Source organism: Ambystoma mexicanum, chromosome 3q (assembly GCF_040938575.1).
Source record: "Ambystoma mexicanum isolate Mex_15411 chromosome 3q, UKY_AmexF1_1, whole genome shotgun sequence".
Lineage (NCBI taxonomy): Eukaryota > Metazoa > Chordata > Amphibia > Caudata > Ambystomatidae > Ambystoma > Ambystoma mexicanum.
Genome location: NC_090926.1, coordinates 609,364,432 through 609,436,520, shown reverse-complemented (window position 1 = coordinate 609,436,520; position 72,089 = coordinate 609,364,432). Strand labels below are relative to the sequence as shown.

Genomic DNA, 72,089 nt, shown 5'->3' with positions numbered 1-72,089 from the left:
ACTTTTTGGCAATCAGATGAAATAAAGCATGCAGGGGTATTTTTCACTGGAGCGTAAAATGTGATGTTTTAAATGAAATAAAGAATAATTGCAAAGCCGTCTTGAATGCTGTGTGCAGCTTTAGTCTTTCAGAGGACAGAACAGCAAATGTGGTGCCATTCTGAATGCAGGTAATTTTCTTATGATTTAACTTGAAGTACAGTAAATGCAGAGCCATTCTTTGGGTGACAGTGTTCAACGCTCGCCACACATGTGCCAGGAAAAGAAAAGCACAGCTGTTTTTGTGGCATTATATCAATGCAGTTTTTGGTTTGAAGGGGATTTCTGCTGAGGGCCTTAAATGTACCCCAGACAACTGATATCACTCTCTCTCATAAATATCTAAACTGCACTCTGCTCCAATTCTGCGTCCAACTCTCCAGCACTCTGCTGCACCGCCCATCCTCTGCCTGGATTCTTGGTCCACCTTGAAGCCTCCAGACCTCACCCCTTTAACGCAAACTCTGGCACACCTTCTATCTCCTTTTATACTGTGGTCCTGCTGGTTCTATCTTCCCCTTCCATTTGCTGCTGCACTCACCTGACTTCAGGATCCAATCTGTACCTGCTGTTTCCACATGGGCTGGTTTTCACAGGTGGGAGGCGGTAAAACCCCCTTTCAGCCTCTCCTCCTTTTCCCACACAGTTTTGTTTGCAATTTATGATGGTGTGGTAGCAGCCAGGCTGCTCATTTTCCCTGTGGCTTTTTACAGGCGTTGGTTAGTTGTGTTGCCAAATCAGTTTGGGGAGGGTTTCTGTGTGTCTGCTGTCTACCGGCAGTCTCCCCTCAGTCCCAGTTCATTTTTCTTTGCTCCACCATTCGCCTTGTATCCGTCTGGGGTTGGCACATCGGTTGTTGAGTGTCCCATTTCTGATTGGCAGGATATTTCCCAGTCCATTGCCTGTCTCTTCTTGATTCTGTTTTCCTGAGCCGGGTCTGTGTTTTCTTGGTCTCAGCCTGGTGCCTTCTGGGAGTTGTCCTGAAACAAGTGAAAGGAATACTGCCCAAGAAAAGTGCTGGAATGCATGTTGCGATAGAGGATGGCACCATTATCCACATGCAAGACATATGAGGCAGTCTCAGAGATAGGGATCCCCCATTTCCCCTCTTCACCACTGAATGGGTCAATCCTCTGACCCTGCCACCTGACACAAAATTGATTTTCAAGCTGGGGTTGAATGAGCCCAAAGAGACTGCCCCTTTTGCGGGTTGATTCCTAGATATCTACAGCTGTACACAGGTCAATAGACTAAAAATTAACCCAGCTATGACTGAAATCGTGATGTTTGGAAAACTTGATAGCTTTTGGTTACATACCCTCGGCCATTGTCCCTCCTCAAGAACCTGAGGCCATAACATGACATAACATCATAACATAACATACTAAAAACATAAGATAACATAACATGACCTAACATAACATGACATGACATAATGTGTGGGAGTGTACATGTAGAGTCGTGCAGTTGTATGCAAACGTCTATTGTTGTGCACTGAGAGTTTTCTCTTCATGTTGCAATCTTTCTTAATAAATACAGAATGTCCTGACACATACAGAGTGCACTGGCATGAGGAAGAAGTGTTGGAGATCAGGTTAGACACTCTTTTGCATGCTAAAAAGAACTGCAATCAATCTACAGATGAACTCGTCTGTTAACTCTACGTGGTAGAGTGCTGCACCTGGCATTGTCATTTCCTCCAGCATCCTTGGGTGGCCTTCCTCAGACGAATATTCAGTCGGGAAGCGTTATCACTATCAGGCCGCGGTGTCACTCAACTGAGTTTAATTATGGTAATGGTGAGACGAGCAATAGGAACACAGATTCGCAGATATAAACAGTTCTTTCTTCCTATCTACTCGGTTATCCTATCTTGTTTTGAAAGCTTTCTATTCTCCAATTACATGTGCCCACCGTTTGTTGATAGTTGCAATTCAATTTAGATTGACTGTGCCAAATCGCTTTCTTCTTATTCCATTATTGCTATTTTTGCTTTCTGGTTACACGAGGCAGGTGTTCCAGGCTAAGCTCTAACATTTGCACATGTATGAGTGGGCATACTTTCACACTTGCACATTGTTCCGCCCTTTTGTATTAGAGTGTCAGAGCCACTGCTGCTGTTTTAGGGCATTTAAGTTTTATTTTATGTCATTTCTTTAAGTTATGTTATGCATTCACACTTGGTTTGTCTTGGCTCAGGGATCAGGTTGTCAATGATCTCTTAAGTGAGTTGAAACGTGATCACTGAATTATATATTGCCTAAGCAAGGTCGATAGGTTGGGTTGCCATTTAGAGTATTGACTCACTTGGCAATTTAGATATTGCTTCCATTAAAATAGGTGTTTTTCACAGTGGGAACAATGTTTGTGTCCAAGCTTTAGTTTACCCCTGGTTTCCATTGTATTTGGGTATGCCCTTTTGTATTACAGTGTTGCCCTGTTGTCATGGGCCTGCTTTGCCGGCGGCGGGCTCCACATGGTTCACGTGTTGGGGGGTGGATTGTGGTGGTAAGCCATGGGAAGTATTCCATGTGTTGAGGTGGGCTGGGGTAGCAGGAAGATCGGACTGTTGTCAGTGCTCTGTTTGTGCACAAGACTCTTGGCCTGGTTGCTCTGGTGCGGGGACTGGCAGTGCTGCATAACGGCCGAGCCTGGGAGGGGCAGAGATCCCATTATGGCAAATCGGCTGGGCTGCGGGTGCTTTGTGTGATGGGGTCCAGTTGTGACCCATACTGCCCACTGCTGATGACTGGCTTTCGGCTCGGTGTTGTGCTCTAGCACCTTGAAGTGTCTTTGTGTTAGATGGAATTGCCAATAAAATGTCTCAGACCAAATAACCGGACAGACTCAAATAAGCTGATAAAATACTGCTTTTATCTCAATGAAGGAAAGCAGTGTACATTGTCATTCATCAAATTGATTCATTAAGGATCACAATGTCTTCTTGATTATACTTAGTTTATATAATGCTAGATGTGTCATCTATGACGTCATCCTATTTGGCATATTACAAAAACCTATTGAGGGGTGGGAATGGATTAGGGGAAAATGTCTACATATAGAATGCATGAGTATAACTCTCCCATTGCGGTGCCTTGTCTGTAGGACATGCCCTGAGCTACTTCTACAAACGTAGCTCACTGATTACAGCAAGGAATATTGCAGCAGAATAACACTTGCAACATTGTATGTAAAAGTGCATGGCAGGCTTTTCTGATTGTTTGGCAACCCAAATACAACCTTGGACTTTCGGCTCTCTAGCAGCACGTAAATAGAAACGAAACCCAGGTGCTTGAAGATATGTCAGCTCTTCCCTTGTTTTCCCAGTCTGCCCTCTCTCATCGGTAGGCCTCATACCAGTGTTCTTTGTTTGAAGGTTGACCTTGTCAGTCTGCATTGTCCTGGAACATTCAAGGGAGTGCAGGTACACCATTATCTTAGTGTCAAACCTAATGAAGCCCTTGTTTGTGAGCTCTTCGTCTCGTGTTAAGAGACCAAAAATGTGTCCATTTCAACAGTGTATTTAACACTATTTGATTCAATTATACTGGGTGCAGTTGCTCCTCTTGGCCTTTAGAGACTTGCTCAATCTATCCAAAATAAACTTCATGCATTTTTAATTGCCCAATACTTGGCAACTGTAACTGTCCTTTTTCCTCCAAATCTTGGGAAATATGTCCTTCGTACATGGTCTGCTCATTGGACTCTCTTCATACTGTGCCTTCATCTCTCGAAATAGCATTCTTGGTCCTAGGACAATGTACTCCTCTATTTTGCAATGGAAAAACTACATCTTCATCGTCTTTTCACTTTAAGATCTTGGGCTCGTATTTTGAGGTAGCTGGGTTGATTGACATAAGCCGTCGTCCATCATCTAATGGTCGTCCTAAACGTTGAATATACACCTCCCATAAGCAAGCTTCTATATTTTCTTTCTACCTTGTGTTACAGTCTATTTACAGGTATTGACCAGTAAATCACTTCATTCTTCTTTGTATTCATGATAACTGTATCATTGGGTACATGTTTCTCTTAGTGCTTCAGTTACATCGTCACCCTTAAGTATTTTTATTTAGTTTCAGCATAGGTTCCTACATCTTCTTTATGACATTCTTTTGCTTTCGTCAGACCTAGTTTTAACGTACATCCATTCTGTTCATGGCTGCATTTCGACATCCCAACAAGTGGCATCCTTCTGGTTAGCTTTCCTCCGCTATGTCAGCTTGTGGGTACACTCCAAACAGTTGCCTGAGTGCATATCTTCTCTCATATACTCAGCATGGTACAGGAATATTGCAAGGATTCATACATGGGTTCCCAATTGTGGCCCTTCATCTGTTATTCCAATAAGATGGTGCTAAGGGGGCAGAGACCAGGATGAAGGTGTCCACCTGCTCCTCTACAGTAGTGCAGATCTTGCATTGTCATCAAGGGTCCTAAAAGGCCTAAGGTATGGAGTACTGAAGCCTCATGGAAGGAGGGCAGAGCAGGTTTGCAATGAGGTCTGGCTCATGTTTTTGTGGGGAGACTGATGATTCCAGTTCAGGAGGCCTCTAGGCACCCTGGTGAGGGGGCCTTCGAGCCAAGTGCCTTTGGTGCATGGTGATTACACCCACTGAATTGTTTGCTCTTCTTTAACTGTTGCCCTCCTGTGACAAATCAACTTCCGGGGCACCAGTGGTCCAGGGGTGAATATCTGTTTCTAAACCATCAATCAGCCCCACACCTCTAGTACACCAGAAGGGATCCGAACAGATTAAAATAGCAAACAAATTATAAACCTCCTTGTCCAATTTTGGTAACGTGGATGGAACGGCAGGCTTATCTCTGAAAGGTCATGGATCGTTGGTTAGTTACAACACAGCGAAAATACAATTATTACCCAATGATAAAAGAGACTGTCCAGTCAAGGTTGTATCAAACATATCTACTTTATTTATATAACAACAGACAGTTCTAGCAAACCTATGAAAAACAACCCACCCTGTAAAGGAATGCAGACGATAGACAGGTTCAAAGAAGAAAAAGGGATGCTGTCTGGATACTGACAGGAGGGTAGTCAGTATGGTTAATAACCACAACAGCCCAGGCTTACTTGGCTTCAGCACAAAGGGAACAATGCGTCTAAATATCTCTCTGGGGGGCTTCTGGGAATTACCATGGGAGCAAAACCAAAATGTACCCTGTGCTGTAGGTGTTCTTGGTGCTCAACAAGGTCCAGTCGCCGGCAGGTTGCTTTGCAGACGTCTGTGACAGAGTTCGAGACAGGAGTTAGCTGTGGGAATTAGGCAGCAAGACGGTTCAGCGAGCAAAGCTGGATGAACGGTTGCAAGATGACCTACACGGCATCTCGGGGTCAGGAATCATTGTGTCAGAGCTGATGGGCAGTTCTGAATTACTGGTCGAGATGTCTCAAATGTCTAAAAGCGACTGTGGTTTGACAACAGTCAGCTTTGCAGTCGGTTGCAGCTCGAGGAACTCGACTGGCTCGAAAATGTGCTTTAAGGCGGATGTCAGTAGATGGAAAATGGCAGAAGTGGGCACCACAATCTTCATTTAACTTTTATCTCAATTGGGTCCAATGTTCATGATTAAATATAAATTACTACTAGCTATCAGGCTTCAGACGATCCTTTGACACAGGGATCCTTATCAACCTCAAACAAACAACCAGATGGAACCACCTGGTAATGCCTGATGCTCTCGCCAAGCTCAATGTTTTTGTGCAAATAAATTCTATTGGTATCGCAAGAAAACATTCTTTTTATCTTGTTTTACTGTTTTCATATCTTGTGTTCATTTTACAATGTAGTATCCTTAAAGTTCTGTATTGTTATACATTCAATTATCCTTCATGTGTGTTAAAGCAATATTATTCCAAGTTTTTTAAAACCAAATTGGCTTAACAGCAAAACTGACTCCAAAAGTCACAGAGTGGCTACAAGCCAATGCATTTCGGAGTATAATACTCAATGTTTAGGGCTGTATTCATATTGTAACCACACAATACATAACTTGTCACACCATATTCAATATGAGATACATACCATTGTTCATAATAGTTGTCCACATTTCGTTTAAAAAGGAAAGAGAGAAAATGAACATAATCTTTAGCATCTACGGCACACCCTCATTCCTATGTTCTTACATTTATGCAAAAGAATAAATTCATACCTTGTGACTTGGATCTCCTCCCTATAAACCAACATGATACATAACGTCAAATGCTTTATTGTGAATGAGACTCCACCCACCCTTTAGTCTTTCAAATTATAGTAATACTGCTCCCATTACCTTCTATGTTCCAACTTGCCTCGTTGGACTCATTTTCCTTACGGTGTTGGATTACCTGCAAACATAGTCCTGTTTAGAACGATAAACTCCCAGGTACATCTAACTAACTAAGACTCGCTCTGTATTTTGTTGTAGCGTCCCGCTCCTCCATGACAATGGAAGGGTGGGACTTGGTCTTCGCGGTTGTAATTGCGTGTCCATGGTAACATTGCACATTACTGTTGACAGTCAATTAACATCATTCAATTATGAGGGATTGCTATTTCCCATTTGCACATTGCCTTCCTGTTCATATGATGTGCGTTTAACCCTCATAATCGACTGACAATGTCGAACATTTATCACATTAGTTCCAGCGTTCATCAGCGTCCTCTAATGGGTAACTGCTATCTCACGTTTACACACTGCCTTCATGTTAGCAGAATATGCATGTAAACCTCATAGTCAACAAATGATGTTGAACACTCGTCATGTTTGTTCCAGTGTTGATAATCCTAATTGCGTAGTGAAATCGTGGTATATAAAAATCTCATTTTAAATCAAATGAGGAACATGAGTTAATAGATTTCCACGTATGGCTGACACATTATAAAATGGTTCAGCATGTGAACATATAGATCGCATGTTGCCAGTATTTCATTATAATGCAAGTGTGGATCACATATTGTCAATTCAATCGCTGTATACATTAAATACTGGTGTATAATGTGTAGAATGTTTGTCAATTGTAAAATAATGCAAAGCGCATAATATCATACTCGCAATGTCAAACCTCAGTTGCACCTACTTGTACAAGTATCCATAGCCTAAAATGGCAGCTTAAGTATAGTTCTATCAAACATCAAAAGCTCCTCCCATTATTGTTGTAACATAGGTAATACAATACCCTCAATTTCAAACATTAGTTGCACCCATTTGCACAAGTATCAATGGCCAAAAAATAGCAACTTAAGCCTAATCCTATGAAGCATCAAAGGTTCCTCCAATAGTTCTAAAATCATATGTCGTCTAAGGGGCATGTTGCACTGTTCATGATCATATGTACAGATTACAAAATGTGACATTTTATAATAAGCAGAGGGTACATGTATCAAGGTCTGAATCTCAGTGGTCATTCTTGCACTGTAGTCATAATGTCAATGTTACTTTCTCACAGAAAACACACATAGTTCATTTCTTCATTGAGCCCTTTTGGTGTCAAAGTTCTGAGTCTGTCTATCCAATAGGATATCCTTTGGTCCAGTCTCCTACAGGAATCCTATTGGGTAGACAGTCTATTGGGTAGACCGACTCCTCCAGGAGACTGGACCACTGCAGTGCATGAATGACCGCTGGGATTCAGACCTTGATACATGTACCCAGTGCTTAGTATAAATGGTCACATTTTGCAATCTGTACATATAATCATGAGCATTGGTAGGATCATGGTTCATTAGGGAGGTGACCTGGATCAGTGATCTTGGGAAAGATGGGACATGGCTTTTAGGGGTGGATTTTAAAACAAAGTGGGATATTCCTGATTTTTCGCACACAGACTATAGGCGGTTGAAAAAGATAATTGGGAAAGTTGAGTGGAATAATAACTTAGATTTAGACATTTTTACTGGCAGGACAAAGTTGGGAGAAGGAGCTATTGCTAGCAGGATTTACAACCAAATTGTCACCAAAAATGAAAATGACAGCTTGCGGGAGGAATGGGGTAACAGATTGGGCTACGTTGTTATGTCCAAAATGTGGCAGAGTATGTGTACAAATGTGACTCTTTGCTCAGTGAATGTCAGCGAGAGATTGAGGGAAAACAAAATTCTAAATAGAGTTTGCTGGAGCCATGAACGCTTGAAAAAAAAGGGGTATGTCTGATTCGAACGAGTGTTGGGGTTGCTCATCTGAGGTTGGTACTTTAGAGCATATGCTTTGGAACTGCAATTGTGCCCATGTTTTTTGGTCGGAAGTCTGTACAATGTATGTGCGAGTACTTGGCGAGTCTATTGTTCTTGATTTCAAGACGATGATACTTGGTTGTGATGATTTGATGGAGGAATTGACGATGGGCCTCATTACGACCCTGGCGGTAAGGGGTTAACGCCAGCGTTAGCTGCGCCGACCCCTTACCGCCAACTACGAGGTCCCTTAGCGCCATGGCACTTAAAATCCATGGCGCTAAGGGACCATGGAGTTAATTACGCCACCGTAATTTACGGTGGCGTCATTAACGCCTTCCCCACTCCCATTATGCCCTATGGGGCAAAAATGGGAATGGAGAAGGGTAAATGGGGATTGGGGACTTACCGCCCCGCCGACCTCGGAATGGGGCGGTAAGTCCGCCAACCACCATGGCGTAAACGTAGTTTACGCCATGGTGGTAAAGTCACGGCCCAGGCGGTAACTTACCGCCTGGGTCGTAATGAGGCCCGATGTCTCAGAGGAAATGGCTTCTCAGTTGACTGGATTGATGAAATGTATAAACATTCGGACATGGAAAGGACAATCTTCAGGAGATTGAGAAAGCCGTTGATTTTTGATAAATTCTAGAGGACATTTTTGAATTTGAACTAGTTTCATGATTTCAGGACTTGTTTTTGCTGTGCGTGGGGGGGACCATGAAAATGGTATGTATATATTTTCACTGGTGTTGTATTCATTAATTCATGTTGACAGATATCCTTTCCTATTTCTGTTTTTGCCGTCACTTATATTTTGTGTACTTTTTATCTGGAAATATAAATAAAGAATAAAAAATAAAAAATAAAAAAAGCATTGGTAAGATCTGCCATTTCCCAACTGCCACTCATTCAAATCTCTCATCTCCACCCTTGCACTTAGTTGTCTCAACTACTTCTCCAGCCCACTTCTTGGCCTCACTGTCTGCTCCTTCTTACCCCTGGTCAAAATCCTCAACTTTGCAACATGCACCCTTCCACATTTTACCTTTCCTCACTATCTCCACGAGTACGCTATGAAAGCCTAAACGCCTTATCCTAGCATGATTGACTGTCACTGGCACATTTTGTAATTAATGTACTGTTATTAAGCAATGTCCACACCGCTTTGAGTTACTTCTTCTTAAGTTTACTTCAGTTCATAAGTTACAGTTACAGGATTAAGACATAAGCAATAAAGACACCGGCGCCCATCACCCAGGGAGGGAGGGCTCAACTCGATTCAACAATAGAACACTCACCACAGCATTCTCCCACTCATACATCAACATTCCACAGGCACTCAGGTGACATCACAAATCACATGACAAACCACATCAGACTAACCAAGCACTTCACAACACATCTCCCTCCTTACCAAACACACTTACAGCAAGTGCTTCACAACACATCTCCCTCCTTACCGAACATTTTCACAAAACAACATACATTACATCCAGACCATAGTACAGTGGATATTCTACATGAAAACCCCCCAACTACGCAATTCCAGAACTCCGCCTATCATTCTTCAAACACCATCATTAGCAACACTAATCACCTCCTGTCCACCCCTGCCACAGGCAGACTCTAGACTCTCACTCTAGACACAACCCAGCCCAGATCCAAGGCTATACCTAACCAACAATACCATGACCAACACAAAATAAACTTTGGTCCTCCTGCCCGCCCACGCCACCGGCGAGCCATCAGGCTGCCACCCTGATGCACCACTTGTCATCCTGACGCAATACTAGTCATCCAGGATGACAACGAAATCACCATAGTCAGATAAGAAATTCAGTAAAACTCTACAGCTCACTAACAGCAACACGCATACCTCAGAAACACAGATATACAGATGGACCAAGCCAATCGAACAAACCAAACCATACCATGGTGTAAAGCTCCTAAAAACTGCTTGGAGATGCTGGCCAGTCAACTCCAAGACTACCTACAAAAACATATGGTTAACTCTACCACTCTTCTCAACGGCAGTTCAATCCAGTCCCATAATCAAACCCTGACCAGGTAACAATAGCCAGGATTAACGCATAACACATAAAGATAAACAAATCACCCTGCGACTCTTCACCTAGAACAGCATCTTTAACCTTAACATATTATTAACTAGAGGGCGTCCCCTACCAGTAAAACTTCATCTAACTTCTACTAGCTGTCCCTTAGGATAAGAATCAGGTTCTCCAAAGAGTGCACTACTGCCATGCCAAAGGCACTAGACTTTCCACTACCATTCACATTAGTGCAACTCTCACTAAAAACTCATTAAAATTCCTGACAAGGCGCTACCCTCAGGATTCACCTTACTCACACATAAAACCTACGGAGGCCTACCTCACCTTAGTTGCATCACCAAACGCTACTCACACATAAAACCTACAGAGGCGCTACCTCACCTTACGCAATCACAAAACGCAATCTCCATTACCTAAACAGTGCTACTAACATCACTAAAAGAGTACACTACTGAGGGGCGCTACCACCTAACAATACTCATCAAAACAGTGGAACTACCTACTGTTAACTCCAACGGAGGCGCTACCTCCCTAATATCTAAAAGTTACACTGAATAAAAAACAGGAATGTTGCACCGACTCATTCTCTTACACATCCATACCTAATAATTAGGAAATATACTCGTGACATGTCTTCACTTCCATACTACTCAAGTACGTGGTTATAAATGACATTTCTACATCTTCATTTAACATTTCTAAACTCTAACATCAAACACAGGCCATGTTTTATGATAGGTGCATTCACTAAAAGTCCATGTTGTTAAATAAACAACCTAACTCCTAGAAATCCTCAAAGTGTTATGCTAACTGTTTTGAGTATACATGTTATATGCTCACACCCTTTTCAGCATAACGTTACATTAGTCCTTTTCGATTCCTAGAAATCCTCAAAAAGTTAATCTAGCTCAAACATGTACGTGTATGCAGACACAAATACTTGTATCCTTTAAATCATACTACATTAACTATAATCCAATTACCTACAAGGACACAAAAACATATGGTGGGAATTCCAAAAGCAGTGACTTAACGTTTGTCATACACACTCTAACATGACCATTCATTCAAACACTCCTTATTCACTAAGACCCACCATCACGCTCTCTTCAGTTTACAATACAACATCGATAAGCAAGTAAACTTAAAGTGCCTAAAACATTATGACAATATAAGACAACGCTGTATTCACTTATTGCGCCGCTATGGCTAATTGTCCCATGCATGTTGCTTTTTGCTCCTAACCAACAAGACTTTGAAATTCACACACATTACAAACCAACGCTGCACCCAGCATCTCTATACATCATATGCTCAAAAGCCACAATTTGAGTACCAATGGCCTCATAAATCCTAAACGATGCGCCCCTACGCCTTGGAGAAAGACAAATTCAAATACTGTCTTGCTCTGCACATCGCGTCCGTTGGCCGCTACCAAATGCCTCTAGTAGGTGGAGCGGCATTTTTATTATTCAACATGAGGTAAATGAAAAAAAAAATAGGCCCCCTTCCTTACAAGTGTTCCTGTTAATTTCTACCGTTGGCCGCTATCCTACACTTCTAATAGGCGGAACGGCAATGCAGCACCTTTCCTTCTCTCGTAGCATACACATCCTGTTTAAGACTTCCGGATGGTGCGACGTGAAGTTGCGTTTCGCCAAAAAAACACGGTCCTTTACTCCATAACACTTGTTTCTCTCGTTGCTCCTTGCACTATAGATGGGAAACCTCTCTCGGAACTTTGAGCCACAACATTCCACAGCTTCGCCAAATCCCCCTTGTAGGATGACGACATCATCACTTTCAAACAGTTCACCGAGGACAGCGAAGCTCCTACGATGATCCATAAGCCAACAGTCAAAAGCAAGCACTTCCCTCAATCCACTCATTTCTGGGCCTCTAATCTTTGAACACAGAGACATCTTAAAAGGAATATCATGTTTACGCTTCTCCCTCACAGGATGACCCTGCTTCCATAACAATGATGAGCCGTCTCCTTTAATATTTCATATATTTCAGAATTGACCAGTCTCACGCTCCTTTTAACTTTTTGAGCAGCTCCGGCTCTCAGGGCCCTTGCTCATTACTGCGCTTTCCTTATGATACGATCATCACAACCCCCGGACCCAGCATTCACACGAATATAAGCTGCAGTTGCATTTTAGAAGGGACTTTCCTTCGCATAGCGTAATGTCACTCCTTCCTTTAATGCTCAGGGCCCGTGACTCCCAAATTCTTAAGGGGTTCTCATTGTGTTCAAATGGTCCCAGGGTCCAGCCTCATAATTCCAGGGGTACCCTCCTCTCATAGACCACTTCCAGCTTCTTATATTCACGGCTCAGCACTCCCAAGAACTATGGGCTGCTGATACAATCTAATACGATCTATGTAATTTCCTCCCTAATCCGCCCTGGGTGATGGGTTTGCTTACTTGGGGGCGGTGTTGTCTATTTCTTCCGATCCTGATTTTTACTGCACCCCCCGCAGCAGTCCTCTTCAGTCTTCTCCTTCCTTTTGCAGCATGGATACTTTTCTATTATCCCATCCTCGTCGCCATTGTTATAAAGCAATGTCCACACCGCTTTGAGTTACTTCTTCTTAAGTTTACTTCAGTTCATAAGTTACGTTACAGGATTAAGACATAAGCAATAAAGACACCGGCATCCATCACCCAGGGAGGGAGGGTTCAACTCGATTCAACAATAGAACACTCACCACAGCATTCTCCCACTCATACATCAACATTCCACAGGCACTCAGGTGACATCACAAATCACATGACAAACCACATCAGACTAACCAAGCACTTCACAACACATCTCCCTCCTTACCAAACACACTTACAGCAAGTGCTTCACAACATGTACTTATACTAGACTATGTATATATGCATTTGCATGACTAAGTTTGTACCTACCTGTATCTGCAATGTAACGTAACCCATATTGACTGCTTTCAATTGTAACTGTAACCAGATCTAACTTATGCGCCTGTATGCCCCTGGGCCTGGCTGCGCTTTATAAATAAAATAAATACAAATACAAATACTGATCCCCATGCACAAACCGTTCATGCTTCAAACTCCTACTTCTGTTCTTTAAATCTATCCACGAGCAAGCCCCCCTCCCTTCACACTGCTGCAGTAACACTTGTAAACTGTCTTTTCCCTGCAGTCTCTGTCCTCCCTCGCACTTCAGAATGTCTTCCCTGCTTTCCCTCATAATGGATCTCTATCCCCCTTGATATCCAAAGACCACCAACATATGCACTTTCAAATCAGTCCTTTAACACCATCTCCTCCACCAAGGTAATGCACTCTCCTTCTCCTGGATGACCTCCCCATCCCTAACTCTACTCTTCAACCTTCATTATGGCACTAATCCCCCACTATATACTCCACCGTCTATTGTTCGTTTTTCCCTGTTCTTTGTCCTACTTACTCCAAACAACTGGTTACTTGCCCGTACTGCATTTGTACATAAGGCACCTGGTTCCAGGGTTGCCCCTATTAGTGTTGACAGGGTTGCCCCTCCCCTCCTTCTCCCTCTCCCTCCCGTGCTAAACCCCAAAGTCACTGATATTGGTGGCCTGGCCCCTTATGTGTCCCTCTGGCTCCTGACCTTCTGTCCAACCACCTTCAGCCTCCACCCTCCCCATGCACTTGCTTTTGGGGACCCACTGGCCTTGCTGTCCTACAGGCCTGCACTTATTGTATTGGCAGGTGACCACTCTTTACCAAGTGGTCTCTGCCAGGCACTTACCTGTTGCCTTGCAACTGACTGTCTGGCACTTCCCCCTCTGTGGAACCTCTAGCACTTACCACCCGTTCCCTTGTCCGTTCTCTCTCTTGCACTTGCATGTTCCGAATGTTCACAAGGCCTAGTAGGACCGCCTCTTTCTTTTATCATTGTTATTTTATTTGCCTCTGTTCCCTTGTTCCTTCCACTTTGCCCAGTGGGCCCTTTTAAACACAAAGTCTTGATGTATAAGTGCCTTACAAATGCACAATAAATAAAATATGTTAATAGTGTACACATCTTTGTACTTGTTTCTGTTTGAAGCACATTGTTCATGAATGTAAAATACACAAATATCATGGGCTCCAGTTTTCAGTGTCTGTTTCACTTCTTTTTTTTAATTGAAGTTGCCAGTACATAATAAAGCAAAAGAACAATAACGCAAGATGCACCCCAACACATTATTGACTCCAAAAAGAAAGAAAAACTATCCTGACGTTAAGTCCCTTAGGACCCCTCTGTAAGTTCTCAACACAGTGGTCGTATGGGGGACAAGAGTTCAGTTGTGGTAAGTCTGAGGTGACGAAGGTCCATTCGAATCAAACATTTGCCTTAGAGGAACAGATACAAATTAAGGAGTTCTCTGCAGGTCTATATCATAAGCTACTATAGACAACAGCAAAACTTATAAAAACAGTACCGAACAGATAACAACACTGATTTCGACGAATCATGGAACAGATACCAACCTTTTATCCCTCTCTATTTTCATTAACCTATAAAAACCTTTCTGCATTCTCTGATGAGTTGAGATAACAGCTGTATTGGAGAGAATCCATATCCCCCCCATTATTTATTACCATGTCATGGAAAGAGCCTGGTGCCTATCTTTTTGAGACAGTTGAGTCAATCCTGTAATTGTACAGTCACTCTGCAACAAGCATATTATCTAACTTCCTCGACTGTGTTCATTCCCAATGTCTGCCTAAAACCACCAAATGCACGTTGAATCAAAATGTTTGCCTCCCGGTTGCAACATCCCCATCCCTCATCTAGATCCTTTAATAATGCAACCTTGATATTATACAGGGTAGCAGAATCAACCTCCACAGGGCATTGCCTGTAGCCGTGGAGGGAGCTGTATGCATCTAAGACATATCTATGTCCACATCGGTTCTCACAGGTATCGACTTTAAGAGCGCCTTCGCTCTGTCTTTGTTCCAAACGATATACTCTTTTTAGTTCCATGTAACCCACAGTTTTGCTGGGTGGAGCAGTCCTACTTTGAATCCTTTAGCAAGGAAGGATTCATTAGGATGTTCAATCTTTTCCTCCTGTTCGCAGTGGCTGGTCCTAAATTGGGGAAGAACATCACCTTATGAGCTTGCTAGGTGAGAGCAACATTTTTGTTGGCTGCCTTCCGTGGTCTTTCCCTGTCTAGGCATCTGATAAATTGATAATAAATGTTAGTCCCAATTCCACACCCTGCATGTTGCTGGGTGCTCTGATCTTAATGAGGTAAATCTTGTGTACAAATATTGAATTTTCCTCAATGTCCAAGTTCAGAACTTCTGGGAGCCAATTATAGATAAAGGCTATGAGATTGCCACCCTCTGCCCCTGTGGGGAGGCCAATGACTCTTATTTGCTTTGTTCTGACCACGTTTTCTAGGTATTACAGCTTAAATACTCTGTGGCTCTATTCCCCTTAAGCACTGCTTCCATCTCTTTACTTATTCATTTCACTATCAGGACCAACTTGGCACTTTGATTGTCCAATTCCGAAGTTTTCTGCTCCATGGTGGAGGTTCTTGGTTCAAGAGGGGCAACGTTTTTCTTATGTTTTGTTACGTTTATCAGATTTGCTCTCCTGGTTTTTTAGTGTCCCCTTTGGCGGGAAATCAGAGCATCCACACAGTTTCGTATTTTATCTCAATCTGCCTTTATTCCTACGTCCCCCTGCTTGTGTCAAAACAATATCGAGTGGCGGCAAGTTAGACACTATAATCTCCCCCGAAAATAATGGTATCCCAACCCATCTCCTTGATCCACCTCACCGGTCATTTTATAGTTCTATGAGGCCGTTCTACCTTCCTCAGATGCGATCTCTCCTCTTGCTCGCTCAGATGTTCTGTCCTCTCGTCCTGAGATTCTTCATCACATGCATACCTCCACTCTTCCTGCTGGTCATCGGACTGTATCTGAAGTCTCCTTGTTCCGCTGTGCAGCTTGGACTTCATTCTTCTGAACAATGATGCATTTCTCGTTATTCTTTTGTCTGGCCTATAGGCAGTGAGCATCAACCCTTTCTTCTTTACTATGGTCAGGGTTGAGGATCAAAAGGTGACACTTCCTTGTGGGAGGTGGTTTGTCTCACCAGTACGCAATCTCCTTCTTGAATCTCTGATGGACGCGCTCGTTGTCTTCTATCAGCATATTCCTTCACTCTCCCTTTGGCCTTTTCATCATTCTGTCTGATCACTAAACTTGATACCCTTCTTGTGTGAGTTATGGGGCAGTCGTGTGTACTGAATGACTAAACATCAGTTCTGCTGGGCAAATCCCTGTGGTGATGTGGGAGGTGTTTCTGTAATCATGCAGGAGTTGATACACCGTTTGTTATAGGGGCTTGAGCTTTATGTTGGAGATTCTGACAGCCCTTTTGATGTTGGCCATGAAGGGTTTCACCTCTCCGTTTTGGAAGCCCGCCTAATCAACCTCTTTCTGTATATTCTGTTTTGTATATTTCTATACACACTCGAAGCAACGTTGTTGAAGATTAATTTCAACATCACCCTGTGTAATTTGGCTATGTGGGAATTAATTAACTTGTTTAATAAAGTTTCTATGGGTCTATTGCCAGCCCTCACCCAATAATTAAGGGAAAGGTATGGACTCAAGCAGACCCCCACTAGACTAGGTTTAGTTGAGCATGTTAACTTACATAACCATCTCTGGGTTTGCACATAGGAAAGGGCTGACATATCATCTTTCAGGTCCAAGATCGGAATCTGGTCAAAGGTCCAACACCAGTCATGATATTCTCCCTTTTATGCTACCTCCTTTGGGCAAAGATCCCCAGCCTCTTTCCCTTTCTGTAGTCAGCTGTTCCCCCAGATGATTTCAGTCAACCCTTCTCATTCATTTCCCAGGCAGTCCTCTTCAGTTCCATTGTGCGTGTCCTTGTGAATCTTGCACCACACCAACAAAAATGTCAAGTTATCTTATGCCAGCTTAATGGTTACTCATTTTCATTGGTAAACTGTTCTCCATCCCCTTATTCAAGGGCTAGCCCTCCTTCTCTGATGGGTCCCTTCAGTTTACCAAGGCCAAATTAGAAGGGGCAAGTATTCCCACTTAAAATTACTTTTTATTCATCTTTTAATGTTTGCACTTACAAAGTCACCACATGGTGAAACATTGTAATTTATGGATAATCATAATAATATATATATATACATTTGAGTTCTTCTCATTATGCCGCACTTATGTCCTGTGTTGGCACAATGGTATGTGTTCGACTGAGTATTTCTTTCGTGGTTTATTCAAAAACTACAACCGTTAGGGCCTGATTCACAGAATGGTTTCCTATGGGATTGCACCATTATAAAACACTTCCATGAATCAGGCCTGTAGTGTCTCCAAATTGTATATGCTGTTACATGATTCCCCAAGCTACTACCTTCCCAAGCCTTTACTTCATAACCTTTTATGGGGAGCTTGAAACACATCTTAGGTTGTACCTTGGTTTCCAGAAGGCAATGAGAGCTGTGGCAGCATACAGGACTTCTGCTAAGCTTTACCTTGATACCTGTCCCATTTCTGTAAGGGTCACGGTTCCTGAGAAAAGCAATAAAGTATTATTCGGCATACACTCATATTGCCCCCTCTTAATTATAAGCATATTTCTACTTCAAGTACATTAGGTTTCGTTTCTCCAAACTGAACACGGGATCTGGCCATTAAATTCCTGTATTGACGTTGGCCTGTAAATGAAGTCCATCAACATTCTTTCCCCCAAAGCACATGCCCATTTGGAACCTTATTTTTGAGAGAATGCAGGCAATTAACACTTCCATGCTCCTGGGTCATTTTCTGTAACCATCACCTGTCTGTTACGCCCGGGACTACACCATGAAACAAATTGCAATACATGCATTTTGTTCAAAGATTTTACTTCCATTAACTGAATCTTCTGGTTATCCAAGGGGTCATCTGTTCACCTCCCAAAATCCTAAGTCCAGCACAAGTTGGCTCTGCAGAAACCTCAAGGAGATTTATCTTTCAGATAAAGAGCTGAGCAGAGCTTTTAGCCCCTGATGAGGGAAGGGGAAAATATATTTCGGGCGAACCCAGTCTTTCTCCATGCACAGAACTGATGTTTGAATGTTACCATTGCATTATAAATGAGGCCTTCTGTTTATTTTTAATAGAATTGCGTCTTACCATCAATTATCCTTTTTCCATCATGATATGTATTCGCATTACCCAGGCAATGGGCATTCGATTTGCATGTGCTCATTATTCTAAGCTGTGAAATGCACACACTGTGGTAACTTTTTATTTGTGCAAAGTTACCCTTTAGGCCTCAGTCACATGTCATGAAAGGTACTTCCATGGCTTTGATTTCGGCAGGCAAGGCACACTTTATTAAGTGTATTTCCCTTTCTTTGAAAATAGCGTTTTTGATCTGACAGTTGAAAATGAAATGCTGCCTTTTCAGTTCGGCTGTCATCTCTGTGTGTTTTCCATGCTCTGCATTTTAGGCCTAAAATAGCCAAATGCAGTTTCCTTTTGTCTTGGACTGAAAATGCCCCCACACTATGGCTGCGATGTGGTGCTGACCATCATGCGCCTGTTGAGTAGAGCGGGGCACATACACTTCCCGCCGAGTACTCTGGGCTACAGATGCAACATGAGCTGGCTGTCGCACGACCTTCACACGCTCATCAAGCAACAACATTAAAAGGTGGGCCGGGCTTGTGAGGAGGGTCGGATGTCGGGAACGGCATCGGACCGCCACAGCGTCACCCCATGTCGCTCCACAAGGCAGCAGGCACCCTGTAGGCGGTGGGCCTGAAAGTGAGAGGTAAAAAGTGTCATGGGCAGTAGGAGGTCGGTAGGTACGGTAGGTAGTGGACCTGGCAGAAAGAAAAAGCAGTGCTGCCCTGTTCGTGCCGTAACAACACACAGAGCTGTGAGTCAGGACACACTCTGAAGCTCCGCTCCATGGGTTGATAGTCAGGTTGAGAGTACAGTGAATACGTGCCTTAGAAGACACAAGTGACCACAGAATTAAGGCTTCCAAATAATAAGTGTGTACAGCGCGGAAAGGAAGGCTTTCAGCTGCACCAGAATGTCAGACAAGGAGCAGGCACAAGCAGTCCCAGGATTGGCCCCGGGAGGGCTTGCAGAGCTGGTGACAGACACATTCCCCATAAACACACTACTACCATTCAAAATGACTGACACCACCAACCTAGGTCCTATATGGACTACGTGGATCAGAGAATTTGATGTATATCTGGACACGCTAGGATCACAAAAAAACAAGAGAGTGACATGACTTACGTTAACAGCAGGTCCTAAAGTGAGAGATATTATTTTTCAACTGTCAGTGTTTAAGGGCAAGGTTGCCTCCGCATTGCGGTAGGGAGACTTTTGCCATGCCCACAAACCTAATGAGTGCTTTATTGTCCATTTGATGTACTTTTTGCCAATGAGTGGCAAGCAGGTATTTAGATTCCTGGTTGGAGATGGTAGACAAGTGTTCACGTATTCTAATCTTTAAAGGCTGAATAGTGCTGCCAATATAGCGATGTCCACATATACACAGAATACAGTACACACAGAATTTTGTATTACAATTGATAAAAGAATTGGCATTATATGTCCCAAGTTTGCCAAATTTAATTTTGGTGGTTTATAGCGCATAAACACACATTGAACAGCCCCCACACTTGTGGAAGCCGTTGTTACTGGGCTGGTGAAGCCAAGTACGTTTGTATTCGGGGTTGGGCATAAATGAAGGAGACAGTATATTCCTTAAATGTCCTGCTTTGTTGTAAATAAAGTTGGGCATAGGGTCCAGCCATAACGTAATGTCTCTGTCTAAATGAAGTAAATTGCAGTGTCTTTCCATGATACTGTATAGGTTGGAACTATTTGCATTGAAATGTGTAATAAATTTAAGTTTGTTAATGTGTGTTGTGTTTGTTCTTATTTTCGGAGTGAGCAAATCCACCCTCTTCATGCTTTTAACAGCCTGTTCGACTTTGCTGAGATTGCGAGTATCATAACCTCTTGCCAGAAATCTTTGTCGAATCAGGTGACATTCTTCCAAAAAATCCTCATTGTTAGAGCAGTTTCTTCTAGCCCTAATGAATTTGCCTTTTGGTAAATCGGAAATAACTGCTTTTTTATGGCAACTAGTAGCATGCAAAACTGGATTGACTGAGGTTGACTTACGAAAAGTCCTTGTTAGAAACCTTATTTCTGACATGCTGATTGTTAGACCAAGGAAATGAATGATGGAGTTGCTATAAGCATGTGTTTATTGTATTCCCCAGTCATTATTTTTCAGGAAAGTGACAATTTCATTAAGGCAGTCCACTGTACCATTCCATACCATAATCACATCATCTATGTATCACTTCCACACATAGATCTACTGTAGAAAGGTGCTGTTAGCAAATGCAAACTGCTGCTGATACTGGTGCATAAAAATATTAGCTAAAGCTGGGGCATAGCTTGCCCCCATAGGTACGCCAATAAGCTGCTCATAATACTTTTTTTTTAAACAAAAAGGTATTATTAGACAATGCACATGACAAAAGATCTTTTACCACTTCAACATGTTCAATAAATGAAGCAGAATGTTCACAAAAAATGTAGTCCACACTTGCAATTGCCTTCTGATGATCTATCGACGTGTACAGGGCTTTCACATCAAGTGTAACTAACAACAAATCTGATGTGAATGTAAATTGATAAAATATTTGAAGGATATGCATGTTGTCTCTGACAAAAGTAGGTATAGTACTGACCAATGGAGCTAAGCATTCATTAATGTAAATCCATTATGCCCCCCCCCCACCACTCAAAGTGGGTCTCCCTTCCAGTATTGTGTTGAAAGGGTTATGTATTTTCGGCAAGAAATAGGATGTGGGCATAACTGGACCATCAACAGTTAGAAATTGTTTCTCCACATCAGTAAGTAAGTCTCGTGAGTACCATTTAGACACCAATGTACTTACTACTGTACGTAGCTGAGGCATTGAAGTGGAGGGGATTTTCTCACCCTGGGGAATTGAGATGTTCAAGTCCCATTGAGATGTAGTCATCTTTATCCATGATCACCACATTTCCCCCTTTGTCAGCCTCCTTCATTATTAGTGTATCCATGGCTGCTAGCTTTTGCAATGCTTTTTGTTCAGAATATGTTAAGTTGTTGCTTCGATTACCCTTTTTCCTGATAGAGCTATCCTCTAGTCTATGGATGTCATTAAGCACAGCTTGATGGAAGGTGTCAGTTACTACAGAAGCTAACAGGTCCGGATGGCTCTGCCTCCTCCGATTATGTCCCGGTGCCGCGGTCTTGGGCACCAAGTCAGCTCTGGGGGGAAAGGGGAATAATCTGATGGGGGCAGGGCAAGGGAGCAAGACACAGACAAGGGCTGTTAAACAGCCTTTGCCCACAGCAGACAGGGAGAGCAGCCCGGTGCCAACAGACATAACTCCCCCCCATGCAACACTTGTTGCACTACAGGGTGGGTGGGGGTTGACAAAAGGGAAGCAACCTGAGCGTAGTTACAGGGAAGGTACAGGTGGGTTATACATTTTTACATGCGTTACATTAATACATTATAGCTGAAGTTACAAATACATTCGAGGGTTAACAGGAGATGAGGTAAGCAGTCACATAAGGGGACTGTGGTGTTGATCAGGCAAAGAGGGTGGCTTTCATGGCTTTGCAGAAGGCCATGAGTGAAGCCTCAGAGCAAAGGTTTGTAGAAAGGGCGTTCCAGTGTAGGGAAGCAAGGTAGGGGAAGCTAGTGCCTTCTGCTCTAGCTCTTTTTATCCTGGGCACGGTGAGCATGTTTGCGTAGGGTGTTTCTTGTCGGCCTCGCAGAGGTAGAGGAGTGGATTCTCTACGATAGGTAGGCAGGTGCAGAGAGGTGGATGCATTTATGGGTAAGCGTCAGGGCTTTGAATATAACCCTCTCCTTTATAGGGAGCCAGTGGGCTGATTTTCTGGCGGCCGTGTTGTGTTCTCTTTTAGAGATACCTTGGGCTGCACGCAGAGCACTGTTCTGGATTACTTGCAGTTTTTCCGGATTTTTCGTGGATGTCCCTAAGAAGGGTACATTACAGTAGTCCGACCTAGAACTGGTGATAGCTCAGGCTATGTTGGTGCAGTTCTCTTGGGGAAAAAAAGCCTAGCCGCGTTAATGATACGCTGCTGAAGAGGCGATTGCATTAACTTGTCTAGCCATGGATAGGTTGGAATCCAGATAGACTACGAGAGTTTTCACTGTGTCAGATACTGCAATTTTGATGAAGTCAAAGGTGAAGTGGCTAAACTGGGTGTCAAGATTTATTTTTTAAACATATTTTTATTGTTTTCTGATGCAAAAATAAACATTAACACAATTATTTCTCCCAACTTCCCTCCCCCCTCCCCGGAAGAGTGTATCCTCATCAGTTTTCACTTCTGGAACATTTACGTACTGAACATGTCTGATATTTTAATGTTATGTGGACACCATTGATCCATGTAGTCTGATTTCAAATATTCTAGGACTTGTCCCCATTCCTTCATGAACGTGTTGTTTTGGTCCTGGAGATGGAGCGTAATCTTTTCCATGGTCATTTGGGACAACACCTTTTGCAGCCAGGTGAATACCAGCGGAGGGTCTCATTTCTTCCAGCTTTGAGCTATCGTTGCCCATGCCGCAATGACTAAACCCATGAAGCTCCTCCATTGTGCTTTGTGGAGTCTCTTGGCCTGTGGGTCTTTAAATCCGCACAACCACACTCTTTCCACCATTTGGTCTGCCTCTGGGAAACCTTTCTGGATTTCCAGTCGCACTTCCTTCCAGAAGCCCTGTACTCCCTGGCAGTCCCACCAGATATGCCTCGAAGTTCCTGCGTACGGGCACCCCCTCCAGCAGCGATCCGACGTTGCCGGGTACATTGATTTGAGCCTGTCTGGGGTGTAGTGCCATTGTGTGATTATTTTCAACCACATTTATCTGGTTTGGACTGCCCTGGTGAGTTTTGGGATGCCCGCCCAGAGTTCTTCCCATTGCTGCCTGGTTATTTCTTCCCCCAGCGTGGCTTCCCATATCCTCATGTATGCCCATTTTATTTCCTCTCCTTGTGTGTTAATGTGGGTATAAAGGGTTGACACCGGTTTTTTGTCTCCTGGGTTGGAAATTATGCACTTTTCAAATGGTGTAAGGTCCCTTGTGGCCGCCTGGAAGATCTCTGGTGTACTTAGCCAGTGTTTTTTTTGCTTGTATCTATAGCGGTCAGCCTCTGTTAATTTCCACATGTTTTTGCATTCCTCGAACGATCGTATTTCATTATCCTGGATCATTTCACCTATTTTCCTGCATCCAGCTGTTTCCCATTTTTCAAAGGCGCCGGATTCCTGTCCCGGTGGGAACTGAGAGTTTCGGGAGATTGGCGTGAAGGGGGCCAGTGGGGTGGTCATGATTCCCTTCCTGCTTTGGTCGTCCCATGCGTTGAGGGTGGCTTTCATGACCTCACTAACTCTGAGGTTCTGGTGTCTGTGTTGTTTATGTTTCCATAGTAGGTCCTCCAGGGGGGTCCTGGCTACTTCCCTGTCTTGTGTTGCCCAGATCGTCTGTTGGTCCTCCCCCAACCATTCCTTGAGGATCCAGAGTTGGGCTGTCTGATAATATTTTTGAAGTGGGGGAGGGACATTCCGCCTGCCTTGGTAGGTGCCGTGAGAATGGCTCTGGAGATCCTCGGGGGTTTCCTGTTCCACACGTATTGCGATATGGCTTTGGAGAGTGCTTTGAAGAAGGAGTTAGGGACTGCTACTGGGAGGGCATGGAAGTGGTAGAGCACCCTGGGGAGTATATTCATTTTTACTGCTTGAATTCTGCCCCACCATGAGATCCTAAGCGGGGACCATCTTTCTAGATCCTGCCTGACTCTAGCCAGGAGATGTGTGTAGTTGTTCTTATAAATCTTGTCTACTCTGTGTGTTAGTGTCACCCCCAGGTATTTGATACCCTCCTCCACTATTTTTAGACTTAGCATGCCTGCAACTGTTTCTGTTGTCTCCTTGTCTCCGGCAAGGAGCATAATCTCTGATTTATTCTCGTTAATCTTCAGGCCTGAGATCATCCCAAATTCCTCCAGTATTTCTATGGATCTTGTCAGGGAGTTCACAGGGTCTTCCAGGGCCAATAGCATGTTGTCTGCATATGCAATAACTTTATGTTGCCTGCCCGCCATCTCGATCCCTCTTACCCCCACCGTTTCCCTTATCTTGATTAGGAGAGGCTCCAAAAATATAGCATATAGCAGAGGTGATAGGGGGCATCCCTGTTTCGTACCCTTCGTGATCTCCACCCTCCCCGTGACATCTCTGTTTATTGCTATTCTTATCGATGGGGAGTTGTAGTTGGCTTAAACCATATTTATAAACTGCTCTCCGAACCCCATATGCTTAAACGTTTTAAGGAGGAAGGACCATTCAACCCGGTCAAAGGCCTTCTCGGCATCTAGTGAGAGTAGGATTGCTGGTGTGTGGGTGATGCCTATTTTTTCTATAAGGTGGATGACTCTTCTTAAATAGTTGTGTGTTTACCTACCTGGGATGAAGCCTGATTGATCTGTGTTTATTAGGGTCGGAAGGAGTGGTGATAGTCTGGCAGCCAGTACTCTAGTGTAGATTTTGGCATCTAGGTTTATTAGGGCTATCGGGCGATATGAGCCTGGAAGAGTGGGATCTTTACCTTTTTTGTGGAACACAAGGACTTTTGCCTCATTCATGGAGAAAGTTACGTTCCCACTGTCCTTGAATGTGTTTAGAAGCCTCGTCAGGAATGGAACTAGAGTATCCGCATATTTTTTGTAAAATTGGGACGTGAAGCCATCCGGGCCTGGTGCCTTTGACATGGGGAGGCCCGCTATTGCCCTGTGGACCTCTTCCTCTGTAATCCTTGATTCTAAAGCCTGTTTGTCTTCTTCTGCTATTGTCTGAATGGTAATAGATTGTAGGAACTTGTCTTGTTTCTTTTCGTCCGGGTGCTCCGTTGCATATAGATCTTGGTAGAACGCCTTAAAGGCCTCCCCTATGTCCTTTGAGTTTGTATGAGGTATACCTTGCGCATCCTTGACGTTCAAGATCGTCATTGCTTTCTGTTTTTCTCTAAGTTGTCTTGCTAGATATTTGTCCGCTTTGTTGGCCTTGATGTAGTATCGCTGTTTTAAATATAGTAGGGATCTCTCTGCTTTTTTGTTGTGGAGCATCTCTAGTTGACCATGCACGCGATTCATTGCTTTCTTGAGGGTTCTTGTGGTGTGGAGTGTTAGCTCCTCCTGTATGTCTGTTAGTTTCTTTTCAAGCGTTCTTTCCCATTCTTGATGTTGTTTGTCTTTGGCTGCCTTTTGTGCTATGACATGTCCCCGGGTTACGGCCTTAAAGGCTTCCCATACTGTTCCCAGTGGAACTTCTCCATTGTCGTTTAGGTCAAAGTATTCCCTTATTTTGTCCCTTAGATCCTCTCCCTGCACCTGGTCCGTTAGAATGTCGGACGGCATTCTCCATCTCCAGAGACCTCTTCCCCTTCCGTGGGCCTGTACATCGAGCCATAGCGGGGCGTGATCTGACAACGCTATCGCTTCCTTTTCGATATCCTGGATCCTACCCATCAGTCCCACCGACACCCAGAAATAGTCAATCCTCGACATTGTGTTGTGCACGTGCGAGTAGTAGGTGAATCCTGCATCTTGTCCCCTTATTTCCCTCCAGGCGTCTCGTAGTGCCATCTGTTCCATCCTTTGCTTTAATTATTTGGAAGGGGTCCCATGTGCCTGCGTTCCCCCCGCACTCCTATCTATGTGAGGTTGCCAGGCCAAGTTCAAGTCTCCTCCCAGAATTATCTCTCCCTTCACAAATTCCTCCAGTTTCCCCAGAGTGTCCCGGAGAAATCCATCCTGCCCAGTGTTCGGCGAGTATATTGCCGCTAGGGTGAGTCTATAGCCTTCTAAGGAAATATTAACAAATGCGAACCTCCCTTCCCTGTCTACTCGAGTGTCTATGAGGTTTGCCATCAGACCCCCTTTCGCAGCAATCATTACTCCTGCTCTTTTTTCCCCAGCATTCGCCTGTGCCCAGATCGTATATCCTCTGAGGTGTACTTTCTTTTTGTCCTGTGCCTTAAAGTGTGTCTCCTGGAGGAGCAAAATGTCCGCCTTTTCCCTTCTCACCAGGGCCTCCATTTTTTTCCTTTTCACCGGTGAGTTCAGCCCCCTTACATTTTGTGAGAAACTTCTGAGCTTCCCCATCACTTCTACTCTGCTGGTACAATTATCGTTCCCGTAAACTGTGATCCCTTCCCTCTTCCGGATTGTCCCCCACCCTACCCCCCCCCGCCAACTTCCCAACTCCCCCCCAACTATTAACATGAATTCAACTTCGATCCCGAGGAGGGCCCAGGCACCTATGGTTGCTAGGGCGTTGCGCCTATCGCTCCCTGCCCTCTCATAGCTCGGGATTAACTGTGCGGGGGGTCCTGAACCCCGCTTCATCCTCTACCTAGGTTACTTCCCTCCCATTCCCCCACCGGGCCTCCTCTACTTGGTAATCCGAGGTTTTTCTAGTTAATCTTCTTCCGCCCTCTCCCTTCAAGGGGGGATGAGCTGGCGGCCCTGTTTGATCATCTCTAGTGGTCTCCTGCTGGTTTCCCTGCTTTCCCCCAACCATTTGGTTTCTTCTTTTGTCTCAACACTTCCCATCCTCTCAGCCTTTTGTGGGTCTCCCCTTTCGTCCTGCTATCCCCTGTGTTCGTCTCCTCCATCTGCTTGTCCATTATATTGAGCCCTTCCTCGCAAGTAGTCACCCTTCTCTGCTTGCCCTCCCACTCGAATATTAGGCAGAATGGGAACGTCCATTTGTATCTGATTTCTTTCGCCACCAATTCCTTCACCAATGGGGCCATTTCCCTTCTTTTTAGGAGTGTTGCTGAGGCCAGATCTTGGTACAACTGTATTTCCACTCCATTCATCCTAATCTGGTCAAGCTGCCTCGCTTTCCTTAAGATCAGTTCCTTTTGTGGGTAAGACGTGAGTACTGCTAATACGTCCCTGGGTCTCTCCCCTGGGGCGCCAGTTCTTCTCAGACCCACCCTGTGAACTCTGTCTATCCCGATGTTCTCTGATTCTTGTGCTTCGATTATATCTCTGAACACCTCTTGTATCGCTGTTTTAAGGTCTTTGTCCGTCACCGATTCAGGCACATTCTTTATACGGATGTTGGATCTGCGGGAACGGTTCTCCAGGTCTTCACACTGGATTTCCAGGTTATGGGTTAGCCGGATCAGATGTTCTTGTGTTTCGCTGTTCTGTTTCGTTTCCTCTTCTATGTTTTGTACGATTCTCTCTACTGTGTCTGTTCTTTCCTCCAGCTTGGCCACTTCTATTTTCAAGTCCTGTACCACCTGCTTCATCTCGTTTTTCATGGAGGCAAATTGGTCCTGGACTGTGGACATAAGCTTGTCCTGGAGCTCCGCAAACCAGGCCTGCATATCATCCTTTGTGGGGGGGAGAGCGCTCTGGTTTGGGAGATACGTGTCGGTAGGGAGTTCTTCTCCTGACCTGTCTCTTGGGACTGCCTGGGCGTCTGAGGACCACATTTGTAGCAGACTTGTGTCCTGTTTGTGAGATTGTGGTGTGGGTTGAGAGGGGGCCCCTTTCCCCTTTGCTCGTGACATCCTCCTTGATTGTAAGGGGTGACTGGTGGCGGTGTTGGAAGGGCTATGTTTGGTCCCCCACGGGACTGCCAGAGTTTTCTTATCGGGGGGTTGTTGTTGCCACTCCTATGTCCTCCTTGAGTGTGGGGGTGCCCTGAGTTATATTTGGGTCTTATTCCCCCTCCAGTGTCGTTATGCGGAGATGGGGAGGGGCACTCCTCCGCGCCCGGGCCGGCGTCTTGTGTATTTGCCCCCGCCTGATCGTGGCCTTATGTGCCGGGGATAGTATAAGGAGGGGGGGCGCTTGTGCGGGCACGCTCACCTCTGTTTCTTGATCTCCTCTCCTGTGCCAGCAATGCCCGCCGTGTCGTGTCCGTGAGTGCCCGGATGGTACCTCCTCCTCCTCTCGCTCTTCACCACTGGAGTGCCGATCCCTGTGTGCCTCATTGCTGCCGATCCGGCTGCTCGTGGTTGTGTTCCCTTGTTGTGTGTTCGCCGCCGGCTCTTCTCCCCCTGTCTGCGCCGTGCCGCCCACCGCATCCCGTGCGGATGGCGTCCCGGTGGAGGTGCGCAGATTCTTCTTGGTGCCGGGCCGGGTCCCGTTCCTCTTTTCTCTGTGTCGGGGTAGTAGGCGGCCCTCTCCCCAGGACTCTGTTCTTTCACGGGTCCGCCGCTGCGCGGCCTCCTCCGCTAGGCTGCTGAGGACTCCCTCGGTGGGGGAGGAGCGGTTGCTTCTCTCGGCGGCGAGATCGCCGGGGGCTGTGTTGCCGGGGCTGTCTCCGATCGCCACCGTGTCCCCTGTCTCTTGGGTGTTGCGGCTCTGATTCCAGTGCGGGAACCGTCGGAAAAGCTTGTTGAAGTGCTTTTTTGTTTAGGCCCAGCGGGAGCGCGATCTAGACGCGACCTCCACTGCCGGCGGCCATCCTGGATCCCGGTGTCAAGATTTTTGAGTGTGTCAGTGGCTCCTACCAGCAGGAGTTCTGTCTTGTCGGAATTGAGGCAGAGTCTGTTAACAGCCATCCATGTCTGGATGGTGTTATACATGTTGTTAAGGGTCGTGGAGTCTGTGTCATAGTTGCCTGTGAGTTTGAGGAGGATCTGGGTATCGTCAGCGTAGTTGGTGTAGGAGATACCCATGCCATCAAGGATGAGAAAAAGGGGGCGTGTAAAGATGTTGTAGAGAGTGGGGGAGAGGCAGGAGCCTTGAGGCACCCAACCGAGCATGATGGTGGATGAGGCAGAGGCTAAGTCAGATAATACTTGCATGGTCCACTTTGCAATACATGCCCTCGGCCATGGAAAAAGAGAATATAAGGAGAAGCCTGGCTGGGGGAAAGCCGGTTCTCCTTCATACTCTGCTCGGAGTATCATCTGTCTGCTGTGTAGGCAGACGATGGCGCTCCTTCTTTTCCCAAAACCCACCCACCTGAAGGAAAAGAACAAGCAGAAGAAGCACAGGGCACTGAACGGGGCCCACAAAGTCGTGGAAATAAGTGGCGGCACAGGCCAGGTAGATGCCACTGGTCCGGTGCCCAAAAGGATGACAGTTTTTGGTTATCATTTTGTTTCTTGTTTTTTTTTTGGGGGGGATAAATAAATGTATCCAATAATTATGATATTACTGTCTGCAATAAAACACCACAGCCTTTTATTGCCAAACACAAACATGTCTCTGGTCATTTTTAGTCATTTCCATGTGGTAACTACAGAAGGTAACAAGTCCGGACGGCTCTGCCTCCTCCGATTATGTGTTTTGCACTGCTGGGCAGTACAATTCATGAAATAAACCTAGTATATACCCACATGTCATAAGTAAACATGTATGAAAAAGTTGTCAATTTTTGTAAACTTAAAGTGCAATAAACCATCATGCCTCCAATTTTGTCACATATTCCTGCACTCGCAATTATAATTAACAACATTTTTGGCACCAAACAGGAACAGTTGAAATGTTGACAGCAACTTGATCTCTCCCTCTGCAGGCCACGTCTTACTGGTGCCAGCGCTGCATTGCCAGTGAGAAGAAATGCTGCGCCCTTTTTCTTGTTATCATAAGCATTAACGTGCGATTATGCAAATAACTTACAACCACTATACCGCTATTTTATTTGGCGCTAAAGTGGTTAATCATGAAACCCTTTTCCAGCAACTTAATGCGTCATAAGCGAGCAGAGAGAGTTTCTCTGAAGCATCTCACATGCAGCTTGCATTGCAATAGAACTCCTTCATAATACATCAATATAATTAATTACATTCAAGGCAACAACTGGGAAAGGGTCTAAACTCTACAGGTGGTGTTATGCATGACTGCGGTTGCTGTAATTTTCACTAGGTAACCCATTGGTGTGGAGTGGCAGGTCATCACGTGCGATGGTGCACCGGGTGGAAGTGAGGTGGGCGGGGGTGGCTGTTTGGGGGAGGGGTGTTACAGCGTGTACCCTGCCCTTGGCACATTCCTCGCTGGCCTCGGGGGATCGGCTCCCAGGCAGTTTGCTGAAAAGTGCTGCTCTGGGATTTTTTCGCTGACCCCGGCAGAACTGGCGGTATTAATAGGGATCATTCAAAACCAGGGTGCCGACCCCCAGCGCTGATAAGCGTAACATTATTTCCTCCTCCTAAACATAGCGCGCCCGATGCTGCCTAAGCGAAAAAATGTTTATAAAACCCCGAGAGAGGCGAAGGCAGCCGGCTGCCAGTGCGCGGCTGGAGGTAAGGGCGCGCGGGCTGGAATGCCCAGTGCTGGAGGGGGGCTGCGGGCGGGCGCTGGCCGGCTCCCAGGGCGCAGTGCGCTCCGCGGGGCCAGCGATGCCACTGTGCTGCGAACTCCGGGCCCAGGCATTGCAGCGCTACAGGCGGTTCCATGGCACTTGCTTCTTATTGAGCGCTAGCGTTATTCAAATGTGCAAGGGGGTTGTGTATGAATTGACTCGCGGTATTTGTATGCGCTCCTGTTTAAACGATTGATGAGTTTCGGTGAAGTGATTACGGAAGCAGCAGCTTAATTGTTGAATTGGATATTGTGTCTTGACAATATTTAGCTCGTGGGCCACCAGGACGTGAGAGCATCCCCTCGCCAGTTTTTGTTTAAATGCGGTATATTCCGCAGACGGCAAGCTGATTGGATGCAATGAGAACAGAGGTTAAGATTTTAATGAGCTATCAAACTGGAGTATACTGGACCCAATTAACCAGCTAGCTAACTGGTGTATATGTGATCTAACTAATGATGCACACTTTGGATTGCATCAACAACATTGCGGGAAAACTAGAATGGAACAACAATAAGGCAAACAATAATTGAATTAAAGAGCTTATATCACCCTTAAGAATTGTGGTGATTATGTAATTCATTAGAACTGGCGCAAACTGCATGGTCCTTTAAGCAAATAATGTATCAGGAATACTGGCCAGTCACAATATCGGGACATCTCCTGTCGACAGCTTTTCACACTCAATTTCAAACCATGATCTGCCACATGAATGGTGACCAATGCCTGCACCTTAAGTTATAACATTGGATGGGTGCCTGCTCTGTCTGTATATCTGTCTATGTTAGTGTCTACCTATTAGCCCACAGCAGTCTATCCAATGATCCACCTATCTCCCTACATGTCTGTCTATCTATCTATCTATCTGCATATCTATCTTTCTATGGACATATCCATCTCTATCTACATATCTATCTACATATCTATCTACATATCTCTCTGCATATCTCTCTAGATATCTATCTATCTATCTATCTATCTATCTATCTATCTATCTATCTATCTATCTATCTATCTGTCTTTTTATCAACTTAACTATCTCCATCTACATATCTGTCTATCTTTCTATCTACATCTCTCTCTCTACATCCATCTATCTACGATGTATCTATGCATCCGTCGGCATCACTCTATCTGCCAGCCTAGAGCGTTCCATCAGTCTGCAGCAGTCTCGGCTCGTGCACACGTCCAGGCCGCTTAGAAATCTGTCAGTGGGGCAGCTTGACCCGAGCCCGCCCTTCGCAGCGCTAGCCGGAAGCAGCACTGAGCCTCTCTGTCTTGCCGCACAATGCTATGTAATGTTGTCTTTCGTGAATGGGAAGGCACTCCGGGAACCGTGGAGTCTGGTTGCAGCATTACACATTTCACACAGCCAGCCTACCTGGCCGCGGTCCATAGGATGCCCGCGGCCGCTGCAGACGCTCGGGAAGTGCGGGCCGGGGCAGCTGAGGGGCATTCCAGCGCCTTCGTGAAATCCCACCCAAATTCAGAGGCACGCCTGGTATCCCGAGCGCCCAATCCTGGCACTGAAAACGGATGGCTGGCTTTGTGCAGCTTAAGAGTTGCAATACCCCAAGTGGCCGCCGTTGCCCCTTCAGCATTACTGATGTGGTGCAGCGGGCATTAAAAAACAGCACCCGGTTACTCGCAGCTGCCGCCATTTCTGCGCTGCGCGTGCGTTCAATGCAATGGAGGCCACCAGCGCTAGCACTGGGCGATAACTGGAACCTTCCCAATACAGGCGGGTAACAGGTCCACCTGGGGGACTCTGTCCTGAAAGGTTCAAGGTTCACGTGGATGCTATAAAATAGGCCCAGTGTCTCTGTGAGGGAACACGGCCTACCCCCGTCCCCCAGCAGGTAACGCAGGCCCAGTGCTGCAGGTAACGCAGGCCCAGGGCTGCAGCTAACGCAGGCCCATTGCGACAGGTAACGCAGGCCCAGCGCTGTAGGTAACGCAGGCATCACATGGCTTATCTGCAGCCAGGCACGGGGAGCAGAGATTACAACTTGGACTCTAAGGGGCACCTAGTGCCCCCACACTGTGCTCAAAAGTGACCCCTTTCATCATTTCCTATTATAGATCACCACCAAAGAGACGCCTCATCAAACCAGCCCATGTATAAATGACAATCAGCAAGCGCACTAGACTAGCTCCAGTAGCGCCCGGTCACGGTTGCCCAATTTCCACCCAGCAACTAAGAGGGTCATAGTCCATACTATTCACAGACGCTCAGAGATTGCCTCGCGCCTGTAAACATGCGCACTACCCTGAGCTCCACAACGCTCCTCCTTCCATTATTGTCTCTCCTTATATCCAGTAAAAATGCACTATTTGAGCACTACTTTCCATTCCGTGAGATGTTATCCCACCTGATTAGCCACAAGTAGGTGCCAGCTGGTCGGATGTTGTATTGCTTTGTATTGTTTTGTTACTGGATGGGGACGACTCAGTCCTTTGACCTTTCAAATAGGTGAAATATATCAAATTCACCTAAATGCAGCTAGAGGATCGGAAATGGGCAGGAATAGCTCAGCCTTGCATCTGTACATGAAATAGTCCCATTTATTTAAGTAAACTACAACTTTCAGGGCTTTCTGTGGCTGTTGGAGAGCTGCAGCGTTTGATCAAAGTGCTGTGAAATTGACATACTGTTGACCTTTGGGGCGTCACTTTCCAGACCAGTCCTGCAGAGGCCCAATCAGACAAGTGATGGTGTAGACATTGCTGGATTATATGAGCAGCATGAGCACCTCTGTCTCCAGTACTTGGTGCCAGGCGACAAGTCTGTGCATTTTCAAGGGAAGTCTAACAGAGGCATATTTGGGGGTTATCAGTTCTGAATCTGCTGAGTGGTGAAGACCACCTGTCTTCACCTTATGCAGAGAGGTGCAGGTGTAACAAGGACGGGAGGTCCTGCGGATAGGATCGGTCAAGCTGTCAGCATATCGGCAGCTAGGAGCCCCCACCCCCCGTAACCACCCGATCATAGGCAATGGTTTCCAGGCAGGGACTGCACTACAAGTAGACACAAAGATTGATTTACACACTTGTCGGCCTTGTTTTGAAAGGATCCTGGGTGGGTACCAGTTGTCTTCCTACCTCCCGATGAAGATTTTGATTCCACGATTAGACAGTCAGCCTTCTCTAATAAATACTAAATATTACTGTGACGATAAGGAGAACAGACGCTTTTCTAAGTGGCCTCGTGTTGATTCTTAGGTTCAAAACGACTCCCCTTGAATTACGTTGACTTCTTGGTAAAGGATAACACTTTTATTTTTGAATCAAGGGACAATACATATGTCTTCCGGACTGTCCCCGGATTGTGTGAGTGCTTTGAACGTAGAGGCGAATATGGACAGACTCTCTTTTGCTGCTGGATTTAAAAAAGATTTGAAGAAAAAAATATTGCACTGAATTTGTGGATCCCTCTTGCGAAAAATGTATTTAACAGCAGCTGTGTAAACGTAAATATTCTCAATCAAGAACGCAAACAGCTGACTTTCGACACGCTCATATAAACACACACAACACTGTACATTGAACCCACTCTGAAAAATGTGGTAATTAGCAATTCAATATTTGTAACATTTGCTTGGTATCCCGGCTTACTTTTGAAAATAAGATTTAAAAAGACAGCATAAATTGGTCACAGAGAATTGGATAATCGTCAGTTTCTTGCACTTTGTAGCCAATCCAGCTGTACGATTCTCTGGGCAGAAACTGCTTTTTTCATGACAGTTCTACGTACAACATATGTCGATTAAATGTATTGAGTGCTGTGTTGTTAAAAGAAACGACACAAACAACTAAAATGCACAATATACAAAGAATTGATTCATGTTGTCTTGCGGATCAAAATGGGATATTCTGCCTCTCCAGATCTATCAATATTTCTATTTTTCCCATCTGTCCCTCTAGATGTCTTCCTGTTTGCCTTAAAATAGTCAGACATTTACAATTGTGTGCGATAAAAGGTACACACCGGGCGCAATGCTTTTGATAACTCAATGACCTTTCGCTAGAATATTGCATGCCGTGTTTGCTATGTGACTCGAAATGTTGGCATGACTGGTGCGGTAAATGGTTCTGTCATGGTTGGGATTTGAGTAGATAATTTTTCCATGTATTCTCAGCGTACCAATAACTGCAGTGTGCATTTCTCTCCAGGACTGGAATTCCTTGTTCATGAGGGTGTGATTATCCAACACATTTTGCACAGCCGGCAGAACAGCCGATGCGGGTTACGGGCTGGAAGCTGTTTACCGAGAGCTCTGCACTTTTCAGCATTGGAATCGGAAAAGTCTACCTCTGCCACAAACATCTGATACACATCAATCCCTTTGGAATGTATTGGATAAACAAGCTTTTTACAAGCATTTCATCGACATCAGCATGACTGTCAGGGATCGGGCAATAACCAAAATATTGGATCAATAACAACCTTATGCCCAGGAATTGGACTAAAATTAACTGCTTATTCAAAGTACGCCTAAATAGCAACTTCTTTACAATCAATCTTTCAACATAAACCACTTCTCAAAGCATTTAGTCAACATCCACCAGATTGCCAAGCTTTGGACAAACAACCATTGGATCAAGACCAACCCTTTTCTAAGAATCAGATAAACCACAACCGTTTCTACAAGAACAGGATAAACACAACTCGCCCTTCTACAAGCCTGGGCGAAAGATCAACCCTTCCCACAATTACTGGATAGAAATGAGTCCTTTTGACATGCACGGGATCAAAACCAACCCCTATCCCAAGCACTGAATGAATATCAAACTAGTCCCTAAGCATTGCATAAGCATCAACCCCTTCTGCAAACAGTGGATACAATTCAACCCCTTTTACAACCATTAGATACACATCAAGCCCTACTACAAGTTAGGTAAGGCTAGACAGCAACTACTTCCGAGGCACAGGAGGGAAATCAACCAAGCAATGGATCCACATCAACCGCTTCTACCAGTACTGGATATAAATCACCCCATATAACACACATGTGCAGGATATCAATTATTTCCTAGGCATAGGTTCAAGATCAACACAACACCCACGCAGTGATTCAGCATGCGCCATTCTGCAAGTATCAAATAAACATCAACATCTACCCTAATAATCAGTAATCTACCATCTATTTCCCTAAGCAGCAGATAACCATCGACACCCAACCACATAATGGGTATATCTATCAGTCATTTTGGCATGACCAGTGTCCGAGGATCGGTGCCCACTCAGAACGGGACGGCATCTTCCATTTACTCAATCCTTGATTGCAAGCCTCCCTTTCATTGGTTGCAACAGGATTTCATTGGCAAAGCTGTAACCTGAAAGATGGAAATAATAGGACAGCTCATGAATCAACAGTACAAGTGTGCCAAAGGTAAGTGGCTCGGTGGGCAGGCAGAGCGAGATGTAAATGGCGAGCTAGGTCTCTCTAGAGGTTGGTGGCTTTTCCACGTCTGAGTTTTAAATTGTGAGCAGCCCGGCAGGGAACTCTCTCAACATTGTCTCCTCCTACCAGGATTATGTACTGCCTGCCCCATCGACTATGGACTCATGTCCCTAATTTTAGGATATGAAACCAACTCTTCCAAGGCAGTCCCTCCTTTTACATACTGTACACACACACACAGAAACACACACACACACATACACACACACACACTCATTCGCACACGCGCCCTGTCGCTCTCTCTTTCTTTCTCTCTTAAACACACACACACCCTCTCTCTCTCTCCTTCTCTCTCTCTCTCTCTCTCTCTCTCTCTCTCTCTCTCTCTCTCTCTCTCTCTCTCTCTCTTTCTCATACCTTAGAAAGCAATGCTGTGGTGATCTGTATGCTGGGATGCTTGGATGAATTTGTGTAACGTTGGAGTGGAAAGTTAGTGTAATACTCGGTGATTGTTCTATACTATGACAATTGGAGTGGGAGGTGGCAGGGGTGTGGATAGTCCAGTGGTTTTTAGTGAGAGCCGGCAGGGGTGTTGTGGATGGTGCACTAGTTTTTAGTGAGAGCTGGCAGGGGTGTGGATGGTCGAGTTTTTTTTAGTGACAGTTCGCAGGAGTGTAGATGGTTCAGTTGTTCGTGTATGTAACATTTTATTCTTAAGTATAATGGACTTACCTGTGGAACTGGAATAAAGGTACTTACCTACTGTAAGTGAATCCGGCGTGGTATTTTGTCTCTACAACACAGATGCTACAATTGCCTTCTGATCTTTGTTGCAACACCCTCAATACCCACTCGCCTGCCTTCACCTGAAATACCTTTATGAAACAGTATCAGGTAATTTATCCCCACCAACAATATGGCCATATATATGGTTGTGGGGTAAGGCCATAGGCGATATTATTGGTGGGGATAATTTATCGGGTAAATGCGACCGGGTGTTGCGGGTGGGTGGGGATTCCTGCTCCCTTTAAAAAAAATATGGGTGTTGCGGGGGTAGCCCCCGCAGGTTCCATGGCTTAATATCGCCACAAAAAGATGGCGATATTTTTGTATGGCAATATTTTTGCAGGGATATTAACACATGAAACCTATGAAACCCCTGATACTGATGAAGAAGCTAGCCACTTGCTTTATTACAGCTTCCAACAATGAACTGTATTTTGCGATCATTTTAACTGGTAAGAAAAAGTTATATATTGTTAATTTCCACATTTTTCCATTTTTTTGTACAGAGGCTCACCACAAGCGTCGATAAGGAATTCCTTTCCAGGTTTATGGACACATAAAAAAAATACCCGTAATCATTTAACCATATTGTTTTCTGAAAGATACACCCATTCTCGATGAGCGCTTTTACTGCACTGGACGCCACATCGCCTGCTCTCCACGGCCTCTTACACAGGAGGGCCCGTATTCTATCAGACCCACACAGAGCAGGACTTTTAGACGGGTCTAACTCGATTGGTTGTACTTTATCTGCTTGGGTTTTGGGTAATGTAGATTTCAACATAGTTTGTAATAAGTCATACATTTATTGAAAATACAAATATGTAATAGTATTCAATTGATTAACTCTAAAAGAGACACCAGAGAGCCAATTTATGAACCCAAACTTAAAGTTGCCATGGGTCTGATATACAAAATGTTTTTCTACGGGTTTGTACCATTGTAAAACACTTGTAAATCAGGCCCATGTGTTTGCTCTAATATACACATTCATTTCACCTGTTTCCTTGAAATTGACCCAGCAATGACCCACGCAGGGGCAGTATCTGAATGAAATGTCCTATGTGTGGTGCCCTGTTGTCATTTGTCTTTCAACCTCAAAAGTAGCCTGAACCTCTATTTCCACCAACACCACAAGCATACACTATTCCTGACCAGTCAAACAAAATGCACCAAGAAACAGCTCTGCACAGGAAGTGACAATACAGCACACGTGACTAGCGACCACCAATTCCTATAAGCCCAATGCAGATTTGTTAATGTTATCAAAAGGTGCAGAGACAGCTGTGAAATATATCGGCTACAGTGAGAGACATCAACCCCTGTGACAGAACTATTTTTTATAAATTGGCTCTGGAGAGAGCCATTAGCTATCAAAAAAGGAAGTGGGCCTGACTTGCAAAGACTTTTTCGATGTGTTTTCAGTGGTTTAAGGGACCGTGATATTTGGGATTCATGTAATACCGGGCTACCAACATTCTTTCCCCAAATATTCTAGGAGGGATATAATTATATGTTATTACCTCAAGTCCTAGAATATTTGGGGAACGTGTTGAGAGCCTGGAGGGTGCATCATTAATGCATTTTTTTTTTAAAGTCGCCGACCTGACGACTTCTTTCATGGTGACTTCATTACCTGATACCGATATTTGTTTGAGAAATTAGCTGTTGAAAGAGAGATTATATTCTGTCAGAGACTTCACTTGTTGCAAGAGACTCTAGCCGCTGTGAGAAAATGGCTGTCATGAGAGACCGCCAATGTTTTAAAACAACATGCGTCGTTGCGAGAGATGTCTGCTTCTGTTAAAATGTGAGCAGTGGTGGGAGTAAACAACGGCGCTGGCAGCTATTAAGTCTGTTTAAGATGTTTGCCTTTGTGTGAGACATTAGTTGATGTAAGTGGCACTAGTTATTGTGAGACACATGAACTGCTATGGAGAGAGTTCACTTTTGTGACATGAATGTATTTCAGAGAAATGGACTGTTCGGGAATGTGTACCAAATGTACTCCTGTTGCTGTTTTAAGAGATATTTCACATGTGTGTGTATGTATCTGTGTGTGTGTGTGTGTGTGTGTGTGTGTGTGTGTGAGAGAGAGAGAGAGAGAGGGGTGAAGCGTTAACTGCAGTAATGCACATAACCTACATTAAGGCCTGATTCATGGAACATTGTCATATGGCATTGCGTCATTATAAAATACTTCCATGAATCAGGCCCTAAAGGTCATTGGGTGATGAGGAAGACCTTAGTTGTAGGAGGAGACTTCCACTCTTGTGAATGACTTTTGCCACTGTGGGAGACACTAGCCTTTGTAAGATAAAATGATTGTTGTAAGAGACAGTAGTTGACATGAGCAATATTTGCTGTGCGTCCTCATATCAGTAAAATTAAACTTTGTGAAATGTTGCAAATGTATTTAATGTGAGTGTGCACTTTTCTGTCTTTCATTTCACCTAACACCACACACACATGCATGGATGTGCACAGAAACACATAGCACACACGTGTGAATGTCTGACTAAACCCACGTGCAACACAAATACACTCAGCTAAATAACATGCACCACTACAATCCAGACAAAGGGGCAAGTCTCACTCTTGTGCTGGGCAACAAGGCAATGACAGTTGTATAAAGAAGAGATGGAAAATTGTTCATTGAACTGGTCAATTCGTTTGGGCTGTTTCTTTGCAGAGCCACCTATAAACCAAAACTATTGTATTAGAGCACTTATAGGGAGAACTGGCAAATGAGGAGGGACACAAGGCTTGAAGGTGTTGCTTGGTTTTTGTCCACCCATTGACTGGCCATGACCATTCTAAACCATATGGCCATTCCCACCCAGTTCCTGCCCTTCCCCACCCAAAACACCTCTTCATGGGAACTCGTTCAGCTCTTAATCAAGACTTACGATCAAACCTTGCATTCCCAGTGCCTGCCAGTGTTTTTTCAAAGCAGTCTTCTGGGAGTTAATGACTTAATTGAAGTAACAAACATGCTAATGCTGTAATAGAGATATCTTAACCAGGTCTGCCTTCAGCCACTCGATTTATAAGCACTCTGCTTGCCCCTCACTGAAGTCCTATTCACAACAAGCACTGGAAAAGCCACCCGTCTTGGCTTGTGTACAAATATGAGGCCTTTTCTAGGCACTGCTATTAGATGCCCAGGTACTCGCACCATTTTACACCGACTGCCATCAATGGCCAGCTAATACCACTACAACAGTGCCTGGCAAGTGCCTTTCCCATGTCTATACAAAAGGCCAAACTGTTGGCATTGCCAATGCTTCTTTAGATAGCGCCACAATGCCCTCGGGCTGTTGTGCGCTTTAAAAATGCGAATAAATAAACAAATAAATAGATGGTTGGCCAGTGCAAACGCCATCGCATAAACCTCCCTTTACTGGTGCAACAAGTGCCAGGAACTGCTGCACATTTGCCAGCACAGGTTCCACATTTTCCAGCACTTGTACGTGCAATCTGGCTACTGTTCTACGAAGGAGCCATGATCAGAGTAGGGCCCTCTCAGAGACCTTCCGTCACACGTATCTCCAGGGCTCCTGAGTGCAGCAGGAGCCCTGTGCCAGCCAGGGTTATCCGAAAACCAGTAGGAGAGCTCCTAGACGGATGTGAAGACGAACCAGCACTTGTGACGCATTATAAACACACCGGCGCCCAGGCATGAAAGGCCCAGTGAAACATTGAAGAGGAAGGGCAACATGTGTAAAGAAGCATGTGCCCACTCGCGTGGCCAGTGCACAAATGAAGCAAACCTTTCGGATGGGTAGGCACACACCATGCCCACAGAAGAAGCCCAGGTGAACAGTCGCCGCACCCCACATCACCTCTGCAACAACCTTTGCTGTCCACAGAAACATGCAGAGGTTGTGCTTTCCATTTGAACAGTAGAAATGATCTTCTTTTTACTATGATCTTTTCCAGCCAAAGGATGGAAACAGAATTGGGGCCTGATTCACAGAAGCATTTTCTAATGGGGGCCACGCATTGTAAAAAGGCACCTTTGAATGGGAAAACCCAGTTGAAAAACAGGCTTTGTAAATCAGGCCCTTAGTGTTTGGGCGTGCATGCACTGTTTTACATAATGTGTACAGGATAGCCTAATTCATGGAACTTTTAGTGCGGCGCAAAGTGACTTTGCACTGCAAAAATAGACGGTGCACGGCTCTGTGAATCGGGGTGTTTGTTGGTAGTGCAAAATCACTTTGCACCATTACAAAAAAACACTTTGCACCCCGCTAAAAGTTCCATGAACTAGGCCCAAATTCGGAAGAGGGGATTGCCCGAATTTTTGGGGTGAGCTGTAGGGTGCTACACAGCCCTGAAGGCACCCCCTTTGCCCTTGGAAGGAGTGAAGAGTCGGGCCTGGTTAGTCCTTGGATGGGGACTGCTATTCAAGGACATGGTTGCAGAACTCCAGGGGCCTTACAAGGGAGGGCGCTGAAAGAGGCAAGCCGACACAGGCTCCGGAAAATCACTGTGATGATTGCAAAACGCAGAGTGCACAATTTGAGCCTTCCACCCCCCCGCCCCCCTTCCTCTTCCCTCCCGATCTTAAGTTTCTAAGGACAGCTGGCACTGCCCCTCCCTTTCCTGACGGCTTCGGACAGACCTCCAGCTTGGGTGGAAAGACTCCCCCTTTCTGTTGAAATCTAACTCCAAGGAACACGGCGAAGCCACTCAGCAGAATAGGATACCGCCCCAAATGATGGGTGCGGAGCGCTGGCAGGTTCCTGACACGTGTCTGTTACTGGAGGAAACGCTGCGCCCAGGAATACCCCAAAAGAGACGGCCCTTACATGGCCTGCTCTCCGCGCATCACCGAAATAGCCCCTCATCGGAGCGTCTCCTCGGATCAGCTCCCCCCATGGCCCACACACCCGCGTCCTTCCTTGCAAGATAACTCAATTATTGCTCATCTCCTCTACTGGGTCACAGCAAAATACTTCTACACTCTATAAAGCGCGTTCTTACCTTCCACCTGCAGAGATGTAACGCCTCCCTGCTTATGCCAATCTACAATCAAGCAGGCTCCCAGTGGGCGTGCATCCTTCTCCAAACAAGTCATTATTCTTTTTCATTTTTTAATTGTAAACTTTTGCTGGAACAAACATGGTTTTTAACATGCAGCAAGCGTCACAAACTGAGCACAGGAGGAGAGCAAAAGAAGACACTGCACAATCCCAACATTTCCTGCGAATTTTCCCAACTCCGTTGTAAAATGTCACTGTTGATTGCCCTAGTAACACATTTTCGAGGCATGTGAGTCAGTGAGAAGAGGCAGGACAGGGATGCTCTGTACTGATAACTGCCCAGTATGTCTATCTACAGAATTAATCAATTCCAAATGGACGTCCTGTTTTGCGGGCCTTTCCTAAGTGACACAGTTACCCAGGCTGTCATTTCATTATTGAGTAGCAGGGAGGAGCAAATGCAAACGGCCTTGTTTTCATTGGGTGAGGTTAGTGATCAATCGTTTAAAATAGGTGTGATGTCCCTTGCTTTCCGTCCTTCTACATAGGGTATATACGGTAAGTCATCTGAAATGTGTTACGCATGATGTCAAAATTGTCTTCCATTTTGGAGTCGGTTGGATTTTTTTGCCCCCAATATGTGCACTAAATCATCAGTGAATAACACCTGTATTAGCAGCTCCCTGGTCTAAAAGGATGACTTGAGAGACCATCCTGGAGTCATCCGATGATCATCGAACTGCACTAGAAGTCATTCCCACCTCATCAGAAATCGTCACGCTGTTAAAGTCATCAGCAAATGTCTCAGAATGGTGGCCGATGATTTGGGGATGAGTTTAGGATGACTTGCTGATTATGCTAACATCATCCCTATTTTAGAAAACTCTTTGTTCCTGATGATTTTAGGATGACCTGCCGATTACTTCAAGAGCATCAACATGTTTGTCGCTGATGATTTGGCGATGATTCTGGGATGACCTGCTGATTACTTCAAGAGCATCGCTATGAAACATGTTTGTTCTTTATGAGTTGGGGATGGCTTATTGATTACAGCATCAGAGAGTTTGTAGGGTGATTTGTGTACTAATACTGATTGTCATTCAGCTTTTGCTTAGTTGCAATTGTGCTGAACGATTTTCGAATGCTTTGCTAAGCACATCCTTTTGGCATTCTTTTTAATTACATGTAAAAAGCATAATATGGATATGATCATTTAAAATGCATCACCCAATGTAAAATTGTTAAACCATTCACCAGGAATCACACTTAAAAAGCATACATGCCACAGAAATAGTTTTCTTGTAGTAATAAGTGACTAACACACATGTAGGGGAATGTGCCGCTAAGTACATTCTACACTCAAAAACAGCGAAAATGGAAGCCAGAGTCCTAACCATAGCATGCAACCCCTGGGTGAGAATCCTTTGCCATCCCAGTCAAAAGCAGGCACCCATCACCCTCATAATCCTCCATGCAGCAAGGGTAAAGCTTGAGACTATGTTGGACGAAAATGGATTCCTTTGCCACCTATATGGCAAATAGGTAAGCTTGAGACTGGGTGAAAAATACCCTCTGACTTTTGGTTCAAACAAAAACACACATGAAACCAAAATAAAATCACACGCAACTGCATACATGCACCCACTGGTCAAGTTGCTGCATGCATTATAAACCTGAGAGTTTTTAAATATATGCATCAGATGACTCCAGAATGATTCCAGGATGATCTTCCTTTTTGACTGAGGATGCTACAAAAGGACACAATTGGACTTGAAAAGAACAACAGTAAGTGTGAGTGGGGATACCTCGCCCATCGAGCACCCCATGAATAGCACCCAGGTGAAGCTGACCTTTTGCTCACAGCTCCCCTAGTGCAGCCTGGGATGTGCTTGTGTTTCTCAATGAACAGGTACTCAGGTGGGTATAATGCCTGCAGCCAGATCCCATGCTGCAATAGATGGCACCCATGTTTTTCTCCTGTGCACATGACCCCTGTGTCCTTGCATGCAAGATAATCACATCCATCTCCCCAGGTGCTACTAGTGCGCCCAGTGTGATGCATACACACAGGGGCCCCCTGTGTTGCTGGGGCTGTCCGTGTGCCCCTCACACAGCGTGGTCCCTGGGTGGGGTTGAGGCTGTGCTTCATATGCTACTCATTATGTCCTTGCCTTTGTTTCCCCAGCAGTTCCTCTAGCGCTGCTAGTGCTGCGTGTTCCTAAAGCGCACTGGTTAATGGGTGCTGGTGAACGTGTGATTTTATACCTAATATACACAGCTGAGACATGGTAGCAGAGGCATTATTGTGATTCTCACACAAATGCAGGTTGGCAAGTACTGCAAAGGTTGTATTTGAGTTATGAGCTCCTCATCCACATATGCCCACTATGTCTTTGTGATTCTCACATGCTAAGTTCATCTGTTTGTATTTTCCTCACCTGGATGCAGATATTTGGGACGGTGCTTGTGATGGTCGCTTGTGTTTGTCACGCACACAGTATGCACAATGACCCCTAAACATCCTACGCAAACACCCACATGTTTCTCCTGGTGATGTACCTATTTATCTCATATGAACATATGCCCTTGGGAGCAGCATCATGCTCTCCACACATTTCATAACTGCTGATGTGGAGGGTTCCTGGTGTTCCTCGTGCACAGTTCTCTGGATACAGAGCAGAGGGCCTTATGCTCTGTCCCCACCGATGTGCCTTGATGCTTCTGGCTGGATCATTCTGACACAAAGACACAAATACACACAGCCACACCTACATGCACACACCCATACATGCACACTCCTACAATCCTACACACACACACCTACACACACACACACACACACACACACCTGCACTGACACACACACCTACACAGAGACACCTACACACACACACACACACACACACACGACTGCACACTTACACAGACACATACACCTACCTACCTACGGCATTTTTGTTCTTCTCAGACAGGTCAATGGGTGTTATTGGTATTGTCCTTGTGTTTATTTTACACACTAGTTGCTACATGCAATTTCATTGTGTTTCTCTATGTGCTACTATTGGTGTCCTATTGGTGTTTCTCGGTCACACACATCCTTTGTGAGTTGCTGGTGAAATCCTTGTATCCAACATATGTATGATCCTGCTGGATTTGTCCTGGTGTTCTTCACACACAGGTCTCTGTGTTGTGTCTGGCCACAGGTCATTGGGTGCTGTCAGAAGAACCCTTGAGTGTCACAAGCACAAAGGAACTAGGTGCACCACGTGCTTGTCACCATATGCTGGAAATTCAGCATGGGCGAAGGATGACATAGATGACACAATGGAGAATGAATTGAAATGTTGTTATGCTTTACTGTTAATTTTATGTTTGTTACAAAATGTATTTATTTAATATTATATTTGAATAGCACATTTATTCAAAGTTCTGAACACATTCAAACAGTACAATAAAAGAAGTGACAAAAGCATGAACCAAAAAATGATTATCATGACACAGCTGTCAAGTCAAGGGAAACATCCTAACCTCAATCTCTTCATCTGCAACACTCTGGACATCCTTGCCCCAGTCATGAGGATCCGCATGAAACCTGCCTCCAAGTGCAACTCTTGGTATGACTCTTACTTGTCCGCTCTGAAACGCAAGTGCAGAATTCCTGAGCGGGAGTGGCAGGCATTTAGCTCGTCCTCTGGCAAACTGGTCCGCCACCTGCTCCAAAGGTAATATTGATTGTCCATCTGCTCCAAGAAGAGGGCTCATGTCCAAGCCGTGCATTTTGGGGGCCACCAACAACACACCTGAACTTTTAAAAATCTTCAACGAATGTGCCAATCCTACTGCAGTCTCCTTTTCTCCTCTTCCCTCCCACGCCCTCTGCACTGCACTGACCTCCAACTTCTCCACCAAAACTCAGGATATCCTGTTTTAACTCTCCTCTACCCCCTCCCCAGCCCCCCTCTAGTAATTTCTCCCTTGTCCCCTGTACCTCTCCCACTTTCTCTCCTCCTTCTCTCCCATTGCACCAGATGCGGTCTCTAGAGTGGGCTGCCCTATGAAAGTATCCTCCAAACAGGTGCCCCCCTGATCTTCCAGAACTATCAAGGACAACATTTCCTCTCTCGACCCTGACTCAGCAGACTTCTGTAACCATTCCTGGCTCTTTCCCACAAACCCTCAAGCACTCCATTGTGCACTCTCTCCTAAAAGTGCGATCTGTGGCCCTTTCTGCCCGGCTAACTATTGCTGCACCTCCATTAATCCCTTTCATGTGCAAACTCCTCGAGAAGTTGGTCATCCCCAACTAACCCACCAAACCGACTCTGCTGGTTGCCTACATGACCACCAGTCTGGCTTCAGAGCATCCAGAGGCATGGAAGATGCTCTCCTGAACACCTATGAAGACATGCTCTCAAATCTTGATTCCAACTCTCCCTCCGCTCTGATTCTTCTCGATCTTTTCTGTCTTTGCCACAATCAATCATGCCATCCTCATAAATTGTCTCTGTGATACCATAGGCATCATGGGCTGGGCACTGGCCTGGCTGACCTCCTTCCTTTATAGCCGACTTTCCCAAGTGTAATTGAGCCCTTTCCTTGCCTCCCACCTCACTCTCCACCTGCGGCGTCCCCTAGGGCTCTCTTCTATTGCCGTGGCTTTTTAATATCTACTTTGCCCCTCTGGCCTACTTGATCTCCACCTTATCTTCTCACTTCCAGTGTTATGCCGATGACACACAGTTCTCCTCTAAACTTCCCTCCTCTACCTCTTCTTCTTCCTCTCTCATACCTGACTGCTTTACTGCTATCCAGGCATGGTGTTCTGCTAATGACCTTTGCCTTAATGCCAGTAAGACCGAGATCCTTCTTATTGGGACGCCTGCTTCCTGCTTTCCTCCCACTCTCTGGCCACCCTCTTTGGGCCCCTCCACTCACCCTCTTGTGAGGCAAAAAACCTTGAGATCATCTTCAACACCTCTCTCTCCTTCTCCCCTCACATCAAGGACCTTGCCAAGAAATCCAATTTTCAACTCCACCTTCTCAGAGGCATTCTCCCTTTCCTCACCTTTCCCCAGAAGCTCAATGTCTCCAGAGCTATGTAATGTCTCCAGAGCTATGTTTCTCTCTAGTCTTGACTACTGTAAGAGCCTCTTCCTCAATCTGCCTCTTTCCTCCATTCGGCCACTTCAACTAATCCAGAATAGGGCTGCAAGACTTATCCTTGGCCTCAGGCCCAGGGACCGCATCTCTCCAACCCTAATATCTCTCCACTGGCACCCGGTGGCTACAAGGATCAAATTCAAGACACAAGACTTTCTGGGGCCTGGGGCACCGCCACATCCAACTTTCCCTCCCCAAATACCTCCCTGCTTGAGTCCTTCGGTCCTCTAGCTCCAACTCTCTGCAGATCAGATTTTTCTCCAAGCAGAGAGTGGGGGTAGATCTCTTTCTTTGGCAGAAGCCTCCGTCTGGAATGGCCTTCCAGCCCCCCTCAGACTTTAGCCAGATCTACTTAAGTTCCGTAAACCTCTCAAGACTCACCTTTTCTCCTCCTCCTTCCCTCTCCCTTGCTAAAGTCCCCCCTCCGCTGCGACTGGCGCCTTGTCTCTTATGTGCTTTACAGGGTCCAGGCCCTCCTCGTCCAATCTTCCCCTGCATCCCTTACCAGCACTTGCCCAAGGGCACCCTTCCCTGACTAGCCTGAATCTGGTCCCCCTGTCCTTGGTCTAGCGGACCTTACCCTTGCTTCCATTGGCACTTGTCCTCCCTGGCTCCCCTCAGCACTTGTCCTTCCCTTGGGGCCTCATCCCTCCTACACTTCTCCTCTCCCCCTTTCCCTCTTCCTAGCCCTTCCGCCCCTCCCTCCCCCCCTGCACTTAATGTCTCTGCACTTGCATGGTCCGAATGCCACAAGGCCTAGTAGGACTATTTATTGCTGTTTGTCCCCTGCCTGCCCCCCCACCCTTTTTGTCCAGTGGTGCCTTGGACCATTTGTGTATAGGCGCCATAGAAATGTCCAATAAATAAAATACATAAAGACAGTCCCTAGGAAATGTATTGTAAGTATTTTCTTAAAGAGCGACACCTTAGAACATGAGCATCTGTCCAAAGGAAGGAGATTCCAGAGTTTAAGGGTTAAAAGTTGGAAAGAGTGATCCAAGAAGATGCACGGTTAGGATGAGGAACAGAGAGAAAACACTGAGATGCTGAGCAAAGAGCCCTTTTTGGGTGATGCAAAGAGACCAGAGAACACAAATAATCAGGTGCAATTAGACCAGCACATTTAAATACCAAGCAAAGAAAACGAAACCCAAATTTAAATTTATTTGGAAGCGAGCTTTATTGAATCAAATAAGGAAAGATATTAGAGGAAGATTGAAAACAGACCAGTAACCTTACAGCAGAGTTTAGAACAGAAGAAAGAGGAAAAAGCACATGATTAGGGTGCCACCATACAAGGAACAGCAGTCATTCAGACAAGAAACGATGACAGTTTGTAGTAACGGTTTACAGGGGACAAAGATTAATAGATGACAAATCTCATACTAAAAAGATGAAAGTGACGGGATTGAACTAAGGTTATAATTTGTGTTTGTAAAGTAAACAAAGAATCAAAAATAAAACCCAGATTACAAGATTGAAGCCTAACTGGTAGCTCAAGCAACGGAAAAGAAATAGAAGAAGGCGATGGAGTAGAAGCAGAAGCAGGGCAAAAGAAGAGATTCAGTTCTTTAGGATTGGGGCCTAGGAAATGAGACAACATCCAGGAAGTAACCGCGAGGAGACAGGCAGAGAAACGATGATGAATATAATCATCAACAAAAGAAGGAAACACGAGGAGTATGTGAGTATCATCAGAGAATAGATGTGCCTGAAAGCCCCGCGCAACATTTAAGAAGCCAAATATGAAGTATAAAGAGCAAATAAAAGTGGATCTTAAAGTGAGCCCTGCAGAACACCATGAAAACCAAATAGGAACATAGCCATGAACCCTTCCATGATACAGCAAAAGAATGATGAGTTGTTAAGAAGAAAACCACTGGAAAACCTATTCAGAGGTACCTAATGATATGATCGGTTATTTATAATGCGTTTAACACCCATAGGTTTCTAAGCGCTGGCGTGGGGATTGAACCCGTGTTGCTCCGTGTTGTCTTGTTTCCAAGGCGAGTACGTTGCCCCTGAGCTATCTATCCTCCAGAGCCAAGAAAAAGAGAAGGAGACACACATGAAGGAGACACGCATGAATGGCAGTCAGACCAGTCTGCATGGCCAAGGAGGGTTCATCAAGGAAAAGAAGCTGACCAGACCTCATTCAGTATGAGGTGCTTCTCTTTGAATCCCCTGAATGTGTCATGATGAGGAAGATCACATCTTCTTGGAATCGAATCATAATGTACATGTGAGATATTACATCAGATCAAAATCAAAAACTGCATCCCGCTCTCCTGTTTCCTGTTTTTCTGTCACTCCTGAATAGTTGCCGTCTTTGATTGCTGACCCGGACCTTAAATAAAATAACAAATTTGAAGAAAATATTGGCAACACCCAAATTATGCGTTAGTGAATATAGTGAAAATGCTTTCTGCTTTTCATCACATTCTGCCCCCATCCCTACCATAGTCTGTCATGCGCATTGTTGGATGACATCCAGAGATGGTGAATTTCTTGGCCAGATAGTGTGTGATAAAGATAAGGTTATGCTTTAATACATGCAATTAACCCATTACTTTTGTGGCAGCTGGTTTTGCTGACAGAAATGATGTAATGAATCACCTTAACATGACAGAGAGAATCAGCTGCTGGTTATTTGACTGGCGCTTCATAGACTTCAGCAAATCCAATGACCTGCCCTTGGCATATCATCACTGACGAGTAGGGTCAGATTTCCAAGTGCTTGAACCCGATGAGCTAACTCATTGAGTTAAGCGCTGAACTCGGACATCTTTTTCATCCAATCGGATAGAAGATCACATTTGGGCAGGTTCAACTCAGCCTTTCTTTCTTCTGGGGTCTCTTCATTCAGAAGCACTGAACTGCATAATGTGATCTCCCCTTGTTACAGGACAAAGGGGGCAGGAGGGAATGCCAATGTAAAGAGCTTTATACAAGCTTGATCTTACTATTCATTGATTTTATACAGATACACATTTGTAGTAACTTCATGAGCTACGGGTGGAAGCGTATGACTCAGGTAGTGGGATGAGGTGCTGATGTCATGAATTCAACCCCCTGGTCCTCTGTGGATGAACTTTGTGATCTTGTCCTAATGTTGTTGCATAACCTGGCCTCCCATTTTGAAAATTATGTTATTTATTTATTGCATTTTTTGGTAGCGCCCAGACCCGTAGGTATCACAGCGCTAGTACAAGGCAAGTTACACAGCAGAAAAAAGAAAATCAAACATGGTACAAATTAGTGTCAGAGTCACAGTGTCTAATCTTATTTGTCAAATAGCCAGATTTTCAGTCGTTTCCTGAAGAGGGTATAAGATGGTACATCTTGGATGAGGGGTGGGAGGGAGTTCCAAAGGGTGGGGGCAATGACCGGGAAGCTCACTCCCCCCTGCCTTTTTTTTCTGTTGAATCTGGGCGTAGATAAGGCAAGAGCAGACGATTAGCGAAGACATCGAGCATTGGATTGTCCTGAGATGCGTTGGGTGAGAAAGGGGGGAGTGACGTTGTGGATGCAGCAGTGTGTGATTGAGAGTATCTTGAACTCAATCCAGGCTTTGACTGGAAGCCAGTGGGCATTGCGTTTGATACCCCAAGCAGCGCAGAGGGCATTATTTTGGATCAGATGTAGTTTGCTGAGATTTTCTGAGGAGGTGCCAGAGACGATGACGTTGTAATAGTCTAGTTTACTGGCAATAATGGGCCTGGCAAGGGTAAGGCATTTCTCATTGTTCCATGTGTTAATTCCGCCGCAAAAATATTGCGATGCAAAAATATCAGCATATTTTTGCAGCAAAATCCACACATGGACCTTGCAGGGGACACCCCCGCAACCCCTGCATCATTTTTTAATGTACGGGGGATTCCCCCGCAACCCCAACTCCCACATTATATCCCCAACAAAAATATCGCCTATGGCGAACCAAACGGCCATATCTACGGTGATATTTTTTGGGGGGATATTATGTAGTGATACCATTCTCAGGTGTGAGGGATTTTCTGCCTAGGTTGATACATTTCGTAGAGTACCCTGCAGATGAGGGCAGGGAGTTAATGTGCTTGTGCATGGAAAGTTCTGCATCAAGGTAGACGCCCCAAGTATTTACCTCGCTGGACACAGGAGTGGGGTTACCGTCAATGGAGAAGGAGACACAGGCGGGATCCAATAATTTGAGTCGATGGGGGGAACCCACAATGAGGAGCTCAGTTTTGTCATCATTGAGACAGAAGTGGTGTTCAGCCATCTAGGTCTGAATAATGATGTAGACTCGGTTGATGTTGGCGTAGTCTAGGCTGTGCTTTCCAGATATTTTCAAGAGTATTTGCATGTCATCTGACAAGTTAGTGTAGGGTATGTCGAGTCGGTCGAGGTGGTCAAACAGAGATCCTGTCTACATATTGTGTGTGGGTGAAATGCAGGATCCTACCACAATGTACTGGGATGGGGTTTGCAGGCTCTGATCCTTTGAATACCCTGGATGAGCGCTCGCTGAGGGACGATTTGATCTAGCAGGTGGCATCATTAGAAAGGTTGAATTTAGTGGTGAGGTTCTGGCAGAGGATGTCATGGTCAACTAAATCGAGGAGGAGAAGGATGGCAAGCTCTCCAGAGTCACGGATGCAGTAAAGTTGGATCTTTGGGTCAGAGAGGTCAGCTTCAGTGCTATATCTGCACCTGAATGCTGATTGGCGGGTACCAAGGAGGCATTGGTGTTCTAGGTGAGCTTTGAGCTTTGAGCTGCCTAGAAGCAGTCCGGTCAAGAATTTTGAGTAAGTAGGGCACAGCAGATAGTTGGTGGGTAGGGTGGGGTCAAGGGAGGGTTTCTTCAGTAGGGGTGTAACCCATGCTTCATTGATGGGGGTGGGGACAGAGCTAGTCACAAAGGAGGCATTGATACATTGAGAGAAAATGGTTGAGAGTGAGGTAGCGCAGACCTTAACAATATTGGAGAGGCATGTGTCGCCTTTTTTAAGGATATCTATAGCACACACTATCACCACCTTAGTGGTCTCCTGGAACTCTGTCAGATCTGAAAAGCAAGAGGGTAGGGTAAGTTAGTAGGACTGGATGGGAAAACAGTGAAAGAGAGCAGTGATGTGCTGTTGGCAGCTTCAGTTTAGTTCACTGAGCGTAGGTGTGGTTTTTCAGTCAGCAGCTGTCATGTGCTGTTTAGCGGGGCTATGTGTGGTTTGTTTCATTGTTGCGGTGCAGTGAAGTGCGTGTGGTTTGTTGTGCTGTATAAGTATGGTTGTGTTTTCTTTACAGTTTGAGAGGTATAAGCAGAAGGATGAGTTTTTTTTAGTGGGTTGGTTAGTGGTGGCGCTCCATCGTACCCCCTCCAGTTTGGCCACCTGTGGCACATGTCCCTGCCATTGTCATGCATTTTGCTGTGTTGGTCGGGGGGGCCGCCCTCCTATATTCTGTGCAGAGTTGTGGGTTGTCAGCAGAGCTATTTAGTGTTCAGGCTAATGGGTGTCTACACTGCTTTGTCCCCTGGCATATCCTGTTGTGCTGCTATCATCGACTCTCTGTGCCACTTGAGGGTGGGTCGACCACTTGCCTATTACCCTGAACTCACTGGGCCCTGTGGTTTATCTGTTCGGTTTCCACTCTTTCCCTTCAACACTAGTTCTCTCAGTTTGTGGTTCAACATAAGAATCTCCCATCTGTCCCTAGCCTCTGGTAGGGCCCTCCATGAGTGCACCCAGTTCTTTCTCCCATTCAGAGACTCTGCATTTTGTCGTGGTTTGGTCTTATCCTTTGTCTTGCCATTTGTGCATTAATTCGAAGCGTTGTGTTTGGTGATCATTTGTTTTCGTCAGGATCTGAGTTGAAGAGTCAGGCTTTTAGGAGTTTTCTGAATTTTAGATGGTCCTTGATGTTTTGTATTTCTCTAGGGAGGGAGTTCCAAATTTTAGCAGCTAGGCAAGAAAATGCTGATCCACGGAACTTTTTCTTGTGTATGGTTTAGGTTGCAGGCGGATGTCGTTGCTAGATCTGAGTGTTCTGGCCGGCTGGTAAATTGGGATTTTCTTTTGTAAAAATGCTGTTCCTTGGCTGGGTGGATTGTTTCGGTGTTCTTGGGCCTCATCAGTGAGGAGTAGCTTGGGTCTCTAGGCCTAGCAGGCATGGGACCCACGTCTGGGTACACCTGTCCCACTTGGGGTAACAAATCAAAAACAAAGAGGTGATGGCTCGAAGGTTTAGAATGAATCTTAACCACTGGCATTGCTCTGGGCAACCCTCCAGACCATCGTTCTTCGCCTTCCAAGCCATTACAGAAGGGGAAAGACCATATGCAAATCAGGCTTGGTCCCACCCCAAAAGGGGCAGTCCAGCCCGAACTGCTAGGTAACATCTCTTCTACACGAGATTATAAGCATCCCCAAACATGTTTCGGCATTGTTGGGCCTCATCAGTGAGGAGTATCTTGGGTCTCTACCCACAGCAGGCACGAGACCCCCGTCTGGGCATACCAGTCCCACTCCGGGTGACAAAGCAAAAACAAAGAGGTGATGGCTGGAAGGTTTAGAATGAATCTTAACCACTGGCATTGCTCTGGGCAACCCTCCAGACCATTGTTCTTCGCCTGCCAAGCCATTACAGAAGGGGAAAGACCATATGCAAATCAGGCTTGGCCCCACCCCAAAAGGGGCAGTCCAGCCTGAACTGCTAGGTAACATCCCTTCTGCAGGAGACCAATACTATTCAAACAGTGTCACAAAAGGAATGAATAACCATTTGCAACTGTGGGCCACTTTTTGCATTGGTGCGCAAGTCAATTGTATCTCCTTGTCTGACCCTGGCCAGGAATATGCAGCAGCAGTGACAGTGCACAAGTCATACCTCAGAGAGACTCTGGGGATAAATGCCATTATATCCCCCTCCTTAAAATTGTGGGGGGATTTGTCCCCCCCTATCTCCCCCATGTCCTACTCCCATGTGTGGCACATTGAGGCAGTCCTGGTTTTTCCCATTGTAAGATGGGTCTTGAAGGTTTGCTGTTTCCTATCGTGAGTATGGGTGTACAAGTCTCGGCATCAAAAGCAAAAAGCCAGGACTGGCTCAAAGTGTGACACATGTCATGGGACATGTATGATGCTACCATGAGTCACAGTCTGTCAAAGAATTTGGTTGCTTCATCACAGGACAGGTTACTGTATAACGTACTACGCTTAGTAGGATTTCAAACCTGCCTTCCTGCCATCAAGAGCATTAACAGGTCTCTAAGGTTTCACTACCTGCACTTAGGATGCATTTCTTTGAATGGCTAATTGGTTGAACCAGAACCAGAATGATTGCAACAAGCCTGCCAAGCACCCCATGACCGTTTCCAGCGGTGGTGGAAGCATCTTCCATTTTCCCCATACATAAGCCTGCGTGAGTGGTAGGGCTTTGTGATGGTTGCAAACATTGCTTCTCTTTCTTCTTGGGTGGGGATTTACTTCACAAGAAAGAATTTTGAATAACGAATATTTACACAAGTGAAAGAAATAATCTCTCATCATGTTAAAGATCAATGCGAATAATAGTAATTTGTCTCTACGTTCTGTAAGCATTTTGACATACAAAGGAAGCCAGGTGAGCCCTGGCGACAACCATAAGAAAACCAGTAGGAGAATGCTAAACTTTAATTCGCAACCTCATCCCACCTCAACCGCCCCTGCTCATGACATTACCAAGCCCAACCGAGTGTTGGGTACCGATAGCATTGAAGAAATAAGTGATGGGGCAAGACAATGTAGTACAACTGACATAGTGAGGTCGACAACTCAATCTGGGAAAACAGGCAGGTTACAGTTAATAAGCAATACAAGGAAAGATGCTGTGACTCCTTCAACTCCAAAGAGCTCGTTTCAAAGCACCACATTCATCACTCAGGAGGACAACAGACCAGTTCAACATGAAGGAATCCATTTTGTTATTGGTTATTGCTGATAGTTTGTCGTATGTCAAAATGGCCCATAGCTTAGTAAGCCACTCAGCTTTGGTGGGAGTGGAGGGGCTCTTCCATTTCTGGGCGAGGGCTAGTCTTCCGGCCCTCAGCATCGCCTCCCCCACCTTTGGGAAAGTATTCACATCGAATCTGGGTTGGCGTGCCCAGGAGAATCTCCACGGGGTGTAGGAAAGGCTCAGTGCCCACGATCCCCTTGATATTATGACCCATTTTAATGGCACTCAATAAACCACAAAGGGTTGGAAAGCTGAGTCAGCCCTGCCAGAAGATTCGAACTTGTAAAGTGTACGCTGGCCTCATGCCAGAGACCAGCACTTAACTTGTGAGCTTAGAACCCTGAGGAGTGGAACGAGTACGCAAAGGGAAGCTTAAGACTTTGCAAGTAAGTACTCCTGGAACTGCCACCTCAATGCCTTCCATCTGCCTCCCTCACTTGCTAGGAGGGAAACTTCCCCAGCTCATCCAAGCATTTCCAATGCCATTCTGCCCATCATTGTTGCGCAAAGGCCACACTGTGAAACTCACATTATATATCGACTCACAATATCTTGGTGGTGAGGAGCATCGGGCCTACACACTAATAATATCAGCCTCCAGAATATAGTTTATTATATAACCCACCTGTACGAAGAGTGGTCATATTCTGAGAAAACATCAAGAGGCGGGACACACGTTTTGCAGGTAGTGGTAGGGAAGTATATCTGCTATACTAAATAGTAATTAGAACAGACTGCAAAGCTTAACAGTCATGTGTCCATCACCCAATATGCATGAGGCGGGTTGAGTAGCGGGAGCTGGTCGAGCTCTTTGAATGAAGCTGATAGCAGTGTCTTTTACCCTGCAACCGAAAATTGCTGGTGTGAATATAGTCCTTTTGGCACACAGAGTACACATTACACAACAAAGGTGATTGAGAGGCATGGTAAAGGATGGTACAGATAGGGAGGAGACTGGCAAAGAAGACAGGCATTCCTCACTCTCTGTGCCTCTCCATTCAAAGGTGAGTCTTACACCACTAGAGTAGGTAGATATGCCATCCAGAAATCTCAATGTATCAAGGAAGATGGAACTATCTAAAGTTTAAAGTTTGACATGTTTCGCTCATTCTCAGGCATAAGGAGGACATTCTGCATGAGCACCAACATGGTGACGCCCACTTTACCCATGATGGGGAGACTATCCCGAGTGAGCAGCAGCAGCAGGATGACACTGCATTGACCCATGATTTTGAGGAGGCTTTTCAGAGAGAGCACCAGTGTGTTGAAATTACAGTCACCCATGACCACAGAAGGCTATCCTGAGTGAAGAGCAACATGTTCACATCACATTAACATTTGATCCATATAAGGATATACAAGATGAGTACCAGCATGAAAACATCACAAACATTTATGACCCCAAGAGACTATCCTGAATTAACAATAACATGTATTATGAACAGGAAGTTTCCACGCAATCTAGTGCAAAACATCCTCTTCAGAATGCATGGAGAGGAAAGGGGACAGGATGGGCTGGCCAGTGGAGAGGATGTGAGGTAAGTGGGGAGTGGAGGGTGAGGATGTGGCCGAGCAGAATGTGGCGTTGGGAGGGGTGAGGCAAAACTGTGGAGGGAAGTCGTGAGGTTCCGGGGTGTCCCATGAAGTTGGCAAGCAGGCATGGAGAGTGGGGAGAGTGAAAGAGAGGTTGTGGGTTCTGGGGATGTCCACTGGAGGCACAGAGGTACATAGGGTTTATAGCAGAGAAACGTATCCAATTTGCAACTCCTGTAGTGTAAAAGTCCTCTGTAATGGGGGTGCGAAAAGGATTGTGTTAAAAATCAATAACATAGGCATGTTGATATCACAGTAATATTTGACTCCTAGGTAGCTATTCTGAATGAGCATCCAAGGAAATACCACATTTGCACCCAGGGAAGGGCCATTAGCCAATCAGGTGGCTGGAACAGCATGCGAGAATATACATTCTCCAGCCACTGTTCCAGCAACCTGAGGCCCTTTCCTGGGATGGTCGAATTCCTCACATGCCCCCCAAACCGCAACATGGGAACCACCACCCAACTGAGGGGCTGGTTGGTCATCAAGGCAAAATAACTGGCTAAGGCCATCTGCATTTCCATGCTGGGAGCCTGGCTTGGGCTGGATGTCCATATCTAATCCCTGTAGGGATATGGCCCAACACAAAAGCTTAGGGTTCTACCCTTGCATGGCCATTAAGCATCTAAAAGGCCGGTGGTCTGTCTGGATCATAAAGTACAAACCAAAAATGTAGGGTATCAGCTTCTTTACGGACCACACTACCGCATACGCCTCTTTTCCAATGACAGCCCAGTTTTTTATCTTTTTATCAATCGCCTACTAATGTCGCCGACAGGTTGCTCTACTCCATGGGAGTTCAGCTGCATTTACACTGCTCCAATCCCAAAATCACAGGCATCTGTCTGGATAATGAACTCCTGACCATAGTCTGGATCTTTTAGAACTGGGGCCCTGCACAGTCCATCCTTTAAATCCTGAAAGGAGAGTTGACAGGCAGGCATCCAAGTTACCTTCTTCAGCATTTCCTTGCAAGTTACATGATTCAGGGGCATTGGCAATGGTTCCATACCCCTTGATGAATGACCGGTAGTACACAGTGAGATCTAGAAAGGCTCTCACCTGCCTCTGTGTGGTTGGGATGTCCCAATCCTTCACAGCCTGTACCTTCACTTCGAGAGGTTGTTTCTTACCTCCACCTATTAGGTGGCCTAGGTAAGTCACAGGGCCCTGCACTACCTGGCACTTCGTGGCCTTGATAGTCAGCCCTGCATTCTGCAGCACCTGAAGCACTTGTTCCAGGTGGGATAAGCGATCCTCCCAGGTGTGGCTAGACACAGCAATGTCGTCTAAATAGGCAACACTGAGGTTTTCCAGACAAAACCAGGTTAAGCATCTGTTGAAAAAGTGGCAGGGTCATTCTTCAATCCGAAGGTCATCACAGTGAACTGATAATGTCCTTCTGGGTTTGAGAATGCTGACCTCTCTCTCGCTCCATCTGTCAAACTAACCTGCCAATACCATGCCGTGAGGTCAGAGTTACTCATGTACTTGGCAGCGCCAAGCTTGTCAATTAGCTCATCGGCCTGAGGAATGGAGTGAGCATCTGTCTTCATGACAGAATTGAGCCCACTGTAGTACACACAAAAAGCAAACTTCAGTCTACCCACCCCCGGTCCTTTTAGGGACCCGTACGACTGGGCTAGCCCTGGGGCTGAGGGATGGCTCTATCATTCTTAGGGACAGCACCTTGGAAACTTCCTTCTTGATGGTGTCCCTGACCTTATCGGACATCCGGTGAATCCTACTCTTCACCAGCTTACTGGCTCCCATGTCCACTTCATGGGTGCACCAATCTGCACGACCTGGAGTCAGAGAAAACAGACCAGCAATCTGTCCCAGCAACTGGTGACATTTTGTCATTTTCTGTTCTGACAGGTCTGTTGCAAGGTTGACACCTTCAACTCACCGATCTGTGGCTTTAGTGTGCAGGAGGTCTGGAAGGGGATCAGTCTCCTCCTCAGTCTCTCCATCAGTCACTAATGCCATGGCCAAGTCACCCTGGCTATATGGGGTTTTAGCCCATTGATATGAAAGACCCTGCACATTTGTTTTGGTTCTTCACGTCAATGAGATAATTCACCTCACTGACTTTTTCCAGCACACAGTAAGGCCCAGTCCACTTGTCCTGAAGGACACTGGGTTTGACAGGCTCCATAATCCACACCCACTGGCCTGGAGAATAGACTGTCACTGTGGCCTTCTGTCCATGCCAGTGCTTCATCAGCTCCTGACTGGCCTTTAGGTTTCTCGTTGACTGTTTCATGTACTTTGCCATTCTAGACCGAAGGCCAAGTACATAGTCCACCACATCTTGTGTAGGAGATGAGGGTTTGCCCTCCCATCCCTCTTTCACTAGACTGAGGGGACCTCATTGAGGGTCTCCAAACAGAAGCTCAAAGAGGATAAACCCTACTCTGTTCTGTGGCACCTCCCTGTAGTCGAACAGAAGGCATGGCAGGAGAATATCCCATTTTATCCTCAGGTGCTCTTCCAAGCCACCTATCATGCCTTTCAGGGTTGTGTTGAAGCACTCAACAAGCCCATTTGTTTTTGGATGGATGGATGTAGAGAATCCAATAGGTTACTCCACACTCTTCCCACATAGCCTTCATATATGCTGATATGAAGTTGATACCCTGTCAGAAACTACTTCCTTGGGGAATCTAACACAGGAGAATATCCCAATCAGAGCCTTAGCAACCACAGGGGCTTTGATGCTCCTCAAGGGACAGCCTCAGGGGACCTTGTGACATGGTCTACCACCACCAAGATGTATCTATTCCCTGAGCTGGTTTGAGGATACAGAGGACCCACAATGTCCATGCCCATTCTCTCAAGAGTCCGACAAACCACGGGTAGTGGAATTAAGGTGGCCATTGTGGCACCACCTGACTTGTCAGAAGCTTGACAAGTCAGACAGGATCTGACAAATTCCTTAACCTTTCCGCAGAACTGCGGCCAGTAAAAAAGTGCAGACAACTGGTCCGACGTATTAGTCAATCTCAAATGACCAGATAAAGGAATTTGGTGAGCCAAATCCAAAAGGAACTTTGTGTGGCACTGGGAAATCACCAACCTTCTGGTGCCCTCGCCCTCAGTCTTTAGCTCACTGTACAGGAGTTGATCCTCCAAGTACACTTTGAAGTGACCAGGGGCTACGCCCTTTGCCTTCTTCTCCACCTACTTCCATAGAACCACCAGAGTGGGGCACTCTTTCTGGGCTGTGAAGAAGTCAGTCTGATCTGGACCCCCAAATGATGCAAACTCATCCAGCTTGGGCAGGCCCTTCAGATCTGCTCCCACCTGGTCCTCCACCTCAGGTTCCTGTGCTGTGTCAGGCAACTCTGAAGCCACTGAGTGCCCTGCTAGTAAAGTAGTGTCCTCAGTGGCTACTGCCCCTCTCTTGCAGGAGTAGGCACCTTAGCAGTCTGTGGAACTGGAATTGGGGCAACTGGCCATTGCGGTCCTTCCAACAAGCCCTCTGGAAGCATGCCAGGCCCTAAGGCTCTGACAGTGTTCAATCTGGTGGTCTCTTTGGCAATCGATTGGGTAGCCGCTGTGACTATCTCGGGATCAGGAAGATCATTACCCAATAGACATGGGACAGGGATGGAGTCTTTGACTGCTTGACAACAATGGGCCGTTTCACCCCACCAGCTGAATCCTACTATCACCAAGGGGCACTTACTCTTTCCATCAAACCCACTGACGCTACAATCAGTCCCATCAATATACTGACCTAGCTGTTCCCACTGCTGGGTGACAGCAGTGATGCTAGCCATGGTGTCTCAGACTGCAGGAGTTTTGTGTCCATTCATTTACATATGTTCTAAATACAGTTGAGTATTATTGGGAACTGACATGTCTTCTGGAGACCTGATACCGTTCCCACTCAGTGTTACCAATCTGCATTTAGCCACTTATTTGCCCAGAAGGAAGTCCTCCTCTGGTAGGCCCACACTAGTGATGGCCTCTTCCATGAGTCCAACATTCACTATGGCCTGCTTGGGTAAGCCCTTGCAAGCAGGATCCCCCTTCATGTGGCCCAGCTTCTTACACACAAAACAACCTTTAGGTGGTGAGAACGCAGTTTTCCCAATGTTAGGAGTGCCTGCGCTCTACTCTTCAGTGTGTACAGCTGAACTAAAGTTTTTGGATTTCCCTACATTCTTTTGGCATCCTGACTTTGAAAGGATTGTTAACTTTTTTGTCTGAAGGTTTCTCTTCTGGTTTGGGTGTGCCCGCCTGAGCCTTTTTCTGGACTCAATTACTCACAAACCTGTCGGCAGCCTTTGCATACTCCCTAGGGTCTATGATAGTCTTGTCCACAAGATACTGGTTTAGGTCAACTTCATTATTTCAGTCCATGCTTACACACAAATTGTACATCCCTTCAAATGTGTCTGCTTTGTTACCAGCCACCCACCTCTCAAGTGGCATAGTATCTAGTAACTTGAAGAAATCATGGGTACTTCCACTACTCAAAAAAAAAAACATTAGACTCCACTTTCCCGATGAACTACCGACCCATCACTACGGTCCCCTTCCTATTTAAAATTCTTCACAGGGTTGCATATTTGAAAATCCAAGACTAGGTAGAGGCTAACATACTCCTAAGAACTCGGCAAGTCAGCTATCATGTGGATATAATAAATATTTCCTCAATAATAAAACCATGCGAGTCTTCTCGCCCTCTTCAGCAGCTGACCCCATACCGATCACGTGTGGTGTTCCCCGAGGCTCATGTGTCTCGCCATAACTGTATAACATCTTTACAAAGCCACTGTTTGACGAACTGGACCATCTGGGTGTCACCTACACTAACTATGCAGACGACACCCAGGTACTCCTACCCATCACAGGCTCTTACTACACAGGTGTACGACATGTGAACGGAATTTACACCATCATTCAGGCATGGATGGCCGTCCATGGCCTGTGCCTGAATGACGACAAAACGGAACTCCTCTTAGTAGGCTAGCAAACCAACATAAACAAATTAAGCCCTAACTACAAGTCATTCAACATAGACAAGAACAAAATCCCAATTACCAAAGTAGTAGAAACACTTGGTTTCTAATTTGATGCTACTTCTAACCTAAACAAACAAGTGAATATGACTGCCTCAGCCACTGCCTATACGGACAAACTGATTAGAGCCTGGAGACCGATGCTATCCACAGAAAGCTGCCTTATACTAGCCAGAGCCCTTATAGTGTCCAGATTGGACTACAGTAATGGCCTATACCTTGGCGCTAACAATACGGTACATAACAAACATCAGATTATGCAGATCAATGCTCTCAGATCTGCACTAAATAAACCGAGGAGTGAGCATATCTCAGCAACAAGAAAGCAATGTAAATGGCTTTCTATAAAAGAAAGATCGAACTCAAAGGAATTAACCACACTGCCCCCACATACCTCACTGAAAAAGTAACGTTCAGATCGTCCAAATAAACTACCAGATCAACTAATACATCTTGCCTAGTGGTCCCTAGATACAAGTTAAAAAGATCCAGAGTTTCCAGCTTCCTGGTCATGGCTGCCAAACTCTGGAACACCCTCCCACCTGACATCAAAACCATCCAAGTATTCTCCAACTTCAGGAGAAGCGTCATCTTCTGGATACTCAGCAAGAACTAATTATCCTCTCCACATAAACAACTGAATGGTTTCCATCTGACTATCCTATACCTGCCTTATCTACATGTACCGCCTACGCCTGTAAATTCCTACTTGGAACTGCTCTGCAATGCTTATGTATGTAACTACTTTGCCTATACTGTACTGTAACATTTACATGTCTTAAAAGCTCCCAGATACCCCTGGATCAGGTGCGCTATATAAATAAAATAAACAAACAAACAAACACATGTAGAGGAGGAGCCAAATGCCTCTACCAGAAGTCCTGCCCCTATCTGCCTATATGTTGGAAGCCGGAAATTGCGACATGCACAATGCCGGGAAATGATACCTATACCGCGAAAGATCTTCGAAGCAAGGTATCCATTGAGAAAGCCCTATAAAATATACCCGCAGAAAGATGACAGTCTCTTAAGAGAGATCCCTGAAGATTTGCAAAGATGAATGAAAGAGACTGAGTCACATGAGGAGAAGACGATGCACTAAGAAGAATGGTCAAAGAAGAGAATGTATAGATCTTATGGAATCTGATGACGAAATAAAGCATTGAGTAACCTTTCATGTGCGGAATGAAGACTGCACGGGCAAAGAGCATTGAAGAAAATATAAGTCGTTTTATAACTGTACAGATGCTGCAACGCAAGTAGACTAAGTAATCATGAAGGCTGGCTATATGTAGTGAATAGACTGCAGGCAGTGCCGCCAATATATATATTATGCAGAACAATGCTATATATATATATATATATATATATATATATACATGTATAGAATCTGGATATTCAATGTCGCAACTTTAGTAAGCCAGGACCCATGAAAGAGAAGGGCTGAAAGTGTGGCACAGCATAGAGAACAGCTGAAAATCAAGGAAGGATCGATAAGGCTGTCTGGTCCAGTGTCAAGGGTTGAGGCAGCCAAGAACTGGTTATCTATTCAAGGAGCTATAAAGAACATGAGAAGCGAGGCAAGCTCTTATTAAGGTGCGACGGAAAGACACTATGGGTGTCAAGTTTTATCAATTTAATATCATTAAATGTGAAGAAGGAGCTAAAACACGGTCTGCTGTCACGTGGGGTATATGGAAATAGAACATGGGCAAGCAGCCCTGAGACTTGAAGATAAGAACGTGCTTACACTCCCTTCTATTCTTAGGAGCAGTCATACTTTGCAAGGCCAAATTAAAAGACAATTCAAATGGCAGAATGCATGAGTGATGATGTATGATGGGCTAATTGGATGGGGAGGAATATTCAAGGCCACCCACCAGCACCTGAGGTACCAGCTTGTGTGCTGCTAGCAAGTCGAATATTCCAGAAGGGTACAAGCGTGCCAACCAATTATAGAGGGCCGTGTATTGAAGAGCCCTAGAGTTTGAGAGCCAATGGTGTGTCTTGTATCTAACAAATATTGAGGACCCAATCACTGTTCCCTGTAGACCAACCACAATCCTAATTAAGTTTTCTTAGTTTGCTTCATAGTAGAACATCATACATGAGTTTTTGCTATAATAGTATTCTTTTTTATGTGATGCATTGAGATTATTCTGTGAGATGTCCGTTGATGTCCGCTGTACTCCCTGTTTTAGACAATTGAGAATACAACATCTTACTTTTGCCAACTTCCTGAGTCAGTCTTATTATTGGTGTAAGAGTTATTTTGCATCCCCATCCATCTAACAACGCGCTACCTCATTTAAAAGGGCCTTCAAATGTCTGCCCACTTTTACAGAACTTCCCGAGGGCCGCCTTCATGCTTTCATAAATGGGCCTTTCCTCAGGAGTTAACTGAAGAATTGCATCAGTCCCTGGTGTTGGTAAGTGACTCATCAGTACCCCATAGTACCTCACCCCCCTCCTGTAGCTGAAAAGCCAGCTTGAGGGGTTCAAACTAGTCAAAGGTATCCTTCACCACTTCATAAGCCTGCACTGAGTGTTTGGGGATGTGCCGCCCGGGCTTGTCCCGGGCACTCTGGTTTGTGCCACTACTGCTGCTTTTGCCAGAGTTGGGTCGGTTAGCCTCCTCCTTCTCTTAAAGCACCAGCTTAACAAGTTCTATGGTGACCTTGTCCTGCTGGTTCTCTTCCTCTGGCACTAGCCTCCTCTCCTCCAGCAGGCGCTATCTAGCCGCTACCTCATTAACAGCCAGAACAATTACTGGGCCACTTGAAAACTGTGCTGAGGCCTTGGACCTGCAGGATGCCGGACTAACCCTGGACCTTACTGACACTATAGAATGTTGAGAAACGATGCTCGCCCCCCACCCCGCCGGGATGGTTGGTGAGAATCACTGCTCATGCTGTCTTCCTCATTATCTTCCACTTCCCGCTCTGGAAGGTTTTTTATCGTTTGGGTACACAGGGCCTAGCCTGTCCCGTGGGGTGTTCTCCTCAACCACCCTTGCTTCTTTCCAAGCTTGGAAGCTGGTCAGCATCTCAGATTTATATACCTTAGTGCTGTGGGGAAGTCCCCTCTCATGACATAAGATGCGCAGGACATCCTTGGTCATGACTTTTTAAGTCTCTATGTCAAGATCCATGATTATTACAAATACCTAGCAGTGCCTATACGTTGCCTGCAACAATACATTTATCGTTGGGTGACTAAGCTGTGCGCAAGGTTCCAACTAGATCTGACCGCTTACCATCAATGTAACGAATCAACTTCAAGGGCACCAGTGGTCTATGGATGAAAATCGGTTTCTAAACCATCAATCAGCGCTACACCTCTACTACACCAGAAGGGATCCGTACAAATTGGAAAAACAAGCAAATTATAAACTTAGTTGTCCAATTCTGGTTACGTGGACAGAACGACAGGCTTGTCTCCTCAAGGTCGTGGAACGTTGGTTGGTTGCAACACAGCTAAAATACAATAATTACCCAATGATAAAAGGGACTGTGCAGTCAAGGTTGTATAAAAATGTCTACTTTATTATTATTCAACAGACAGTTCTAGCACACTAGAAATACAACCCACCCCGTAAAGGAATCCAGAGGACAGACAGTTACAAGAAAGAAAAGGGATGCACTCTGGATATTGACAGGTCTTACTGACTTTAGTCAGTAAAGTAATTAATCGCAATAGGTCAGGATACTTGGTTTCAGCACAATGGGAGCAATGAGTTGTAAAATGTCACTACGGCGAAGGACCAGGGGGACAGAAACACAATGTACCCTGTGCTTGTAGAGGTTCTTGGTGCTCAACAGGGTCGAGTCGGTTTCAGGGCGCTTTGCAGCTCCTGTGACAGAGTTCAAGATGGGAGACAGCTGGGGGTATCAGGCGACAGGCAGTTCAGCGAGTGAGGTTAGACGGATGCCTACGGGCTGGCCTACACAAAGGGTCAGGGTCAGGAATCATTGTCTCAGTGCTGGTTGGCAGGCAGGAGCATTGGTCGAGGCATTTAAGATGATCTTAGCTGCTGTGGCATGACAACATTCAGTGGTGCAGTTGGCTGCAGTCCGAGGGGATCGACTGGCTCGAAAATATCCTTTAAGGCAGACACTGGTTGATGCATGTCGATGCACTCCTCCTAGCTTCTTCTCTGGGCTCGTGTCGTCCTTTAAGGTGGACATACCAAAACTGAGTGTTGCTGGCAACCGCCTTGTCCTTGGTTTTTTCAGAGACTCTTTAGCACTTCCAACACAGGAAGCTTACTTGCAGAGCTTAGCAGGACATGCTGTGTGCTGGATGGTTACCAGTTCTGGAGCTGCTGGAGAGTCCTCTTGATTCAGTATCTCAGTCTGTTTCCTGGGAGATGTTTAGGGGAGGGATCTTGCTTCCTCCTTGGAAATCCTGGCCTTCCTTCACTGGCATAAGCTGTAAGGCAGACTGTTTCTTCAGCCAGGTTACAAATGAGTTCTTCTTGTTACTTGTTGCAAAGTCTTCCAATGATCTGGCAAAAAGAGGGGCTCAGTCCTCTTGTAAAACCAAATGGGCCACAGTGATTGGTGTAGGCTAAGCCTACCTTAATGAACCAATCCTGGGTGCCCACCAACGATCTCCTGTATGCCTGAGGTCATAACCAGAGTGCTTTGCAACAGAAAAGCAAAAGGGGTGAACACATGTAATACTAAGTCCAACCTATCTTCCTGTCTGTTGTGGATCAAAGGTTCTCTCTGGTTAATTGATCTCTCTGGGTTCCTGAATAAAGGGACAGGTCTCCCTTGATGCTGTCGCAAGACCAGACTTTTGGTCTCGGCCAAACCACATACTAGTACCTTTAGATTGACACAGTGCTTATCAAATGTTGTTGGGGTTTTCCTGTCCTTTGTTAGTCCTGCAACTACGCCTCCCGTGGACCTGTTTGAATTAACTCTGATTAGTATGTGAGGCTGCCACTAGCAGCTAACAAAGGAAAGGGCGGATCCATGGAGCCTTTGTTAGTTAATTAGGCTGGTGATGGCAGGAGGAAGGTTTTGCTTTCCCCCTTCTGATATGCCTTGATTCACTATTGGCTGTCATATTCCAAATAAATATGACAAGGGGAGCGGCACCTGGAGGCTGTGTCTACCCAGAGGACACAGGTCCATGTGTATGTCATGTAGTGAGCATAGGAAAATGTTTGTAGATTATCCCCACACATTTTCCAGAAGATGATCTACCATCATTCAATTTCATTAAAAAATGTAAAAAGCCAAGGCGAGCAAACATCCACTGTGCGGATGTTTGAATTTCTCACAGCTTCAGCTATTATTTTTACACTTGCATTCTAACGGTGGCAACAAGAACCTGAGCACCCTAACTGTCTCCTCCTAAACTAAATGGAAAAAGAGAAAGTGCCAAAAAGGAAGCTGGGCACTAGCTAGAAAAGAAATGCAGTTGTGCTTCGGGTTCTGAACCTGCCCATCCTAAGACTGAAATTAGATGAACAGATACAGTCAACAACTCTTGTCCAAAATACGGTGTTATCTCTTTAATTTATCTGGTGGAATAACCTTAATGCATATCCACATAGGTTCTCCCTAAATGCAGCATCTTGTATGGACATATTGGGGGTCATTTTGTAAATAAATGCTTATTGCACCAATGATTGAAATTATGTGTTGATGGTATCCTGCCTGCAATGTTCAACAAAGCGGAGTTTAATTGTGAAGAGTAAATGAAGCCAAAATCGCTTTAACTCTTCACTTCACGCTCTACTTTGTGGGGAAATTAAACACTGCATGAACATTATGCTTTACAGGCAGCATTTTATAAGGCATTGCAATGGACTCTGTCTGGTCATTGGCAGGTGCTCCCCCAAGGCATATTCCATTGGAATCCTTCAAAATCTCACAGAGGCGTAAAAGCAAGTGCTCTCGAAAAGATTGGGGGAGGAAAGCAAAATGGAGATGCAAAATCCCTGGAAATTTACGAAAATGGGCTGGAGCAGAAAATTGAGACATTAAAGCAAGGTTATGCGTTCATGTTTCACTCCTCTCAGTTGAAAATGAGCCCCACAGGGCTATTTTATGAGTATGGTGGTGCGGTAAAAAAGCAGTAATGTAGCAGCAATTCCGCTTCTGCTGTGTCACCGTGGCAGTACCACTCTGCGGCACTAGGAGTTTGGTGGTAAGGTGGAGGACGAACGGCCGTTAAAAAGCTAGAGGTAAATCCTCCACCTTACCACCAAAAATCAGTGAAATTACCACCAACGGAATCCGAATTTCAGACAAAATCCCCATAGAGTCATATGGACTGCGGAAATGGGGATTTACACCACCCTACCACCATTTATAATCCCATGGTAAATCTTGGAACCAAGTGGTGGTAACGATAATTAAGCTGGTGGCATTCCACTGAAATACTGCCAAACTTGCAATGAGGCCCATTGTATTTACTATTGCACAGACTGATTGATATGATTCTTTGGGGGAGAACAATAGATGTACTTAATACTTTCCAAATTCTTTTATTCACCCTCTTCTACGTACGTTTTGTGCCTACTATTTCACTGCCTTACATGTTTTAAGGCATGTTTTCTGAACTTAAAATGTACATTATTCGTACCAGGTTTTGTAGGATGTTTACTGAATACACAAGGGAATTTTCATGATATTGCAAAAACGTTGTATTCACTATTGCACAGCTCTATCCTTACACAACTATCAGTATAGTGCCAGATGCACATGCATCCTTTGGCAACTATGCCGCTGAAAACAAGCCTGCATAGGGAGTTTAGGGTCTATTTTCATACTACAAAAGAGTGCTTAATGTCAGCATCTTCTCTCTAAATGGCGTCCCTCTGCAATTAGATCAGTATGCAGGTTTTCAGTTTATAATCCAAGGTGCACACTCGTCATGGAAGCATGAAGATGGCAAGGCTTTAAACTGAACACTTGTGCTGCTAGTGTTGTCCGTAACTTAATATTACCTTTGATTCAGCCAGTCTGCCGGGCATGATTCTTACCCCCTTACCTCTGGGTTAATTCCACTCACAGTGAAAAGAAAATTCTCTCAATTGGCAATTCATCTTCAATAAGCATTTCATTTGATCTGATTAGTCTCTATTGGAAGTTAGCATGTCATTTCGTGGACTAGGGAGCGTATTTTGTCTGCTTGATCAGAATCTTTATTTCATAGTCAATTTCAAATTTCGATCCCCATCCCATGCGGATCACCGAATGTGGCATGTAGGTATCACACTCTGAGGGACAGTCCTCACTCCCTTTTTCTGTTCCTTCACATTGCATGCACTCCACTCTGGGCTTTTTCACTTCTGACAGCTGGGTGGCAGTGCCAGATTTTCTGGTTTGGGGCTGATAGGTTGAGCCACCACATTGCAGACAAACAAGGCTTGATACTCCAAGGGCATGCTGGAGCATGGGCAAAGCATCATGCAACCATTGATTGACTAATTACAAGCCTTTAAAAATCCTAGAAACTGCCCTTACAGGTTATTCACCCATTGTCAGAGCAGTATGTGTTAGCCCTTTACCTGATCAGTCTAATGCTTTGATCACGCTTCACAGAGGCTCCAGTCATGTAATTATATATCTATATCAGGGCAAACATTGCCATAGTGCAAAAATGATACTTTTTCAATGCATTTTGGCACGAGGAAAAAGTTGGCCCTGGTGCTAATACCATTCCATATTAGCACTAGGGCAAACTTTGCTCAGGTGCAAAAATGCAGTGAAAATGTACTTTTTCTGCACTAGAGCAATTTTTGTCTGGTGCTTATACCATCACAATCTGCACTTGTCATGGTGCAAGGGTTTTCTAATATTTCCCAGTGTTTAAAAAAAAATAGGGCAAACTTTGCCCTCGGGCTAATAGCGTGTAATGTTGCACTTGCACTGGTGCAAAACTTCTGTAATCTGGCCCCAGAAGTTCATTCCCTAGCTTCCATCCCCTCTTTTACCTGAACATATCGTTCATGTTTGTTTAACTCTGATCTTTCTTCATGCTTCCTCTCCTCTGATTCCTTTCCTATTCCTCTGCAGACTTTAGGTGTGAATGCCCCTCCTAGGGGCACAATATGCCACTTTCCAGACAATCCTTAGTGCTGTTACATCACAACGGTGGTGACTACGGTAGTGTAAATACATTCTTGCCATAACATAACATTGCCCTATCTGTCATGCCTACTGAGTACATAGGGGGTATTTTGTACTGCGTGGAGAGCAAAATGAAGGCGTGAAATTGCCTTTATGCTTTCATTTTGCGCTATATCTTTTTTTCTTGACTTTCCAAGGTGTAGGAGGGCAGCACAATGGAGTTTGTATCTACACTTTGCTTTCCGCCTCCATCTTGGAAGAACACACTACACAGCCTGCAATGTTTACTTTGCAGGAAGTGCTTTTTTGAAACAAAGCATAGAAGAAAGGTGAAGAAAAAAAGACTATGGGTCTCATTACACGGTAGGCGGTAAGGGTTTACTGGTACCGGTATTTTACCGGTACCGGTAAACCCTTACCGCCTTACTACGAGGTTCCTTTGCGGGTTGGTACATAGCTGGTGTTAAAAAACGAACCCGCAAAGGGACCGGGGTGCTAATTACGGTACCGCAATTTGCGGTACCGTAATTAGCGCTTTCCCCATTCCCATTTTGCCCTATGGGACAAAAATGGGAATGGGGAAGGGCAATGGAGGAAGGAGGAATTACCGCCTTCCCAACCTTGGAATAGGGCGGTAATTCCCCTTTCCTCCAAGGCGGTACCAGTAAATTACCGGCATGAACCATGGCGCTAATAATCAATGGGACCTCGTAATCAGGCGGTAAGGGTTAACGGTCACCGGTACCATTACCGGTGACCGTTAACCCTTACCGCCTTTCGTGTAATGAGGCCCATTGTGTCCATATTGACCAGTGCTTAAGATGTGAGGGGTGGCCAAGTCCCCTGCTCGACACCCATGTTGAGCTGGCATGTGGATGGGTGATGATCAGTGGTCTAGAGGGGTAAGCGAGAGCGGGATAGAAGTTGTGTATTGAATTTTTGTCCTGAACTGTAAACATTTCTATCAGCTTAATGGGGCATGTGTTTTGCAGCAATGTCACATTTTGAGGCTGGCACTACTGAACACATTAATTATCCCACCCAAGTATCCTCATTAGACAAAAAATGCCAGGCAGTCTAGGGCCGTCCAATACTATAGGTACACATGCCTTGGTAGATTGCATCCCATGGCATACCAATGCCAGGCATGGGTATGGTTTTGCTGCTCCGCTCCATTGTAATGCCCTCACCACATTCTTGTGCTGGAGGTGAAAGGTGCACCACAGGGCTCTGAAGTGTTTCATGAATGTGAGTTTTTAAAACCTAGAGCGCCTGGTGGTGGTGCAAACCCTCCAGTACATGCTTCCACTCCCGTCTTAGTGGTCCTCTCCTTGTGTCTGATTTGACTGCCATCTTCTAGCAGGCTTTCCAGCGCTAAGAGAACTTTCCTATGCAATGACCAGATACACGATGCAGAACACACAGGACAATGGTCTGTAGATTTGCTTGCCAAGCAAAGAATCCCAGCACAATGTATGCAATAAATGTGTATGTAAGGAACACACAGTGTGGCTTGGTAAGTAGATGTAAGACATGAATCTCATGATGGGTCCGGCATTTCGGAAATCCTAGCACTCACCAATGCCAAAAGTAGGTTTCTGAGGATGAAGCACTTTTTAATGTGTTTGAATAGTTGGTGGAATATTTCTACTGCCTGTGAAATAAAACAACTATTTTTTATTATTATCATCATCATCATCATCATTGATAATAATAATTATAATAATAAAATGTTATTATATTAAGTAATACTATTTAAAATATTAATACGAATAATTCCATTATTATGAATACAACTACTACTGCCACTAGCAATGGTTATCATTTTATTTATTTCTTTTATTTTTTACATTTGTAAAGCGCCCAAGCCTTAGGGCATCAGGGCGCTGTTGCATCCAGTTACATTGTTATTAGAACAGTAGAAGGAACTGAGTGTCGTAATGATGTCATAGATTAGAGGGGCTGGTCCCCTCATGCACACTGTCCCATGAAACCCCACTTATCTTATGGACACTTGTATAGTGCGGCGTAAGCCCGAAGGCATCATGGCGCTAAAGCTACCGAGGGGAAGTCAGCCAGAAACGGGGACTAAAAGAGAAAGGTCTTCAAAGCTTGTGGGAAGCCAAGATGGTCCTCGATGATGCCAAGATGAAAAGGAAGAGCCACCGAGAAGGCCCCCCCACCACCCGACCTCGCCAGTCTAGCCCGAGGGGGCTGAATAGTCTTCAGAGATTGTGAGCGCAGAGGTCTGACGGATATATAAAAGCCGAACGTAGATTGGAGAAACTCAGCTCCAAGTGTATACATAGCCTT

General features: G+C 45.2%; 1 long non-coding RNA gene across 1 annotated transcript; it reads left to right on the top strand.

The window, feature by feature from the left end:
• Window positions 1–30,464: 30,464 nt before the first annotated feature.
• LOC138582822 (uncharacterized) lies at window positions 30,465–36,917 on the top strand. The gene is made up of 2 exons (XR_011305086.1): window positions 30,465–30,685; window positions 34,918–36,917. It is a non-coding gene; the product is annotated as an uncharacterized lncRNA (long non-coding RNA).
• Window positions 36,918–72,089: the final 35,172 nt, after the last annotated feature.